Here is a 72,089-nt window from a genome sequence, read left to right as displayed (position 1 = left end):
AGACTGAGGCAGATACACTCGCATGTATTCCTATTACTTTTCTTTTTTTAAATTAAGGTTTTTTTTTAAGCTTTTTATTTTTTTATTTAAGTAATCCCTACACCCAACATGGAGCTTGAACTTGCAACCCCAAATTGAGTCACATGCTCTTCTGACTGAATCAGCCTGGTGCCCCATATTCTCATTACTCTTAATCTTTGTTTTCTTGTAACTTAACATTGAACACGTTACTAACTGATATATACAACTTTGAGCCATAACTCTTTACTCCCCATTATGCAAAATGAGGGGAAAGCCTTCATATATCAGTCCCCTACATTCTCCTTTGCCAGTTTCTTTCAGCTATATCATTATTTTGCTATCAGAGTTTATAACTTTTACATGCTATTCTATTATGATAATTAATTCTCCTAGGATTTGCCTTCAGAGTTAATCTAAAATTTGATAAATAATGAACAGCAATATAATTATGTAAATATCAGTCACAATTAGAACTTCATATTATGATTGGACTCAGAGACAAAAAGTATAATTATGAGCCACAAAACCTGTTCAGCTCAAAGAGGAATCTTGAATCAGTGTCACCTATAGTCTTATAGTTTAATTTGGTTTGTTTTATATTTGGATCGTTCCCTTCTTTTATATATTTTTTCTGAAGTATTTGTCTTTATTTTTCTCATTATCATTAAAAAATGTTTTTTTCATTACTATTTTTTTAAATGTTTATTTATTTATTTGGCGGCTTTAGGTACTCGTACTTTTTACATGATGACTCAGAGTGTCAAGTATGAGTATTCCAGGGAACAAAACAAAAACCCCATGACATGTTTTGAAACATCATTGGATATCACACAGTCGCTTCCTCTTTGCTCCATTGATCAAAGCGGTCACAAGCCTTCCTAGATTCAAGTGGAGGGAGACAGGGACAGCACTTTCAATGGGAGGAGTGGCAAAGGTATATAGAACAGGATGTGGGATGGGGGATATTGTTGGGGGTCTTTAAAATACCTTTATGGTTTGGAAAACTGATGAATGGATAAAGAAATTGTGGTTTATATATGCAATGGAATACTACTTGGCAATGAGAAAGAATGAAATATAGCCTTTCGTAGCAACGTGGATGGAACTGGAGAGTGTTATGCTAAGTGAAATAAGTCATACAGAGAAAGACAGATACCATATGTTTTCACTCTTATGTGGATCCTGAGAAACTTAACAGAAGACCATGGGGGAGGGTAAGGGGAAAAAAAAATTAGAGAGGGAGGGAGGCAAACCGTAAGAGACTCTTAAAAACAGAATAAACTGAGGGTTGTTGGGGGGTGGGAGGGAGGGGAAAGTGGGTGATGGGTATTGAGGAGGGCACCTGTTGGGAAGAACACTGGGTGTTGTATGGAAACCAATTTGACAATAGATTTCATATTAAAAAAAAAAAAGGAAGCTTTATACATTCAAAACTACTGAATTCTGTTCTTGGTCCTAGAAGAGAAGATTTCAAGCACATTTAGCTTAAAGACAACATTACAGTAAATAAAATATATACACACATATATTACTATTTTAATATATATGTATATTAATATAAAAATATATTTTATATATTATACACATAATCTATAAAGTTATATATCATTATATTAGTACATATCAAATATTATATATTTAAGTATAAATAACAGAAAAAACCAACAATACTTTGACACATCATTTTGGCAATGTTCTTAATCTCAGTGTAAATGGATATATAATTTTGTTCTTTATTAGGAGTAAAGCGGAAGTTGATTTCAGTCAAGATGGTGTAGTGAGTTCATGCTTTGATGCATCCCTCTTTACTACAAATATGTAACAATGATAGACAAAATATGAAAAAGAGATAACAGCCATACATGGACTAATTTGCAAAAGCAAATCATCTTGGCACATCAATCTGAAATTTCAAATACTTTAGACAAAGAGAAGTTTCTCAACTTCCAGGGAGGAAAAGGTAGAAAAAAATATTTAATTTTCCATTTTGTTATATTCAGTTCTTTGTTTTGGAGGGAGGATGAAAACATTCAAATTTAAACTATTTTATCATTTTAGAAGTTTGTAAGATGTTAACTAAATAGGAATTTACCCTCTTACTAGCATGTATCTAGGATCCCAGAAGCAAAATGAAAGAATAGACAATGATATTCTGAGTATTTTCAGAAATTCCCCTTAGCAAAATTGTGTGGTTGTTCTCTTTGACAAATATAGACCATGATGTAACTTTTTGTGCTTTTTCTAAATTGTTGTATTCTCTGCACTTTCATAAAGATTAAGATTTTCTTTGTCTATCCCTGAACCCAAGAGACATTTTAATTTTAATTGAAACTCTTTAAGCTCAAAATTCCATCACATAGTTTTAAACTCATCTGGTGATAAGTTTAACAAATATATAGTTTAATTTCTTCACTCAGACTTTCAAAAATTAAAAATCTGAATAAGGATGAATTTCAATAGGACATAAACAGAGTGTTTTTTTTTTGTAGTAAGAAAATATTTTGTGTAAATTGAGATTATTAGTGTTTAGTGCTTCTGTATCCCATTTGTTCAAGTATAATTTTCTTTTCCTTTTTCTTTCTTTTTCTTTCTTTTTTCCTTTCCTTCCTTTTCTTTCTTTCTTTCTTTCTTTCTTTCTTTCTTTCTTTCTTTCTTTCTTTCTTTCTTTCTTTCTTTCTGAGAGAGACAGACTGTCTTAAGCAGGCCCCATGCCCAGTGCAAACAAGAAGCGACCTGCACTGAAATCAAGAGTCAGACGCTTAACTGACTGAACCACCCAAGGTGCCCCTAATTTTCTTAGTAAGAATATATTTCAACACCTTAAATGTAAAACTGTTAATTTTATTGTTTTACTTATGTTTTTTTCCTCTGCTGCTACAATGCTGTTTTTTTTTTTAATGTTTATTTATTTTTGAGAGAGAGAGACAGATCATGAGTGGGGAGGACAGAAAGAAAGGGAGACACAGAATCTGAAGCAGGCTGTAGGCTCTGAGCTGTCAGGACAGAGCCTGATGTGGGGTTCAAATTCATGAGCCATGAGATCATGACCTGAGCTAAAAACAGACTGAGCCAGCCAGGCACCCCTTACTTATGTTTTTGATGTTCTAAAGTGGTTTATTTCAGTCAACATGGTGCTGTGAGTTCATGCTTTGATGCATCTTTCTTTGCTATAAATATATAACAATTGTAGATAAAATAAAAGAGAAGCAACTATAAATGGACTAATTTGCAAACACATATCATCTTGTAAATTACCCCAGGAGAATCAATTTGAAATTGCAAGCACTTTTGACTTAAGCACTTAAGAGAAATTTCTTAACTTCCAAGGAGGAAAGAAAATATGAATCAGAAAAGCTTTGTACTTCCCAACAGTGACACTAGAACATATTTAGACAAGATCAGGTGTGTTCAGCGTGGTATGGCCATAGACAAGAAGGTATCTAGATAATGTAGGTTTCAAAATTCTGAAGAAATTTCTCACTGAGATATTTCTCAGCCAAAATGTCAATAAAATCAATAGGTAGAATGAAGACATGAAGCCTCTAGAAGACATGATTCACCAAACAAGAGAAAGAGGAATACATATGGTTTAGGAAACAACATCTGCCACACAGGAAAGAAGCCAAGGACTCCCCAAGATGATCAGAAAGGGAGGGAACATCAGATAGCTATGTTTTTGGATTAGAGAGAACCTAACTGTAATTAAATCAAGTAAAAAAAAAAAAAAACTTCTGGAATAAACCCAGGACAATGAAACTGATATAGTACTTAATGTATTTCAATCTCTTGAAAGGAAAATTAAACAACTGAAAAATGCCATGACAAAGAAAAGGTGGGTGGGTGGGGGGGAGCAATGATCAGTACTTCTGCAGGAAGGAAAAGTCACCATAGTTTACTTAGTTTTAATGAGGACTTGCATGTCATAATCACATAAACATTCAAAATTGATGAGACTGAAACTCTGCTTGAGAGGTTGAGAAGGGAAGGAGTACCAATTCTCTGTTGCTGTAATTAAGGAACACAAATTTAGTGGCTTCAAACAATACCCATTTCTTTCCTTGCATTTTCTGTAGGTCAGGAGTACAAGCAGAGGCTAGCTGGATCCTTTGGTTGGAGTCTCACCAGGCTTATTCAAGGTGCTGGCCAGCCTGCATTGTCATCTGAGGAAAGACCCGTTTCCAAGCAACCTCAGGTAGTTAGAAGAGCTCATTTTCCTCATGCCTGTAGAACTCATGGTGGCTTCCTTCTTCAAAGTCAGTAAGAGAGCATCTCTGACTAGCGGAATTGCCTGGGTCCCTCTTTTAAGGGATTTTACTCAATCAAGACAAGCCTACCCAGGATATTCTTCCTTTTGATAACCTCAAATTCAACTGATTTGGGGCCTTAATCACATCAGTAAAAATGCTCCACATTTGCATTTTCTATAGGTTAGAAGCAAGTCACAAGTTCTGCCTGCACTTGTGATAGGGATTATATAAAATTAAGACTCATAGGAGGTCAGCACAAAAGGGTATGTGTATGTGTGTGATGAAGGCAAAGGGAGGAACAGAGGCTAAATTCTCACCCTGCATAGTGACAAGTCAGTATCGATAATGCTTAAAACTGGAGAACTCATGGGGCTTCTGGCTGGCTCAATCAGTAGATCTTCTAACTGTTGATATCACGGTCATGAGTTCAAGCCCCACTTAAGTGTGGAGCCTACTTACAAAAATGGAGAAATCTATTAGCAATATTAAGAGGTGTAGAAGTAAATCCTAAAATAATCTACTAAAAGAGGGGAAGGTTGCTTTCTTTGAGAAGAAGGGTATTAGCAGTGATAGCAACTATTACTTTTCACAGGAAACTTTGTATAATCTTATGACTCTTAAATTAAGTGACTGCATAAATTTGATAAAAATAAAATCATTAAGGGAAGAGAGTAAGAGACTTTTCAAGAAGTCAAGAAGGACCCAAGTTTTTATGGAAAAAAAGTACATTTTAAGCTACAGGTAGAATAAATAAATATAAATGTTCAACATGACGATTTTAATGGAATTGTAGAATATCTCTAAAAGTACAAAGGTTGCTTATGTGGATTAAGATAAAAAATATGAAAAATGCTTGGAATATAAAAATAGACACTTCATAATACCAAGAATGAAGAAAAATAAAACCTTAAAGTTATCACACAGAAAAGACAAATTATCTACAAAGAAATGACAATTAGAACAGACTTCTTAATAAAATAAACACCAAAAGAAAATGGAGAGCCATTTAAAAATGTCTAAAGATTGTTAATCTCTCATTTAAATTTTTTAATGTTTATTTATTATTGAGAGACAGAGAGAGACAGAGCATGAGCAGGGGAGGGGCTGAGAGAAGGGGAGACACAGAATCTGAAGCAGGCTCCAGGTTCTGAGCTGACAGCCCAATGTGTCAGAGCCCCCGATGTGACGCTTGAATTCACAAATGATGAGATCATGACCTGAGCTGAAGTTGGACACCTAACCACCTGAGCCACCCAGGCACCCCTAATCTCTCATTTTATACTTAAATAAACTTGAATTAAAGAATTAAAATAGAGACATTTCTAGCAATGTGAAGTTTGAGAGTTTGTAACTCCAAGATTTTTCACCAGCAAAAATACTGGACACAGGAAAAGTGTGAACTCAAAAATTAACTTAAAAAATATCAGTTAGGGGCGCCTGGGTGGCGCAGTCGGTTAAGCGTCCGACTTCAGCCAGGTCACGATCTCGCGGTCCGTGAGTTTGAGCCCCGCGTCGGGCTCTGGGCTGATGGCTCGGAGCCTGGAGCCTGTTTCCGATTCTGTGTCTCCCTCTCTCTCTGCCCCTACCCCGTTCATGCTCTGTCTCTCTCTGTCCCAAAAATAAATAAATAAAAATAAAATAAAATGGCTGCATCATTTAAAAAAAAAATATCAGTTAATTATAGCAGCTGTTCATTACAATAACCTTGGGAGCCTAAAAATGGTAGAAATAAAAATCCAGACGAGAGTAAATTATATTATAATGAGATGGCTCAATAAAGTTTGCTAAATATTGTGTTTTGTTTTAGAGAGGGACAGAAATTAGAAACCTCTGCTTCGTTAACTTATAGATAATTATTTATATTAAAAATTAGTGGTAATTAAACTATATACAACTGTATTTTAGATCTTCATATCTTGTTCATCTTATAACTAAAAGTTTGAACCCTTTTACCAATCTGTCTCTATTTCTTTCTATTCTCACCTCCTCCGAGTCCCATCCTCTGGCAATCATTTTTCTTTTCTCTGTTTCCATGAGTTCAACTTTTTTTTTTTTTTTTTTTTAAGATTCTACATACAAGTGATACCATGCTGTATTTATCTTTCTCTATCTGGCTTATTTTACTTAGCATAATGCCCCCCAGGTTTGTCCATTTTATTGCAAATGATAGATTTCCTCCTCTTTAAAGGTTGAATTATATGTATATATATATATATTATATATATATAATATATATATTATATATTATATATTATATATTATATATTATATATTATATATTATATATTATATATTATATATATATTATAAATATGTATATAGGCTAGATAGAAAAATATACATATATATATTTCCCCCGATCCATTCATCTTCAGTGGACACTTGGGTTGTTTCCATCCCATGGGTGTTGTAAACAGTACTGCTGTGAGCATGGAAGTACAGGTATCTTTTTGAGATGATGGTTTCATTTCCTTTGGATATATGCCCCAAAATGGAATTATTGGATCATATATTTATTTTATTTTTAATTTATGAGGAACCTCCATAATGTTTTCCATAAAGCGTATCAGTTTACAATCCCATCAATGGTGCACCAGTGTTCCTTTTTCCCTACATCCTTGTCAGCATTTATTATTATGTGTCTTTGTTGATGAGAGCCATCCTAACAGGTATGAGGTTATATCTCATTTTGGTCTTGATTCACATTTCCCTAATGATCAGTGATGTTGAGCACCTTTTCATGTACTTGTTGGCCATTTTTATATCTTTGGAAAAGAAGTCCTTTGTCCATTTTTATTTTTATTTTTTTATTTAAAAAATTAAAAAAATATATTTATTTATTTTTGAGACAGAGAGAGACAGAGTGGGGGAGAGGCAGAGAGGTAGAGGGAGACACAGAATCTGAAACACAGAGCCCAACATGGGGCTCAAACTCGTGAACCAGGAGATCGTGACCTGAGCTGAAGTTGGCTGCCCAACTGACTGAGCCACCCAGGCACCCCTCCTTTGTCCATTTTTAAATAAGGATATTTGTTTTTTGCTATGAAGTTGTATGAGTTCTTTGAAACATTTTCATTAAAACTTTCAGGTGAACCAGTAGAGTCTTTGTCTTTTTTGTTTTGTTTTAGGATGGTCTTCTTCGAACAAGGAATACTTTCAGATTTATGTTGATCAGTTGTCCATCTAGAAAACCTGCAGTAATATGATCAGACATCTTGGACAGAATATTTGTCCTGAACTCTGCTGCCAATATTAGTATGTAGCCCAAGTTTATGATTGAAAGTAAAGAATGGATTAATAATGCCTGGAAATGTCTGTCTCTGTCAGAGTACTTCCAATGATAGTTTTGTTTTCTTTGAAATTCTTTCTGTATCAAAGTACATTTTAAAAAAATATTTGCATTATCATGGCACTTTAGAGTCTATTCTCCTTGGAGAAAGAGAGATACAGGAGCTTTGATTATGTTTAGCATTCTTCAGAAATTGAAATGAAATCCATGTTTTTAAAAAATTTTTTATTTGTTTTTGAGAGAGAGAGAGAGAGTGCAAGCTGGGGAAGGACAGAGAGAGAGAGGGAGACACAGAATCCGAAGCAGGCTCCAGGCTCTGACCTGTCAGCACAGAGACCGCTGCGGGGCTCAAACTCAGGAGCCATGAAGTCATGACCTGAGCCGAAGTCAGACATTTAACTGACTGAGCCACCCAGATGCCCCTAAAATCCATGTTTTGAACCACCTTTGAAAATCTTTTGTTAATTAGGTTACATTTAAAATTGCTTTATTCAATTTATGATTTTTCATTTCTATAGATATATAGGAGACTTTCTCTAGATGTGGCATTTCGTTAAGCTCAGTAGATTCACATATTTTTGTGGGATCATTTCCCTGGCAGCTACCAAAATCCTTAGAAAATGCAATTATATAGATATAGATAAATGTAGATGTAGATGTATATAGATACATAGTATTTTCCCCTTTCCCACCTATATCTATATGTGTATCTGTATCCATGAATCAATTACCAAACTGAAAAAATAAGATTGCCTTTGGTTGTTACAAAGCTGTGAGGAATTTTTGGAACATGAAACACATGTGAAGTCATTTGAAGAGGGAAACAGGTGTTGAGATATGGCAGGAGGAAGGCTGGTTCAGAATATGGGAGCAAATTCCTATGTACTCCAAATGTGGAAATGACAGAGATCTGTCACAGGTGCCTTTGGGCAACTGACAGGGTAATTAGCTGCTGTAGGAACATCCAGGTGGATCATATTTCCTCCAATCCTCTTTCCTTTGGGTCAAGGGGCAATAAGCGGGGATATCTGCTTTTAGGCATGGGTATTGAATGTGGGGACTTAGATAGGACAAGAATCACAGAGTCTCAAGTGACTGGTGCCACCAGGAAGAACTGGGAGCGCCCATGACATGAGGCCAGGTAGTGGCACACACTGGCCAGTAGCACATGATTACGGGACTGAGCTGACTGGAGAATGCAATTCACCTGAGTCATGAGCCAAGTATAAAACCTGAGAAACTCCAAGACGAAATGGCTTTCTCTGAGCTGACTTGACTACTTCCGTATGTAGTGCTGGGCTCTTACTCTGAAACCAAACTATGTCCCAGTGTTGAAAAAGGAACTTCTGGAAAGTTGCAACTGATCACCTGAGGTCCTCCGCAGATGAATGAAAGCTGTTTTTCATATTTAATTTGAGAATACGCAGGGAAGCTTGTTGCTGGGTAAGACCTAAGATTCATGGGATTCCTCTTTCACTATTCAAATCTTTGAAAAGCTTGAGCACCAACTGTGTGTCCGACTCAGTACACGTGTCCTCTCATTGAAACAGGACAACAGCTCTCATCTGCCACATGAGGAAGCAGGGGCACGCAGCTAATAAACAGTAGAATTGGGGCACAAAACAGGCATTCTTAACCCCAAATTGCACTTTAGCAATTTAAAGTGCATTTTAGCACTTACAAGAGGGGCAAGGTGAACATTAAGTAGTAGCAAAAAAGGAACAAAGTTGGGAAGTTTTTTGAGATGATACTGATTTTTTCTGTGCTGGGAGGTAGTGAGGTGAGTTGGGAGAGGACCTAGGCAGTTCTAACTACTGAACAGCTACTCTAGAGAGTGAGGGGGACAGTGTGGGGTTAAGCTGGGTTGAGTGCCCATGAACATTTGGACTCTAAATAGATTTTCTTTATTCAGTTTTTTCTTATCAGATTCAAGTTAATGCATCTTGAATGTATTCTTGTTAAGAAAACTTTGATGCTTTGATCACCTAAACATTTTCATGCATGCATTTCATCGTAAGATTGTGATTTATTTGGTCCTCAAGAGGATCTTAAGTTTCATGTCCTCTAATATATTCTTGTGCGTCTGTGTGAGTGACCTTGAAATGACTGACATGTTTTTTAGTTTCAACATTTCTCAGTCAATTAGTGTATATATTCAAATTGGTGGCCTGCTGTAGACCAGTGTCTGGATATTTTCTTTATTTCACATGGCAGCTCCATTTAGGGTTTTGTATTTCCCTTTGGCAATTAATTCAGAAATGTACAGGGTGTTCTGTTTCTCCACTTTTGGGGCTGAAGGAGCTCTATTTAATCAAAAAGGTGGATTACACTGATTAGAAGTTATGAAATCAATAATTAATATAGATTTATTGGAAATACGAATAAATACAAACCCCGTTACTTTTGGGAACCTGTTTCATTACTTGATAAAGGAACACTAAATCATGTACCTTTTTCTGTAGTCAGAAGTCTCCTTTATAGTTTTGTTGTATTGATTAGTGAATATATTTAAAACATGGATTTCCTCTCAACATCTAATTTAAACACATTTTATTTTTAAAGGCAAATATATTTCCAAACTTAGGTACATTTACAACATGAGATATTATATGCTGAAATATTTTACTCTTCTATCCTCATACTATTTGAGGACATCTAATCTCTATATGCTTTTTAATATCGTGCAGATGGGGAAAGCAAAGCAGAAGGGATTTTACTTTAGTTTAAATACCATGTTTAGGTCATCATCACTCTTACTTATGTTTGTAAATTGAAGTAACTTTAATTTATTTAAGTGGTGTTTATAATATAGCATTTTGAAGATAAACAAATGCCATGATCATCTTCCAGAGGGGAAGCTAATCAGTTTGCTAAATAGAGACAGACTAACATGCCAGTCACTGTAACTTGTTTTTGACTTTGCTGCTGATAGAGTGTGAGTCCCCACAGCATATGATAATGTTTGAAGTGTTAGAACACATTTTTTTCCCATTAATTCTCCTTTATATCGCCACCCACATCAGATATGCTTTCCAGCAGTGTACTGTTGGCTGTGCATTCAGAATTTAAATTGCTAAGGGCCTGTTCTCCTTCCCAAGAATATTATAAATCTCACCACTACTAATTGAAATTGTATGGTGAGGGCACTCTTTCCTTCTGCTGTGTGTTTAAATACCTGACTATTATCAATAAATAGGCCGTGGTGTTACAGGTGCTGCCTTCCTAGTCATCACAGATGCAAGGTGGAGGGAAGGATGCCTGGGCTGTTTAAGTGCAGGTATAAAACCGATTAAAGATGGAACACCCTGCAGCACTCACAGGATTTCAAATCTTTTATTAGAGGAAAATACTTAGGAAAAGAAGGGTATATCCCTTTTTGGTTTTATTCATTTGATAAACCAGTATTTATTAAGCATCGACATGTGTCACCCCTGATCTAGACACTGGGAAAACATCAGGGAAACAAAGAGAAAAACAATTCCTATCCTCATGGAGTTCACATTGAACTAAATAAATTAGATATTTAAGTTACAGATAACGTAAAATATAATAGAAGGTAGAAACAGGATAGAAAATAGAATTTTTCTATGGAGAGAAGCCAAGTCAGGATTTGATGTGAAGGCTGCTGAAATATTAGACAGATGGCCAGGAGAGACCTTGCAGAGAGGGTAACGTCTGAGTAAATCCTGAAGTGAATCGCACGGAATACTGAAGGAAGGGAGCCCAAGCCGCAGGAAGTAAACTGTAATAGCCCTGAAGCAGGCATGTGACTGGACTGTTTAAGGAGAGTAGGGTCGCTCAAGAAAATTGCATAAGAGAAAAGCATAATAAGAGATGAGGCCATCAAAAGTATAAGAGCTTTGGATGTGGGGCCGCATAGATCTTGTAGCCTTTTCTTTTTTAATTTTTTGTTTAAATGTTTATTTTTGAAAGATGGAATGTGAGCAAGGGAGAGGCAGAGAGAGGGAGGGAATAGAGAATCTGAAGTGGGCTCTCTGCTGTCGGCACAGATGGGGGGCTCGAACCCACAAATAGTGAGATCATGACTTGAGCCAAAGTCGGAGCTTAACCAACTGAGCCACCCAGGTGCTCCAGACCTTGTAGACTTTTAAGGTGCTATAGAAAATCGTAGACAATCACTGGGAACTTGAGGCAGGCATCTGACAAGGTCTGTCTTATGTTTTCACAAAACCACTCTGGCTGTGTGCTTAAAAAAAAAAAAGGAGCGAGGGCAGAAGCAAGGGAGAATAGCAGTGGACATCACTCTCCAGCCTTCTTTTTCTGCTCTATGCCCTGCAGGGGTAACCTCGATGGTATATATTAACCACTGATTGGCTTCTTTGAGTCTGGCTTGCATGGGGCTCAACTAATGAGAGACACTCATGGTGGGGGGGTGGCGCAGGGACTGGGAGGAGAGTAAGATTTATCTCTTTCTTATGCTCTTCTCTTGCTGGCTCAGGTCCCCATTGGTTGTTCCTGTCCATCCACCAGGGCCACAGTTCCTTCTGGTGCCTCTCTCCATGTAGCTGCTTCTCTCATTTCCTGCAGCAGCTCCTTGGCCTTTGTAAATAGTTCCTTTACTAAATCCTTCTTAATTATTCATATTTGTCATCTGTTTTCTGCCTAGGATTGCCTGATGTGTCAGATACAAGGCCATGCCATATTCCAGGGAGATATGATGATGACTTGGTCCAGGCTGATGGCAGTGGAGGTGGTGAGAAGTGTTTGAATTATGGACATTTTCAAATGAGAGCCTACTCAGTTTACTACTGAACACAATGTGGGGTGAGGGTGTGAAGACATGTAGGGGGTGCCTACATTTGTGGCCTGAGAAACTTCAGTAATGGAGTGGCCTTTGAATATATTCTCTTGAAGTTCAGGGGAGAGAGCTGAGCTGCAGATCTAAAATTGAAAGTTATCTGTGTAGAGATGGCTTTTGAACCCTGATGTAGGATGAGATCACTAAGGGATTGAGTCTAGACAGAAAAGAGAGCAGATCCAAAGGGTGAGTCCTGGAGCAACCTGGTATTTAGAGATTCAATAAATGAGGAATCTGATAAGGAGAGTGAGAAGGAATTATGCAAGAGGTAAAAAGCATTCCAAAGGATTGTGATATTCCTGAATCCAGGTGAAGAATCTCTACAGTAAAAATGGACAGACTGTTCTGTAAGGTTCTGATAAACTAATGCTGGCTTTCAGTGTAAATTAGAGCACTTTAAATAGATACATAGGTATATATACATGTAAGATTTTGATACGCAAATTAAAGAGACATATTAAAACTATGTCCTACAAGTAATAATGGCATTTCGATGACACACATTTCAGTTATCCTCGGTCATCTGAGACTCACTGTGACACTCTCACAAGGCAGCTTATATTTAGACACATTAGCGTTTCACAGCTTAACATCCTATACAATGTTATCTACACTATTTCCCCAGAAGAATTCAAGTGTCAGGAAAAAATTTTAGAACTTATTTACCCCAAAGAAGTAGAAGTTTCTGCAGCGGCTGGGGGTGGGGGGTAGGGAAACAGCCGAAGGAACTCAACTCTGTGACTCCAACAGGAAAAACTATGAATTTAATGGTTTAAGGGGGACAGAGTGCTGCCTCTTAGCTCATCCCAAACAATTAAAAAGTAAGGAACAGGAAAGGTAACTTGGAGCCCTGCATGAGTTTGGGAAACATATTTACAGTGATTGCAATTAATTTAGAGAAGTATTTCAGGTAAGGATAGCAACCGTAGACCATTGTTCATGGCTTTAAAATTCTTAACTCTCCATGTCATTAAAAATATTTATTTAAAAATAACTAGTGATTAATTTAGCTCAGTAAAAATATTTAATACACTTATTTTCTTGAGTTTTAATTGATACATAAATTTTTCAGCTCATTGGAAATTCACTTTTTATGAAGTGATTCATTAATCATTACAAACATGCTCATGTGTGTCACATTTCTGTAATTAAATTATTTTGCAAAAGGAGCTATTGCTGTGTAAAAGATTGGCTTCAAAACCCAATTCAATGCTAGATTAGTGAAGTTTCTTCCTAAGGAGCTTGAGTTAGAAAGCTAAAAGGGATCATGCAGTGTATGAAAGGAAATTCATATTTACTGTATGATACTAATTTTAATAATCTGCACACAAGTGCCAAAGTGACTAATCAAAAAATTGGTATTCACAGTCACATATGAAGGTTTGGTTCTGTTCATTTCAAGTGTTAAGGATGCAATTTTCTAGGACAACACTTTGGTTGCATTTAATTTTACTGTGATATTTGAGGGACCTGAGATTTTTCTGATTTTCCTCCTCATAATATTACCTCTGTTTATTATGTTCTCCATGCTATCCATTTCTCCATAGAACTATAGTTTCCACAAGCACACTGAAGATTTACAAGATCCCTCTTACAGACCCATTTGCATTGGTTCTTTTCACATGAATCTTTTGCTAGCTTTTTCTTTTTTTTTTAAATATTTTTTTTTCAACGTTTATTTATTTTTGGGACAGAGAGAGACAGAGCATGAGCGGGGAGGGGCAGAGAGAGAGGGAGACACAGAATCGGAAACAGGCTCCAGGCTCTGAGCCATCAGCCCAGAGCCTGACGCGGGGCTCGAACTCACGGACCGCGAGATCGTGACCTGGCTGAAGTCGGACGCTTAACCGACTGCGCCACCCAGGCGCCCCAAGCTTTTTCTTTTTTAATCTTTTTGAAAAATATGTTCAATATGCTTCTATTTAAAAAGTAGGTGGCTAAAAACGTGGATAATAACTGCGATGGGTTGAAACACCATCAAATATGTTGAAATCCATGAGGTCCTAATAATATATTTTTTTAAAGAAGCTCATTGTTTTGAATACGGGTGGAGAAATGAGGAATCTGAAAAGGAGAGTGTGAAGGAATTACAGGAAAGAACCAAGGATTTAACCTGGCTTGTCTATGAGAACTGTACTTCTTAGTGACCAAACAGTTGAGGAAAAGATTACCTTTAAAAAGATACACGAAGCTGGACAACATTAAGCCTATTGATCAAAGATTATAGGCTTAGTGAAGTTATATATTAAGTACATATTATCCTGTAGATTTTTGTCTAGTAGCAAATTATTTCTATCCAGTGGAAAAGATAACCCTAAACATAAAACACCAACCAGTTGGTATATAATCTAACAAACTGCCTCTAACATTCCTTTATTAAATTGACGGTAAATTCTTAGCACCTCAAAATGTTCTTTTTCTGTGATGTGACTGTAACAGTCTTCTATTTGCAACTCAGGGAGGAAACAACTGTGTTCCAAAACAGCTAAAATACATAAGTCCAACAACTGAAGGTACTTTTTAAGCTGTCTCATTCACTCTGAAGCCTATTCATCTCCTTTGGGATCCCAGAGATTAAGCACCTGTTCTGCTCAGCTATGTAATAAAGTGGCAAACATGCTGTGCCACTGACATCACAGGACAGTTGCCTCTAGAACTAGATGCTGCACTTTCTCACAGATTCTCCTCCTCAGCTGAGACAGCAGTTGTCTGAGCAACCTCTAGATCTCGTTCATACTGTGCTGCCAGAGCTGGGTCCATGACAACCTCCGGTGGGGCAAGAGCAAGCATGGTGACAAACTTCAAGTCAGGGTCTCCAGTTAGTTTTCTGGCAAGCCACAGGAAGGGCTTTTCAAAGTTGTAGTTACTTTTGGCAGAAATGTCATAGTACCGAAGGTTCTTCTTTCAGCGGAAGACGATAGATTTTTGCCTTAGCTTTCCTGTCCTGAACACCCACTTTGTTGCCACACAGCACAGTGTGGATGTTTTCAGATACTCGTACCAGATTTCTGTGCCAGTTAGGCACATTCTTATAAGTAACCCGTGGTATTACACCAAATGTTATAATGGCACGCCGGGCTTGGATGTCCTATGTCTTTCAGCCCACCAAATTTCTCCGAACCAGCCGTATCCCATACATTGATCTTATCAGGTCTTCTGTTGGTATGGAACACAAGGGAGTGGACTTCAGCACCCAAGGTGGCTTCATATTTCTTTTCAGATTCACCAGTCAGAAGACGTTTTACAAATGTAGCTTTTCCAATACCACCATCGCCAAACAATTCAAGTTTGAACTGGACTTGGGGTTCTCGGGCAGCCACTGTGCTGTGGCTTCCAGAAGTGTCTCCGGCCCATCTGACTGAGGGTGAACCACTCTTTATATCTTACTGTTTTTCTCATTAATTAATGAGTTGAGTAAAATCCTAGACATATATTTATGTTAAATTTGCGTGAAAGTCATGATTTTTGAAAAATATATTCAGCAGCCATAAGCAATAAAGCTAGTAAATGAAGCAATGGAAGAGTCAGTATTCTGAGTTACTTTGCAACTCCTAATGAGTTAGTGGATCTAGGCAACAATCATCAGTTGCTAGTGACATCACGTACAAAAACGAGACTGGATGGCTCCATTGGTAAAGTGTCCAACTCTCGATTTTGGCTTAGGTCATGGTATTACTATCTGTGGGCTTGAGCCCTGCATCGGGCTCTGTGCTGACAGTGTGGAACCTGTTTGGGAATCTCTCCCTCTGCTCCCCCCCCCCCCCAAAAAAAAAACCTTAAAAACAAAAACAAAAAAGAGACAATTAGGCAATATTCATCCTGTGGTGGAAATATACAATATATTCTATGAAGCAGTCTTGACAAAAATACTAAACCTGGATCTGAAGATACAGGTCAATGAATAAATTTGGCTTCAGGACAATTCGCATTGTATTATTAGTGATAATTTTTAAAACAGCTCTTTCATTTTATCTTCTCTCTGTCTCTTTCAGTCCAAGCAGGTAGTGCTCTGCTGGCAAACATTTTCAAGAACCTTGTTCACTCATGTATGTCTTAGAATTCACTTCACTAGCAAAAGACTCTCTTTCATACATCTCCCTGGATATTTCCATGTCTGTTGTAGCTTCTGCTTAGCTGGCTGAGGGGATCTATGAGGTGCATGCTTAATATTTGGTGTGTCTGAATTCTCTACTGATTTTTCTCAGTTATCAACGAAACTATTCAGTGACACTCTGAACTGTTTCTCTAGAGTGGGATTTCCTGGGAGTGGTCTCTTAATTTCAGCATCTTTCGCAATCGAATAGGCTAAGAGTTTCCCAAAGTGTCAAGTTCTGATTCCTTTTAAACAGTTCTTTGCTGCATTTCTCCCTTTGCTCTCACATTTTCTAATGAAAAGCAAGAAAAAACCTATTCACACCTTTAACACTTGGCTTGGAATCTCCTCCACTAAATATCTAAATTTATCACTTAAAAGTTCTGCTTTTACAGAACTTCGGGACATAATTTTGCTAAGCTCTCTGCCACTGTTACAAGGATCCTCTTTCCTAGACAATTGAGGAAAGTCTGCAAAGTAAGGAAAGATCAAGATAAACAGAAAAAGTGACCCTTGAGGAAGCGGAATTAAACAATCAATCTCCTTAGCCTCCTATCCCTTTTAATGGCCTACAAAAATTCAGGAACACATTGTATTCTACTCAGAGGATGAAACTCTACTCATGAAAAGAAATAATAAAGGAGCTGAAAGTTTCAAATAACATGTAGCTCATTTTCTTCGAAGTTTTCACCAGCAGTGTCTTTAATATATCTACCAACAGTCTGTTTATGATTTAAGGATTCTCCAAAGTGATATCTGTCTTCTCTACCATGCTCCTCACTCCCTTTTGAATCATTATTACCTATATTTCTACTAATGGTCTGCTTAAGTCCCTCTAGGCTTTTTCTATCATGCTCCTCAAAATTCTTCCAGCCTCTGCCACTTCCCAACCAATTCTAGAGCCCCTTCCATTTATTTAGGTATTGTTATAGTAGCAACCTACTCTGAGTACCAAAATCTGTACTAGTTTACAATTGCTGCTGTGTCAAATTACCACAAATAGGGTGATTTAAAATGATACGAATTTATTATTTTACAGTTTTGTAGGTTAGACATCCAACATGAGTGTCAGTGGGACGTCTGCAGAACTGGGTTCCTTTCTGGAGGCTTAAGGGGAGAACACATTTCCTTACCTTTTCCAGTTTGTAGAGGCTGCCCGCTTTCCTTGCCCCACCAGCACCTTTTCCATCTTTAAAGCCAACAACGGTCAGCAGAGTCCTTTTTATACTGTCATCCTCTGGATTTCTTTTTCAATTCACTCTTCCACTTTTAAGGACCCTTGTGAATACTCTGGGTTCACTAGAATAATCCAGGATAATCTCCTTGTGTTAATGGAGGCTAATTAGCAAACTTCAGTCTACAACCCTAATTCCCCTTTGCCAAGTAACCAAACACATTCACAGGTTCTGAAGCTTAGGATATGGACATCCTTGGAAATCGTTCTTCTACTTCTCATATATGTTCACCCTAGAAGGGATTCCCCAGCAAGCTGCCCATTTATTGGCCACTCACATTAAAGTGAGTTTACTGTTAGCAAATGCCTGTGGACACAAACGCTCTAAGTAACTTTTCTTTTTCTTTAAAATTTGGAGAGACTATAAGCATTCATTAGGTATTTGAGGAATATGTTCAAAGTATTGAAAAAGATAAGATAAATACACTGATCCAGAGAAGAATTGAATAAACAACCTCACCTCCTCTCTCCCACTTTTAATTAACAGCCTGCAGAAATTCAAGAATACATTTGTATTCTACCCATATATCAATAAAATGTAATGAGAAGGAAAAAGAGAGCAAAAGAACTCTCCAAAATTAAAAATATGCATGCAAGCATAAAGTTTTTAGAAACCTTGCAATTGTTGAAGATAAGAAATCTCCTTGAAAATAGAAGAGATCAGTCCAAGAGGTTCAGTTTTCAACTGATCAAATTTCCAGGAGAGTGCTGACAAAGTGGAGTGAAAAACATTCCCCCCAAGATGAACTTTTAAACTAAATTTCCAGAACTGAAGGGAAACACATGTCTTGAAATAGGAAAGACTTTTCCATGACAAAAGACCCGAACTTAGACATCTGTGAGCAATTTCAGGAAATCAGGTATAGAGGATTCTAAAAGCTTTTCGTAAGAGAAAGTCATATATGCAATGTGATACCACTAGTTAGGGCATGCCATCAGTTCCACAAGCAGATGATAGAGTAATTCTTCAAAGTCCTAAGTTAAAGTAAATTTAAACTTAGAATACTTATACCAGCCAAATTATTGATCATGGGTGAGTATGAAATTAAAGATGTTCATGTGTTAAGGTACTCAAAGTCTGTCTCTTATACAATCTTCCTCAGTAGAGAAATCAAAAATAATTAATTATACTAAGAAAAAATGAGGGGAGTTTGAGATTATATAAATCACCTAAATCTTCATATAAGTAGCAGAAAAGAAATGGAGAAAAATCTAAATCTGATATTAGGCAAATAGCTGTAAATATACCTCATTTTGCATGAAGAAAACCATCTTTAGAACTATACATAACCAAGTTTAAAAGGCACTGCCTCTGATGTGTAGAATTAGGAGTGGAGAAAGACGGCTAAGAAGAGGGAGATGATGGTTAATTCTCATAGTGAAGGCTTTATATTACTATATGACTTTTGTACTTAGGGTTTAAAAGAGAAGAAGATGGCGACTGCCGGGAGGAGTGATGCAGAGAGTATGGAGAAGGTGCCTGCCAGTCTCTGTCTCAGAGAGCACCCAAGCAGGCCCCCAGAAGTGTGTCAAATCAGATGCCTGCCCCTCAGATCCGTGCTCCTAGACAAGCAAAGTCCAGGTGCCCCTCCTAGCAGCCACTTCCTGCTGGGCCCTGCCCAGGTGAGTGCAAGCACTGGAGTCCTTTAAGAGCAGTTGTTGGACAGCAGCGGCCTTGTGGGTTTCCTGGATTCGAGGCCCTGTTGGTTTCTAAAGCTAGATGTCTGGGGGGCTCATGTCTCAGGTGCACGTCTTAAAAGTTGGGAGTTCTTGATGGAGGTACAAACCCTTAGCTTCTTAGGGAAGAACTCTGGGTTTTCAGTTGCCTCTCAACTGTGGGTTGTTGGACTAGAAGAGGGGCTTATGGCGGGATTGTGTCCCAGGCTCTCCTACTCCCTTTGAAGTGGATCTTCTCTCAATTTTTCAGACATGGACAAGTCACACAGGTTTTAGTTTTTAGTTTTTTTTTTTTGTTTTTTTGTTTTTTGCGAAGGAAATTGTTCCATATGTGGCAGTAGATTTAATATGTTTGTGAGAGAAGGCGTGTTCAGGATCTTCTTTTGTGGCTAGCTTGAGCCAGACCAGAACATGACTTTTATGCTTGGGGATATATTGAGAAAAACAATAAAGCTGGAGGAGAAGGATCAATTTTCCTCATTTGTATTATCAGTCAACATATGGGTAATTTTCAAGGGGTACAGGAGTGCTGATGCATAGGGGCACATGTACCCCAATGTTTATAGCAGCACTTTCAACAATAGCCAAATTATGGAAAGAGCCTACATGTCCATCAACTGCTGAATGGATAAAGAAGATGTGGTTTATATATACAATGGAATACTACTTGGCAATGAGAAAGAATGAAATCTGGCCATTTGCAGCAACGTGGATGGAACTGGAGGGTATTATGCTAACTGAAATAAGTCAGGCAGAGAAAGACAGATACCGTATGTTTTCACTCTTATGTGGATCCTGAGAAACTTAACAGAAGACCATGGAGGAGGGGAAAGGGAAAAAAAAAGTTACAGAGAGGCAGGGAGCCAAACCATAAGAGACTCTTAAATACTGAGAACAAACTGAGGGTTGATGGGGGGTAGGGGAGAGGGGAAAGTGGGTGATGGGCATTGAGAAGGGCATCTGTTGGGATGAACACTGGGTGTTGTATGGAAACCAATTTGACAATAAGTTATATTAAAAAAAAAAAGAATGTGAAAAAAAAACCATATGGGTAATTTTTATATTATGGTGCCTGTATCTTTGAAATCTCTGGAATAAGAACTATCAAATTAATTAGTATACTAACTCTCTTTGTCACCTTAGTTTTTAAGCTAAAAACTAGCTTAAACATAAATGTTTCCATATTGCCTATAAAGTGAGTATCCTAGTGACTAAAATGTACCCCAATAATTAAAGCCTCCATGTCAGCAACATTTAGACAGCAAGATAAATAAGTGAATTATCAGAAGTAAGCATCTAGCCATATGTTTATGGAGATCTTATTGGAATACTCCACAGTCGGGGTGCATAGACTGTAAGAGTGGGCCTTCAGGAGCTGGCAAAAAACAATGAATTTGCTGTGCACAGTTAGGTCAACACGTTGAAATTTCCAAAGACTTTGTTTAAATTTCATGCGTCTGTGCCATGTGATTTAGGTCCAGAGTAAATATTTAAATCCATGAACCCTGCCCTGGTTGATAATTCCTTCAAATATGCCCATTGACAACAAAGTAGATTTGTTCTCACAATAATAAATGTTGGGAGACACGAGGGGAGTTACAAATGGAAAGGCCTCTTACTAATGGACCTTGAGAGCTTACAAATCTTTTCTAATTCCGAGATTATCAGTGACTCTATACATGCACCACTCACAACAAAGGAGTTAAAGATAGAAAACTGAATAACCACTCTTTTTACCATAAAAGGGGTACATATTTGAGGATTATACAAACTAAACAGAATCAGCCCAAGACTTATCTATCACAAATTGACACCATAATTTTGTTTTTTTGCTTTGGAAGTAGGATGGTGGTGCCTTTAAAAATGCTTCAGTTCTGAAGGGAATAAAGGACCCTTGTTAGCCTTTTCTGCCCATTTATACTATGAAAGATAGTGTGGTTGTTACACTGGCTCTACAAGATGGGCTTGATTGGAAGTCACTTCTGCCCCACAGTGGACTGTGTCAACATGTACTCTGAATTCAGTATATGGACTTCAGTAGCTGGTTCAGAATGACCACACAGTGATTGGTTATGTATCATCTCGATATAGAGTATCATTTCTAACCAACCAACTCTGAGAGAGTGTAGTGAAGATGTTCATGTGTACATATGATCTTCTTTGAACAATTATTTAATACAGAATAAGGGACAATGAAAGTTTTTTGCCTATGCAATTGAAATTTAAGAACTGTTTGAAAACAGGTTAAATGTGGATACAGCAAATTGTCATTAAGTGAGTGCATAGGTACTGTTTAGAATTAAGGAATGCATTGTATGGAGTCACTGTCAAAGAAACAATTATAATAGGCTACAAAGCCTGCTAAAAAATAAAACATTATAAAAGGAAAGGACAAAAATTGTAATACAGTAGGAACTGAGAGTCTAGAAATCAATATGGTAGCATGTGTAGGAGAAATATTGATAAGAAAAAGAAAAAAATAACAAAGAATTATGTTGAGGGGGCTTTAAAACAATCAGTTGATTCGATAGGGGTAGAGAAAAATCTCTAAAAATGTGGTAAGGACAAAAATATTCCTTTCAATTAGACTGATATATTTACACTATTAAAGTATCTGTTTATTTTAGAAACTGTGAGGAAGACATGAATGCCAAAAATATTACCAAAATAACTTGAAAAATGGATTTGGTTAATATCATAATCCTTTTCAGAAACATAGCTACCTTCCTGATTCTATGATTTCCCATGTTGATCTACAGTAATTAAAACATTGTTAACCCATGATTTTCTTTTCTTTAATGTAATAATCCATGCTACAAAGTTAGATTTTTACCAGTATCTGGAATGTACATGTTGCACTGTGAGAAGTGATATTCAATGTCAGAGTAAAGTCTAATGTATGTTTCTTTCTGTGTTAATATTTTATGGATTTTTTTTCCCTGCAGTTAAAACATGGCATGTGAAGTTTTGGAAAAAAGAATTATTTAATTTTTTTGAAACATAGTTTTCTTTTACAATGGGTGACTATTACTAGGTATTGCACATAATTAGGCCAGATAATTCATTTTGTAAATATAATTCTCTAGGTAAGAAAACTGCTGACTTTTTTTTTACATTTTATATTAGAAAAAATGAAGCATATACAGAGCAAACAGAATAGTGTACTCATCACCAGTTTCAAGAGTTATCTCACTTTTTTGTCATTTTTGTTTTGTCTTTCCCCTCATCATTACTGTAATTTTTAAATAGCTTTTTGAAGTAAAATTGACAGACACTGAAATGCACAAATGTAACCCAAAACCTATCAAGATATAAAATATGTCTATCATCTAGAAAGCTTCCTTATGTCCCTTCCCAGTCAGTCAACTGGCCCCATCCCCACCAAGGATTAATTTTGCTTGATCTAGAACTTCAGATGAATGTAATGATACATTTTGCACTTATTTGCATTGGCTTCTTTCACACAGCATAATGTTTATGAGATTCATCTATGTTGTTGGTGTATATTAGTGATTTGTTCCTTTTTCTAACTGAGTAGCACCCCATGGTAAGAACATAACACTATTTGTTTGTTTACTCTTCTGCTGATGGACATTTGAGTTACTTCCAGTCTAGGGTATTAGGAATAAATCTGCTATACACATTCTTGCGTAAATCTTTTCACGAGCATATGTTTTTATTTCTCATTTTGTATGCCTAGGAGTAGAAACGCTGAGTCAAAAGTAGGAGTATGTTTAATGTGACAAGAAACTGACTGGTCTTTTCCCAAGGAGACTGTACCATTTCACATTCCCACCAGAAATGTATTAGCATTCCACTAGCTACACATTCTGGCCAGTGCTTAGTGCGGTCAGGGTCTTTAATTTAGCCATTCTAGTGGGTGTCTAGTAGCAGCTTGTTAAGGTTTTAATTTGTGTTTTCTGCAGGACCAATGATGTTGAGCACTTTTTCATTTGCTGATTGTCTATTCAAATATGTTCACATGTGAACTCTTGGTTTAGTGTTTTGTCCATGTTTAAAATGGGGTCGTTGGCCTTATTTATTGGTAGTAGTTATGTATACTCTCTGGATAGAAGTCCTTTGTCAGATTTATGTTTCACAAGAGTTTTCTCTGAATCTGTGCCTGGTTTTGAACTGTTTGTCCTGCTCCATTTATTTATTTGTCTACCCATATGCCAGTACCACATGATTTTGGTTACTGTAACTTAGTCACAAGTTGAAGTCTGGTAATACAGATCTTCCAAATTTGATTCTTGTTTTCAAGATTGTAGAATATGGTTAAACATAGTTTTGCATGTAGCTAGCTTCCTCCTCTTATTTGCATATTTATATATGTTTTAAACATAATTTAAATTGATAAGTATTCATATTAGAAACTTTGGATTCCAGATAAAGAAACAGAAGGAATTTGTGAAAATTACTGCTAATCCTCACTTAACTGGAACATATCTAGAGAATATGCAAAAACGTTATGAATAAGGGCAAGTTTATACCTAGAGTTGGCAGGTGAATGATATTGTCAATTAATCTGGTGTTTTAATAGCAGGGTTTTAAACAATGATGTGCTGGGAGATATATATATATATATATATATGTATATATATATATACATGTATGTATATATATATATATATACACGTATATATATGTATATATGTACATATATATGTATATATGTATATATATATACACACACATATATAGTTTTATAATATTCTTTTTATGATTAATACAGCCTTATATATTAATATATTAATTATAAATAAATTGTATAATTACAAGTAGTTATATATATTTGTCCATGCAACAATTCAATCAATAAGAGCTCACACTGTCTTGCTAGTCAAAAAAGCTTTGATGTGTCACACTGGGTTGTAAATATGTCCTCTTTGTGAAAATTCAGAAAAGAAGAAAACATTAGTGGGATTCTAATTGTATCTCCCTTAGCTTAAATTCTTAAATTCTACTTGGTTGAGAAAATCAGGATCTGTTGGGTTTTAAATGTAATGACTTAATATTCATAAAATAAATATTGCCAGTGTACATGTGAGTTTGCAGAAAAATGGGGGATACACTCTAGGTTTTCAGCATGAAAATGTAGTGGCCTGAGTGAGGTATAGAAGGAGCAGTCATGCCACATGGAAAAGCATTACTCTACCTGAGAAGTTTCTATTTCTGTATTTTTAGGACAGTCCAGAGTTAGGGGCAGTCCCCTCTGCCTTCTCCATCTGGCACTTTACTGTTGTGAGTCTGTTGTCACTACCCTCTTCCCTTTCTGTTCAGCATATTGGCTCAAGAGTCAGCTGGAAGTAATGAGCTGCCATGGTGCCAGCAGCCTCATTACTACCGAAAGGCTTGGGATCTGCTCTTTGCTCCTGTATCTTTGAATTTCTAAGTTTGGGGGTTGTTTTTCTTGATTCTTTGTGGGCATATTTTCTTGTCGCAAAGGCTAGACCGTGGACTTTTAGCACCATCCCGGTTTTTAGCAATGAAAGATTTGTTTTTAACCTGTCTTTGAATATTTCTTTGGTCATCAATGTAGAAAATTGGGCTTTGGGTAGGTGAAAGGTATCAATTCGTACCATCGGTTCGAAGTGAATTATCCACGTTTTATAATGTGTAAGGAAGACTTTCTATATTGGATTAAAGAAATACCCATGGTAATTCCCAAACTATTACTCATATTCATTCTTAGATCAAAGAGGAGAAATATTGTGCTTTTAAAACTTTTTTCTGTAGTTAAGCCTATTCTTATCTTTAATATGGGCAACAATTTTTTTTAAAGAATTGTACTGTTGAATATATGTTTTTTATTTAACATCCTAATAAACCTTGCTAGGTAGATGAAACTCAGTGTCTTTCATGATGACTGACAGAAATTAAATAGTTAACAATTATTTGGCTTCTCTGAAGTCCTGGGAATTTATAGATAAGAATTAGAACCCCCATATCTTAGTTTCTCCTTTATGCAGAAACCAAGTCAAATTCTAAGAAACATTATTCGTTTGCTCATAAACAAAGGCGAACATTTGAGCTTATCACTGGGATTCAGGAAAACTGTCACAATTGTTATAAAGTAGAAATAATGAAGTTAAATTGAGTTATTTTTTTTTTTAGGAAAGTTCACTTTCCTCCTTGAGCATATACTGGTTTTCTATTTGCTTAATTAATTTCTATCGTAATTATTGGCGATTTTAATAATTGGTATTTAATCAAAAACTACCTCATATTTTAATTTAGCTTCAAGCTTATGTGAGTAGCATAGTGGAAGAGATGTCTTCCCAGCAAAGTCCTTGGTTGATCCATCTTTTGTGTTGTATACATTGCTTACCATAGTGTAGCCATGTAGTGATTGTTTGGGGTGTGTTTTCTGCAATAGCAAATAAGGAAAATGGAGTTACAGAGGATCCTGGATATTGTGTCAGAGTGTTTGAATTTCATTGCATAAGCCATGGGAAGTGAGGGCAGTTTTTTTTTTTTAATGTTTATTTATCTGTGAGAGACAGAGAGAGAGCATGAGCAGGGGAGGGGCAGAGAGAGAGAGAGGGAGACAAGAATCTGAAGCAGGTTCCAGGCTCCGAGCTGTCAGCACAGAGCCTAACGCGGGGCTTGAACTCACAGGCTGTGAGATGGTGACCTGAGCTGAAGTCGGATGCTTAACCAACTGAGCCACCCAGGCACCCTGTGAGGATGGGTGTTTGAGAGGACACTTAGTAAAGGCAACATTTGGGATACCTTTTCCTGCAGTGGTGCATAGGCTGTATTAGAGATGGTAGAACATGGAAGTGACAGTACCAGTTTAGGAGGCTGCTACATAAAAATAATTCCTTCCATGCACACTGTGACCCAGGTTAACCAAAGTTCTCATTGCTTCTCTATCATCCTGTTTCTCTGGGTTTTGTCTTTATTTTTTCTTTGTACCTCCAAAATTTTGTTCTGGCAGCTCTTCTTCTCTACACTTGAGAACCTTCCAAGGCATGAATGAATGTGATGCCCTGATGAAGTACTACCTCTTTCACTAAGACTTTGCTGACACCTTTAATTGGTGGCTTTTATTCTTATCTTTGAAACCCCAACACTGTATCTCTATTTTTTAAAATTTTTATTTATTTTGAGAGGGCGGGGGAGGGGCAGAGAGAAAGAGAATCCTAAGCAGACTCCACACTCTCAGTGCAGAGCCCAATGCGGGGCTTGATCCCACAAACCATGAGATCGTGACTTGAGCTGAGATCAAGAGACAGGCGCTCAACCAACTGAGCCACCCAGGCACCCCCATATTGTATCTCTGAAGAGAACATGACATAATTTCCTGTCTCTGAGCATCTGAGTTGCAAGGAGTTAAGTCATTCACATGTGTGTTATTGTATGCTCTCATCCTGATGGTGTGCAAGACCCTTCATATTGTGTTTATTTTATTTTATTTTATTTTATTTTATTTTATTTTATTTTATTTTATTTTATTTTATTTTATTTTATTTTATATATTTTATTTTATTTTTCCCTTTCACCCTAAGTTCCTCTCTGGATCTTGCATGTGCACTTTAGGGCAAAACTGGTTATCTAGGAGCTAATAAATCGTTTGATCACGGGCTCTCGCTCTTCAGAAGGATGACTGGGAGTATCAGGGAAATCTGTTCCATTTGCTTATAAATTTCACAAACACCCCGGGGATCTAGCAGTGGAGTCTGCCGGGAGTGCTGGATCTATGTAACATCTGCCTGTGCTGCATCTCACTATAGTTAGGACTGGTTTGCAGCATCTCTGCATCAGAGTTCCTCAAAGAGCACTGAGGAGTCCTGTAAGTCCCATGAGGACATGCATCAGGGAGGAGAGGGAGACTACTCTTTTAAGTGCTTCAGATAAGATGACTGAGACTTGGTCATGAGATTAACAGCAGAGATCTTAGTAATGACCCTGAAGAGTGGTTTGGGGGTAGTACGGGGATATTGAACTGCTTGGACAGTGCTCAAGAAAGTACAGAAGAAGAGGAAATGGATGCAGCAAATATATACTCCTCTTTGGAGGAGATTTGTGGTAAAGAGGAACAGAGAGTCTTCCCCCAAATGCCTTTCTAAACCAGAAAAAAGCATGACGGAGAGAAAACCCAGATCAGTTTTCAGTCTTACATTTTGAATGACAAGGAGATGAAAAAACAAGGAAGAAGTCGCCAAAAATAGAAACAATAGAGTTGATTATAATATAATGCTTTAAATGCTGTAGGTATTTTTATTATTTGCTCCCTCATTTATACTCCTATTTCTAAGGAGAACGGCTACAATGGGGAGCTTACATTACATACAGGCTTTGGGCTAGGTGGACATTGTAGTTAGATCATTCAGAAAGATAATAATACCTGTGATTTGATATTTAAATAAGTTAGTGTAACTGACTTGCTTTTCAAGGTAGTAAAAAGTTTCCCCTGTCCTTGTGTTATGTGTACCTGCTGATGTTTAGGGGTCATGAAAGTAATGGCAGGTATTATTTTTTCTTCATCACTCTGCAGTGAAATGAAGTGAATGGCCAGAATGAGAATAGTAGACTAATAATGTTTTATTGGAATGATGGCTTTAATAAAGCATTCCATTATTATAAAACATCATCCAGGGTTGCATTATTTTAGTCACTCAATAGTAAAGGGAAAAGCAATTCATAATTAAATTAGTGAAACCTAGCACCCGACTGACCTTTCAGTAATTCATTTTATGGCTGAACTGTAAGATAGATATAAAATGCTGTATGATCTTTGACATATATTATGGATTTAAATAAATTAAATGGAATTAATGTAATACACATGCAGTTGAAAGAGTGTGGAGATAGGAGTATTTTTATGTGTCACCTTCCTAATTAGGCACTGAAGTAGGCTATTAACAGAGGATCACATAGTTGCCGTTACTTGGCATGAGACAGGACTAGAGCTTAGGGGAAAGGCTTCAGTTGAAGGTTCTGTTAAAATCTATCAGGCTTTATTCCTGACCTGTGGTTCAAATTCAAAGTATAAACAGAAAGGGGAGTGTCTAGTTTTTACTATCAGCTTAGGTCTTCGAAGAGGTTTCTAAAACTTATATCCTGTTTAGATTAGTTCATTAAGAACCCATTATATTGTATCACAAGAGCAATTGTCATTGATGACCCACTTTTCTTTCTGTCTGCACATTTACTTGATCCATTGATATTGATATCCATTGATATTGATATCCATTGATCTGTTATAGGTATCCATTGATCATGGATAGGTATCCATTGATATCCATTGATCAATATCCATTGATACTAGTACTGAATATGAATATGAATTAGATTTGTATATGATAATAAAAATATATGGAATAATTCCTTTTTTAGGACCCAGACCATGTTATTGTGATTTTAGCTTGGTATTGCTCTGGCTGAGGTTTTCTAAACCTTAGCTTAAATAAAAACTGATTTTGTTTCCCCCTATTTTAAAAATGTCTCAGGACGCCTGGGTGGCTCAGTCAGTTAAACATCTGACTTCAACTCAGGTCATGATCTCATGGTTCTTGAATTTGAGCCCCACGTAGGGCTGTTAGTGCAGAGCCTGCTTTGGATCCTCTGTCCCCTTCTCTCTCTTCCCTTCCCCTGTATATGTTTGCTCTCTCGCGCTTTCTCTCTCAAAAAATAAATAAACATTAAAAAATTTAATAAAAATGTCTTTAACGGGATATAGGCAGAAATGTCAAATGGGCAGAAATGTCCGTCAGTGGTAATGGGTGTTTCGCTGGCCCATTTGAAAGATAATGGGTGTTTCGCTGGCCCATTTGAAAGTGTCCTGATTCTCCTTGGGTTGGTGAAAGATTTGGACAAAATTTCTTGCATCTACTTCATTTCTTTCCAAGAATTTTCAGCTTGTGCTAGATACTAAGGCCACTCACTTGAAAATGTTACACCAATGGCTGCACATTAGACTCACTTGGGAAAGTTTATATTTAAAAAAAGTGATGGCCTCAGGGCATTGGTACTTTCTGTGCTGGATACCTGGCATGTTCTTCCCTGAGTTATCTCCATGTGGATTAGCCCCTCACCTCCTAATCTTTCCTCAAAAGTCATTTTCTCAGTGAACATTCCCATAACCCTCCTACTCACCCACTCATTTCTCTTAGTTTATTCCCTTCCAGTATGTTTCTGTGAAGGGATTCATCTGTATTGTGTTTGCTACTTTTCTAGTATGTAAAATAGTGCCTGGAACATAATAAGCATTCAATACGATTGACTAAATAAAATGAATGAATGATGCAGAGTATGTGGGGAGTCACGGCCAAGTGTAACAGTATCTAAATGAGGTAAAATGTGTGGTTGTGCACCATGACTTCCAGTCACCCCCAATCACCAGTTTCTAAAAATCACTTGAAGCTCTTATTAAAAATAAAGATTTTCTTTCTCTTTTCAACTGTGCAATAGAAAGTGAATTTCTTTAAAATGTGATACACCATTGTTATTTTAATTAGATTTAAAAATTATTACAAGTTGAACATATCTTCACCATCAGTATTTCCAGTGTTTATAGTTCATTTTGTCAACTACTTTGCCAACGTATCTATTGGGGTTTTAGCCATATTCTTAATAAGCATTTTCTACATTAGGTTAATGACACTTTTCACTCTGCAAGTATTTTCTTACTTTCTCCTTCATCTTCTTGGAGTGTTTTTGATACGCTGAAAAGTGTAATATTCATATTAACCATTTTTCATAATTCTGCCATTCTTCCTAAATTTAGAACTTAGTTTCCTTCCAGCTATAAATTCTTCCAGTATTCTAATGGTTTATTGTCCCACAAATAATTCTTTGTTGAAGATCTAAATATGCTATACTTACTGAATAATACTATTTTCTAAATATCTGGCATGATATTCCCTCCTCCATTCTCTATGAAATTAATAATAAGGGACTATATAAATGTAAGTTACAGATATAGATAGATTCTAGTATGATAGGCTGGAATTCTTTTACTCTCTCAGTTGACCTGTTGCTTTGTTCTTGTTTGCAGACTAAACTATTACAATTATAGCCTGGTAGTATATTTATTACCTGACAGAGAAATTAAACTTTTTTCTTTTTTTTTCAAAATTTTAGCTAACCCAAAATGTTTATTTTCTCCAAAGTATTTAAAAATAATTTTTGTTAACTTAGAAAATATGTTTTCAAGTTTAGTGGTTTTTTTTTTTCAAGTTTAGTGTTTCACATTAAACTTTTAAATTATTCTGAGAAAAATGGGCATCTTTATAATATTTAATTTTTTCATTAAGAACATGCATGTCCATCTGATTCACACCTAAGAGTACTTTTTGTAGTATTCTTCATCTAAGACCTGTGGGATTTCACATTACTATCAGTCACCCACATATAAATACGTTTGACTTGTACTCAACGCAATACGTTCCCCTCCGTTGTATTTTTTTTTTAAGTCCTTCAAACTTCTCTTCACTGTCCTTACTATTTACTGTTATTTTTTTCTCCTTTTTCTCCTCCCTAATACAGACATTCAAAATCGTTAGGGGAAGCTTATTATGTCCTAACATCACTTAGCTCTGTCATGTCAAAAGTGATAAATAGATATCATTCTTGAATCAATGAAGGATAATCATGGTTCCTTTACTATGATAGAGAAGTCATTGAAAGTGATTTGTCCACCATTATTATTCAAATATGGTAAGATTTATTTCACAGATTCTCAATACAATATAAAAATCTGATAATAAATCATTTAATATTTTGCTTCACTTACCAAGCAAATTACTAGCTATTTTTCCTCAGCTCACCAAGATAGATACTACATTTTACAATTTGCATTGCTTTTTATTGTAGGTATAAAAATGAAATCCTTTAAGAAGATTTATAATGACAAGATAACTACAGTGTAAAAACAGAAAGGGTTCAAGCTTTATGACACACAACTTAATTCAAGGTTATGAAAATAGAAATATTGAGGCTAAATAAACATCTTTCATAATCATATATTATGCTAACACAAATAATCTTTGTTGAAAAGAATTTGTTTTTACAAACGTAAGTCTGAAATTGTTTCCATTTAAATAATATGCTTGAACTAGTACAAAATTTGGCTAAAAAGAACATTTTTTACGGGGTACATAAATATAATTTTATGATAGAACATTAAGGGTTTTCCATAACAGGAATTGTAAGACATATTCTTAAGTCTACTTTATAAAAAACATAACTTTACCCAGGTTTTTATATATTTAAATTTTTTAATGGAAAAATTCAAACATATATAAATGCACTAAGATTTAGGGATAGATAACGCACGAGTGGGGGAAACAGAAAAACCAGGTTACTGTGGATTACAGAGAATTCCCTTGAAGGAAAAGTGACATTATAGTTGAGAAGAGATATTAGCCATTATCCCAGAATGAGTTGGTTGCAATTTGAAATTATGCTAAGTGGAAAAGTTCATGTCTAAACATCTCCTTGTTTGAAGAAGCTCATATGTCAAGTTTATAACAAAGTCATGGCCTATTTTTAGTTTTAAGGATTCCCAGCACAGTCACGTGCTAGATGGGAAACTTCTCTTTGGCCATCAGTAATTCAGATAGAGGTGAGAAACATGTCCTAGACTGGGTAAATAAAAATGTTTCATTTTAGTAATGATAATAAAAATTCTATTATTTTAGCCATAGAAGGGGTAAGACCATCTCTCAGTTCTAATAACTGTAGAAGTCCTTGGAGAATCAACACATCTAGTCTGATTTGTAGGTTGGAGAATAAACTCATTATTGGTAGTAGTAGGTAGCATCGCCTGCACCCAAAGGAGTGGATACTTTCTATCAGCAGTGGTTTAATAGTTGCAATGCATTTATACAGTAATTTCCCCCTAAAAAGTTCAAATCACTTCGGCACAGTTTAGTCATTTATAATTAGAACTTTTAGGTAAAGTCAGAAAGCAACTGAGCCCTAAATGTATATTTATAATTCTCTAAAATTAACACCAAGACCTTGAGCAAACACAAGTGGGAGGCAGTATGATATGTAGAACAGTTTCCCTAGGAGAGTTTTATATTCTCACTTTTCATTTTGATGTAGTCTAAAGCAGGTGTATTGATAGAATGGGTTTCGTTTGTTTTGTTAGAGGAGAAACTGGTGGGCTCTCCAAACTTGTTCATTTATCCCACCAAATATATGCTGATTCACCAGGCAGCCCCCATTCCGTACTCTTATGGGAACCTTGCCTCTGCTTCAGGAAATGCCTAAGATCATAGGTAATATGTGATAGTGGTGATGGAGTTAATCAGGTAGGTACTATTGTGGAATTATAGATTCAAAGAGTTTAATACCCATGTGGTTTTCTAGATAAGCTGAATCTTCAGATGTCACTGGATTTCATATAATAAATTCTGTCTCTTGCAAGTCAAATAAGACAAATTTAATGCCATCCAAGATCATTCACTTTCCTTGCTGTTTCTAGGTTTTACCTGGCAAGAGGCTGTAGTGTTTTTAAGAGTTCCAAGCCTACATTCCCTATCGGAAGTGACTGTAAGGTCTGTAGAGTTCTAGGGATTTTCCGCAGGGCAGGAAGCAGTTGGCACTTTATTGGGTTTATGCCTTTAACATAATCCTAGTATCCTGGACCTAGGGAGCAGTTCCTTTAATTCAGTCCCAAGTTAGGAATTTTTCAGGCTGAGGACATCTGGCAGGGGATTGCCCATTCCTCAAAGTCCCTAAAGTTTATTTGTAAGATTGTAAAGAAGAAAATGTCCACTTAGTGTTTCAGCAATTTTACTGTTTTAATTCATGCCATGAGAGTCAATAGTAGCAATGGGAAATATAAATAAATAACACCTCCTTTTGTGTTTAATCATTCACCAAGTCTTTACTGAAACTTGGTATAATCAAAACGTTGTCCTCTGTACTCTGGGAAAGTAGATTGCTAACACTTACTTTCACATCAAGGAACTACAGTCTCCTCTAGACAGAGAGAGAGAGAGAGAGAGAGAGAGAGAGAGAGAGAGAGAGAGAAGCAAACTGGTAAATATAAAGGGGAATGTGATAAATCTCGTAACTGAGAAAGAAACAGCAAAAAATATAAAGAGGAAATTAATTCCAGTTTGGGAAATCAGAGAAACATATGAAAGAGATAATTTTGAGTTCAGCCTTGAGAGGTCATTAGAAGAGAAAAGGCAGAAAGGATATATAAAGCTGAAAGGGAAAACTCATGAGCAAAAGTATGGAGGTGTGGAAGGCCACAGAATGGTTAGGATCTGGAAAATTACCTAATAACCTGGAAAGGGGAGGACATGCAGTAGACATTGATATTGGAGAAGGCAGATGGAACTTGTGATGATTTCCCTACGCCATCATGAGGATCTGGCACTTGCCCTTAGGCCCTAAAGAGATATGGAAACATTTTGGAGAAAGGAGTGACATGTTCTGAATTGTCTAATGAGAATGACTGTCTCAAATATTGGTGTAGCCAAAGCAGAGAGATTAGTCATGAGGCTGTCACATAATGTAAATAAGAGAGGCTGAGATTCAAAGCGAATGTAAATAAATCACCTTCTCCTAAGGTATAAAGAATTGAGCAGAAGATCAGTCTAGATGAGGAGAAATATGGAGGGTGAAGGAAGGACTCACTTTATAGGTTCCTTCAACCTTCTTAATGAAGTAGCCAGCAAGGAAATTGGATAAGAGGTAAGTTTGAAGGTTTCCAGGAGTGGTTTGGAAAGAAACACAAAACAACTAATCAAAATGTGATTTGATTAATATCGTGCTAAAAAATACAGTGCTATCTCAATTTGATGTAAAATGGGTCAAACAATCTTCTGAAATTCAGAATGGGGGGTGGTGGGTGGGAAGAAGCCAGGGGACACTGTAGGTATGCTGAATCATCCAGTACACTGTGAGGGAGTGGCCCCATAGAAAATGAAAAGCATAGCCATATATTTCAGGATTAGCTTTTTGAAGAAGAGACTCTATTTGTCCATGAGTGGAAATGGCAGGATTTACTCACCGGTGAATAGCAAGACTTCTGTTGAGGAGTAACTCTGGTCTTGAAATCTCTGAATTTTCAGTCTGTCTGGTGCAACCCTCTCTGTGCTTTTCTTTCCTACTTCTTCCCCTGTCCTCTTGTGCTGCCCAGTCCAGTGTGTTCTAGCCCTTAAGTATTGTTTTTAATTGAGAGCTAGACAAGATATAGATAAAATGAATGGCCATCTGATGGTAGGATACACTCATCTTCATATTCATATTAAGGTCTTGTAATGATGAACAGCAACTAGACAATGGGGAGGGAGGAGTCAGAGAGAAGATGCTACTGTAGAATTGTGTTTGTCCTTGTTCAAGTGAGAGGGAGCTAACATAATATGGACCTACTCTGACTAGTCACTGTGTGTGGCACTTTATCTCTTCTAATGTTTCAGAATGTTTCCCCAAGCTTATCTTGCCAGTTAGTAATACTGATTTGGACTAAGGTTTGGACAAAGTCCATTTAATTCGAAAGACCATGTTCTTTCCATTATACCACACTGACATCCATGTGAAGTGTTAGTGTATTTTTAAAAACCTAGTACTCAAGCTTTTCTTAAAATTTGGAATCATTTTTAGTAAAATGATTTATTTGTATGTTCTGATACACTCTTATTTTTTAGGGTCCTATTACTGTAAAACTTTGAAAGTATTTCCAAGAAGATACAAAATGATGATTATTGTTATTGCCAGGACTCATGCAATGGGAGTTCACTGGGATTTCATTTTACCCTGTCTATTAACCCTATCTTCCCTAAGGAGAAAAAAAAATCCAGTAAAACAGCACTCACATTGACTCATAAACTGTGTGGGACCACATTAAGTCAAATGTGATTTTAAAAACGTCTGCTAAGAAACTAAACCAGCTAAACTGGCTGCATAGGTATAAGACTTTTCTCCCCTCTGAAGTGCCAATATTGTAGATTTCTTCTTGAAGAAACTTAACAAATTATCAGGCTGTGGCAAGACTATTCAACTTCCCATAAAAATTTCTTTGTAGCCTATGCTACTGTGAATCATTCTCCTTTATTTCTAATAAGACATTTGCAGACAGAAATCATGTTTAAATTTAATCATGTACCACAGTGCCACTTCTATATAGGGTCCTGGATCATGTGATATGTGTTAACTGATTACCCTTCAGTGGTTTGGTCTAGTCATCCCTCCAAATGCCTTCCTTATGCCTTAATATAATCATGACAAGAAAACCATCCTTCAAAATGAGGTGTGAAACTTCCTAGCCAAAAGCACTAGATGTCTAGAAAGGCTTAGGCATTTATACATGTAGGAGAACACTACTCGGTCTTCACTGAGGGTGCTGTGTACCCCTGGCAACCTTGATATTCTAGGAAGGAACAAGATGTGCCTAAAGCAAAGAGGCTGGATTCACCCTGGGCCAACACCCATCCACCTTGACTAGTGTGAAAGACATATTCTCTGATATTTTGTGATTGACCTTATGATCTTTAGCATCCTTGTATGAAGCTACCTTACAACTGTCTCAGGGATGCTGCTGAGAATATATGCCTGAAATTACTCAGCACGTCTCACAGTTCTGATTTCAAACTGTTCATTCTCTGGTTTCTATGTTCTTCTAGATAGCCTGCTTTTTAGTTAAGAGGGATGGCATCAGAGCACTTTGATTCTTGGTTTTCCAGGAATTTGTGGTATCTTCCATGTTTACAGTTCTTGTGGTCATTCATGTAGTCACCTCCTTGTAGGGCCTAGGAACTGGGGTAGGTACTGCCCAGATAGAGGTAATTAAAGCAAATTGATTGTAGCCTCATAAGACCCATTTTAGATTTTTGAACTCCAAAAAAGTATGAGGATAATTTTGTGTTGTTTTAAGCCACTAAATTTGTGGGAATGAGTTATAGCAGCAACAGGAGACAAATACACCTTTCTTTTCCTGTAAAACTTGCTTTTCTGGCTATTTCAGCACATTCCGTGCATTAAGCCAATCAGTCATTTTTGCTAGAAATTGACACTTTTAATCAGTTTTGTCCTGAATTTGATTTGAACAGGTGGCAGTTTAATTACCCTTTTGAATATATGAATCATATCATTGTCACATGTACTAAGATCCGAAGAAAAAGCCATCTAGCAATATTAATTATGTGAGAGGATGACTTTTTTCACATTTGAATTATGTCCCATTATTTGGATTATGTTGCTTATAAGATTATTAAGGATAGAAAAGCATTGTGTACTGTGAGTTATATTAATAAAGATGTGATATGGGGTACCTTGTATTTTATTGAATAACATTTATTATAAGTTAAAGAGGAATATTACTGTCTATAGTCTGACCTTAAAAACCTGTTTATTTTTCTATTTATAGGATGACAGTATTTCAGTTTTCATGAGGGACCAAAATAATTGGATCTGTAACCAAGGATGATAATTTTTCTGACTGACTTTGAGATGAAATGAAATTTAGGGTGTATTAAGAGAATATATATCAGGACCATACACACATATTTATATCTATACATATCTATTAAGATCCATATGTTTCTCATTTCATTTGAACATTAATAGGCCTAATACTAGATGACAAGCATTAGAGCAGTTTAACATACGGGTATTTATTCATCCATTATAAAAAGATCCCTATCTTATTTTCAATGCTGAGAACTAAGTTCATCTGTTGGTATTCTTTTTAAAGGTATTTGACAAATTTTGGAAATGTTGAGGTTCAGTAGTTGAAAATAAGATTGTTATTACACAACCTAATAACATCTAATATGGAAGAATACAAATTTTCTGAGTTTCTAAGTTTTTAAAGTTTGGTAATTACAAATATACAATTTATTAATATTGATGAGTATCATCAATTGGGTTGTGAGTACCTTTTCATACAAGAAATTGTAATCTTCATTATGTGAGGATTCATACTTTCATCAATGATTTTGCTCTTTTTGGAGAATTAGAGGAGAAAGTGTGTCTATAAGGATACTCCATCTAAAATGCATTAATTTAAAACATATATCACTATGCAACCACATTAATTTATCTCTGTGTTATTATTTTTTCTTGCTACAGAGTTTTTCAACATCTTAAAGTTATATAATTTTAAAATTCTAAAAATAATTAAGTTAGAAATCAGTCTTTTATAGAGAAATGTATTATTTGGGAGGGAAATGTGAAGAATGTACTTTGCTCAAGGCAACCTTTATGTTGATTAAAGAGAACTCTAATAGTCATATGTGGCAATTATAATAAAATAAAACACATATAGAGTCACAACTCTAAGAGATTAAACCCCAAGAGGGAAAAATTCCACAAAGAAACATAAAACAACATGTCCTTCTCAACTTTATTTCTGAAAGAAGGGGAAAAAGATTCTCTTTATTCTTTATAATCTCAGGCCAGCTGTCACCTCGGAGGGAACAAAATTCATATGATTATGTTAGCCCAAAGAAACCCTGAACACAGTCTGAAAATTTGGTTTAAATTCAAATCTAATTGGTAGTGCTGAAAACTTTTGATAAAAACCGATGTTTATCTCCTTTGGAGAGGAAAGCCTTAAATATGAGCCTCAAAGAATTTCCATGGATACAAGTTTTCCAGAGGAAAATGAACTCACAATCAAACTTCTCAAAGTAAACGAGTGAAGAAGTCATCATGAATAAGAGTCATTAGGAATAGCCAATAACCAATTTATCCACAGAGGCTGTAGTTATGAGGTCTGTCACATACAGGATCTAAAATTAGTATATCTAATACATTTAAAGAAATCAAAATAAAGCAAAGAAGAAAGCATATAAGGAAAGAAGAATATATGCTAGGAACAAGAGATCATCAAAAGTAACCAAGAAGATTGGTGAACATGAACCAAAAAGTTTGTTGAAATAAAACAAATAATATCTGAGTTTAGAAACTCAGAGCAAGGGCTAAGCATCATAGCAAAGTAGAAGAGGGAATTAGTGAGATAAAATTTAAATATGAAAAAATGAACTCAAAATGCAGCACAAAGAAACTTAGAGAAAACATCACTATTAATGATGAAACAATTAAGATTTCCCTTTAGAAAGTGAAAGTAGTCAAGAGTGCCCACCAATGCTACTTCTCTTCATTGAACTGGACCTTCCAACCAGTGCTGTGCAGCCAAAGGAAGGAAGAATGAATGAATGAACAAATGAATAAATAAATTCTTTAGAGATTTAAAGATTGGAAAGAAGAATTTACATTATCATTGTCTATACAGAAAATACAAAATAAGATCAAATGCATTATTTGACTTAATAAGGGACTTTGACAAAATTAATAGATACAAACTAAGTATAAATAATCAATTGTATTTCTATATACCAGCAATAAGCAGGTATCTTTTAAAAAAACATAATTACCTACAAAATAAGTAGCATATAAAACACACACACACACACACACACTGAGAAAAAGTCTGCTAGAAAGAGATTCACAAAATCCAGCTGGGTGACAAATATATGACAAAGTCAATGTCGTTAACAATTACAAAAATGCAAATCAAAGTTATAATGAGAAACACAATACCCACCAAATAAGTAAAATTTAAAAGTCTAAAAATATAATGTTTGGGTGAGGATGTGAAACTTTTTGGAAAACAAAAACAGTTTGGTTTTCTCTAGTAAAGTTGAAGATACTCATTGTCTCCTATCCGGTTCATACAGACTATATAAGAAACAGTTGAACAACTTAGAATTGTGTCAAATCATACAAATGAAATTAATAAAAATGAAATATCAATGGCCAAGAAACAAATGTATAAACAAATGCTCAACCTCACTAGTAATTAAATATATATTGAGATATTACTTTCACCTCTAAAATTATTAAAGATTAAAAATAAAAAATATCAAGTTTTATCTTGTTATCTCTTTTATCTCTGTAAAATGAATATTGCCACAGACTGCATATGAGAGTGTTAATGGGTACAACCTTTCTAGAATGTAATTTGGAAGTTAATACAAAAGCATCCCTATCTTTTGGTTTAGTAATTTGACCTTTTAATCTAGGAAGTAATAATAAGCAAGTACAGAGATTGACCTACAGGGATGATTACTGAAGTTAACTTTTGAATAGCAAAAATAAATAAATAAAACTTTAAAAATGTATAATAACAGGGAGATATTTAAAATTTTTTTTTTTTTTTTTTTTTGCATATCCACACTCTGAGCCATGTTTCACCATTCAGTGTTATGGAGAAATTCTCACTATGGATTGTTACATGACACAAACTGGTTAGAGTAAAAAGCATGTATAACAGGATTCCAATGCTATTTAAATATCATATACCTGCACAGAAATGGTAAAATTGTATAAAGCATGTATAGCTATGTGGTTAGATAGCAGGCAATTAGACAATATATTCCTGGTATTTTCCAGATATTCCACAATACTATGTGGTGATTTTATTCACACAGAAAAAAATATTTAAAATATATAGGAAAATCAATATTATATTGTATCTCTAATACCTCAGTATCTATAATACCTCACCTCTGTTTTCTCAAAGTTTAGTGCTTGCAAATGTTGTCTTTGAGCCTTGGTTATAGATTGTGTATGTATTCCTGATTGCTTTGCATTGGGAGAACACTTTTCAGTTCTCTCCCAAACATATTTTTATGTAAATTCCACCTCATTTATAAGTTCCTATGTATTGAGAGGATCAAAATTTTGGTGAAATATTTTGTGATTAAAGGTGTCACAACTTCCTAAAATATAAGGAACTCCTTGTGCTACAGAAGTAGCTTTATAAATAGTCCTGTATAAGATGGACCTCTTCTGCATTTGTTCAATTTGTTCAGCAGTTTGGAAAGTAGGCAGAGCAACAGGTGATGTGGAAATTAAAATAAAAGCAAATCTCTTAGTCAATATTTGATGTGAAGGAAATAGCAGCATAATATAAAACCTAAATTTGAGTTGTTACAGCAAATAACTCCTTTATTTCTGCTAACAAAATAACTAAAGCTCAATTCTTTAATGTATGCATTAAGAAATGAAATTCTGAAGAAACAGCCACTCATAGATCCTTGTCACTGGGGCAAAGTTGGATTTTTATTATATATTTGTAATATATCCTAGCAAATGTATCATCCTAAATCAATTCACTTAATTACTGTTTGTAATGGGCTGAATGGTGGTCCCAAAGATATCAAGTTCTAATTCTGGAACCTGTAAACTTTATTTGGAAAAAGTCTTTTTTGAAGATGTGACTAAATTAAGGATCTTGAAATGGGGATGCCATCCTGTATTATCCAGGTGGGATCTCCATGCTAGAGCATGTATTCTTACAAGAGGGAGGCAGTTGACAGGGGTGGGGATGGGGTGGAGGGTGGGGGAGGGGATTTGGAGCATACCCATAAGAGGAGGCAATGTGACCACAGAGACAGATTGAAGGAATGGAAACCCAAACCAAGGAATGAACACTGCAGCCACCAGAAGCTGGAAGAGGCAAGCAGGAACAGATTTTCACTTAGGGCTTCTGGAGAGAGCATGGCCCAGATGACACCGTGATTTCAGATCTCAGGCCTACAAAACTCAGACAATATATTTTTGTTTTAAGCTACGTAGTTTGTAGTAATTTGTTACTGCTCCCCAGGAAACTGATACATGGCTCATACCGTAAACATAGGGATATCAATGACCATAGGTGGTCCTTCTGTGTTTCCTCCATCCTTCCCCCACCCTGGCCCAATTTCTGTCCTGTTGATAACATTTATTGTTTATGTTTTAATTTCATATATTTCTCTACTAAGAGGTGTGGACTCTGCTCAAGGATTAAAATGTTGAATATTGGATGCTGGGCTGTGTGCAGGTGATGGGCTGTTGAGTGCAGAAAACTCATATGTGAGGACAGAATGGTCCAGAATCCCTTCCCTTGCTGCTCATCTGCCCCCTCTGTCACCCCTTCCTCTTCCATTCATCACTTTATAACTTCTCTTCTCCCAGCCCCTCCTCACCTTTGCTCAGCCAAAACATCTCTGGAAAAGTTTAAAGTCTCCTTACACAGAGAGCCTGTTTTCTCGTCAACTGTTTTTCTCCTCTCATGGGGAGACAAAAACTATATCTCTTATCTGAAACAGTGAGTCTTTTGCATTTATACTTCAGTTCCTCACTCTTTTCCACTCATTGTTCTTTATTTTATGTTCTTTTGGTTTCCCTGGAGCTCCTTCCAGTGCATTGAATGTGGGGAGAAGCTTGGAGTCCAAAAGATTTGGCACCATCCATTGGAAAATGTAAGAAGCAGAGAAAAAAAATTAATGAGTTGCCAAATCCTTAATTGCATCCTCCCTCTTTGACATCTTAATCCATTTAGAGATTTTAACAAGAGATATGCTGGCCATATGGTTCATTTGATTCTTGCCTCAAGGCTGAATAGTAATCTGCCTTTGTTACCCATATGCATACTCAGTTTTATCTTTTTTAGCCATTAGGGATGAGAAAGTTTCTGAACTTCCCCATCTCTTTTCATTTTTGCTTGTAACATGGCAAATTCCTTTCTAAGGCTTGTCTCTCTTTTAAATGTCCTTGTAAAATTGCAGCCAATATTAACCAACATATATGAATATTCTGTTTCCTAGTCTTATTTTTTTCTGGAGCTGCAAATTCACTGCATTATCTTCATTCTAAGTGATGGCAGGTGAAACTTTTACCATATAGAGTATGTTTTCTGACCAAAATGGAATAAATCTATCAGTCAGTAACAGAAAGACAACAGGAATATCTACAAACACAAATGGAAATTACACAGTGCTCTTTAAACAATCCTTGAGTCAAAGGAATTAAGAAATACATAGAAATAAATGAAAATAATATATAACCTATCAAAATTTGTGGGATGCAGCTGAAGCTGTGCTGAGAGGGAAATTTATAGCACTAAACATTTGCATGAGAAAAGAGGAAAAGCCTCACAATAATCTCAATTTCTACTGAAAGAACTAGGAAAAGAAAAGAAAAGAAAAAAACCCTAAAGCAAGTAGTAGGGAAAAAAGAATAAAAACAAGAATAGAAATCAAGAACTAAAACTAAACACTGACTCTTTAAAAAAATATATGATAAATTTTATACATCTCTAGTAAAAGTGACAGAGATAGAAGACACAAATCACCAATATCAGAAGTGAATCAAAGGATATTAGTACAGATCTTATAGCCATTAAGGGGATAATGAGAGCAAACTACAAATTTATATTCATAAATTCAATAACTTAAATGATCAATTCCTTAAAATCTACAAACTACTCAAAGTCAATCAAGATGAAATCAATGATTAGAATAATCCTATAACCATTAATGAAGCTGAATTTGTAATTTAAAAACTCCTTAAGAAAAATTCTTCATGCCCACAGGATTTCCCTGGAGAATCTTAACAAATGTTTAAGGAAGAGTTAACAATAGAACTGCATTTCCACCATCTTGGAGCCTGTGGAGGCCTGCTGGGAACAGGACTCCTAAAATGACAAATATGTCTGGAAGGCTATGGTCCAAGGCCATTTTTGCTGGCTGTCCTTGGGGTCTCCAGATCCAGAGGGAGCACATGGCTCTTAAAATTGAAGGTGTTTATACTCGAGATTAAACTGAATTCTATCCAGGCAAGAGATGCGCTTCTGTGTACAAAGCAAAGAGCAACACAGTGACTCCTGGTGGCAAATCAAACAAAAGCAGGGTAATCTGGGGAAAAGTAGCTTATGCTCATGGAAACAGTGGTTTGGTTCAAGCTATTTCTGAAGCAACCTCCCTGCCATTGGTCACAGAATCAGTGTGATGCTGTACCCCTCACGGATTTAAATTTACTGAAAAGTAAATAAATAAAAGTGTAGATTTGTTCTTTTGTTAAAAAAAAAAAGAGAGGTAACAATAGAAAATCGAAGAGAAAGGAACATCCCCCATTTGTGAGGCCAGTAATCCCCTCATTTGATTCAATGCAAATATCTGCGTTGATATTTAATCAGTGTGAGTGAATCCAGTACCTTACAGAGATTTAGGGCCCTGGCTCTGGAGACAGATTGCCTGGGTCCAAATTTCAGTTCTGCTGTCTTAGCTGTTTCCTTGGGGAGTTATGTAACTGGTCTGATTTCGTTGACCTTATCTCTTCAGTAGTGATTGACAGTAGTAGCTCCGTATACAAACTTTGTAAAGATTCAGTGGGTTAAACATGTAAACTCTTACAGGCTCTTCATTATCAAATGATCAAGTGGTATTATCTTTTTTTTTTTCCTTCGAATTATTCTCTTCAGTGTTCTCAGTTGATATTCATTATGGTAGAGTTTCATTCCAGTATTATAGTCTCTTGCCAATTGCTGCAAACTCCTACATTTTAACATTTTTTTTTATGGTGTCCCAGAGTTCTCACATCTGGTTTGGCAACTTAGACTTTTTAAAATCTTTGTGGTCTCATTGTGCAAACACTCTAAAATATATACGATTCATGTAAATACAGCCTGTCTCTTACAGTCAGCATCTGTAAGTGAACATCAGGAATGAAATTTATAAGATTAACGGATGCTAGAGATTTTGCTGCCTGGAATGATAACATGAAAGGTATGCCTAGCAGCACGTTGGGGAAATATATCAAAGGGTTTTATATTTCTAGATTATAAATGGTAACTTTTATTTGAAAATTTCTAAGAGCCTCCTCTCTCATGTTTGAATTTTTCATGTAATTCTACTTCATCTGATGTTAATAGGCTCTTCCTTGCTTCCTCGTTCTTTGCATTCATGTTGCATATCTTTGCTCAACTTACTTTTCACCTGTATAAACTATTTTATTTTGATTGAGTCTTTTAGTCTTTTATTTAACCTCGGTTAGATCCTTCTTTCTGGTTTTCTGTAATTAGAACCTCTTTGATTCTGATCATGTCAACACTCTAAATATATATATATATATATATATATATATATATATATATATGATTCATGTACATGTGCTTACGTGAATTCCAAACCTCTGGTCCCTCTCCTTCCCATTTTCCTTCAGAGTATATCTCACCTCCATCACCCAAAGATAACTAACCAAGAAACTCCTCATGATCTGGTACCAAAACTTCAAAAAGAACTGCCTCCACGGGGATTTTTCCTACTTTTTTCTCCTCCAATGAAGGAAGTGCCTTTCCTCCCACATAAGCTTATTTCCTTTCGCTCTACCTTTGACTCCTCTCTGTGAGCCTATGCGTTTAATCAACTACCAAGTCCTCTGGATTCTACTTCCCAGTTTTGTCCAATTATATTGACTGCCACACTTTTCCCAGCTGGTATCACATGGCAATAGATATGTGGTCACCTGTCTGGTCTGCCATTCTATTCTTGCTCCTTTCCAATTCCCCATGAAGCAGCTGAGGTGATTTTTCACAAGTGTAATTCTGATTATATCACTCAATGTTTTCAATGGCTTCCCAGCACCCTCAGGAAAGTCTAACCAGCTTAGAATATGTTACAAATCTTACCTTGCCAATCGTCCATTGCAACTGTGCTCAAAATATAATGATCTGATGATGGGTAAAAATTATTTATCTGGGCATCTAAATACTCAAAGTTGTATAAGGGGTAAGTAAATGGACAGATGGATGGATTGTGGCAGTGGGGCTGTGGAATTGTGTTTATGCATACATAGTTTATAAAGTGATTTACCTATAGAGATGGTCTTGTTTACACTTCATAATTAAGTCAAGTTAACTCAAAAAGATGAACTGAATCAGAGAAAAAAAAATACATACTTCCAGCAACATGTTAAATTGTTTTTGCTTACCCCATTTAGCAAGCCAAACGCCATCAACTTTGGGACTTTCACTGATAAGCCAAATATTACAATGATTTATTTCATAAGTACTTTTGAAGTTATTTGCAAATATTCCACAAACAGCTTTCCTTTTTCTTCTTTTAGCTGGTTAAAAGCCATAAACAACTGCTTTGTATTTGTCATAATTAATATATCTTAGAAATATGTGTGTATCTCATTTCCAATGCAGTGTACATAAATCTCTGAGTCAGACATGCCACTTTTAATGAAACACCATTCATTTTTCTGTCTGTGAAGAAATTTTCATCTGGGGAGATGTTATGTCAAAAGGGCATTTTCATCCAAAAGCTTGCAATATTAGACTGATAAAATTTATTTCCTTCTTTCTTAAATTCTTTGTCTCATGCTATTCTCAGACACTGATTCTCTGGGCACATATTGTCATGGTTCCACACTAGAAAATTATTAAGTAAAATTCTTGAGAGGCATTAACCCTTTAATCTTCTCTCTTTAATTAGTTAAGAGCATGATAACATTACATTGTTCTTGACCCAAAACTCCTGAAAGAAAAATCAAAATAATTTATTTTGAAATGGCTATATGTAGATATTATGATTATTATTATAAAATAATCCCTAGAGAATAGATGATATAAGTTGAAATCACCACTGGCTATTTATGGTATAACAAATTATTCCTGTAAACCTACAGATTGTCTTAAGAATGCTTCCATATAATCATGAGTCAATGCAACATACAGAGATCCTCTTTATTTTCTTAAAAATATGTATTGATTTTTAAAAATGATTATTTATTTTGAGCACAAAGGAGAGGGAGAGAGAGAATCCCACTCACGCAAGCTCTGTGGCACAGAGCCTGACTCAGGGCTCGATCTCACAACCATGAGATCATGACCTGAACTGGAATGGAGTCAGATGCTCAATTATCCCATAATTGTTCTCCACCCCCTCATAGCTGCTTCTTCATGACCTACACAAGTGAGGATTCCACCAGATGGGGGAGGCTTGCTTTTGCCATTCTCAGAGGTTACCAGTATTTACTACTAAGCATTCTAGAGATACTTAATAGATGCCTGTCTGTACATTGGGTGCATTTAGCTAGTGCCAAACACCCCGGTGTATTCCTGAGCATTAACTTATCATGAATGTGCAGGAAGCAAAGATCAATTAAAAAATCATTAAACGCATGGAGGGAAAAGCACAAATATATTAAGAATAAAAAAAAATATAGTAACATGAAAAGTCAGTTAAAAAAGCGGTATGTCTTTCCCAATTTCAAGTTTAGTGTCATAAAATTGGAAGCCTAACTAACACAAATAATGTAAACTATCGAATTGACTCAAGAAGTAGAAAATCTCAGAGGATTTACCATTTGGGAGAAAAATAAAAATATTCTATAAAATCTAATCCCCTGGCTCCAAAATACCTAAAATGTAGTTTTACGGGTAATTTCTTTTAAGTTTTGCAAAAAACCCAAATAATCTCCTGTTCTGTAAGCTTTTCCAAAAATGGGATTCTGAGAATGCCTGGAGAATCCAACACAAAGAAATCTGATACTCTGGGTATCTGAATAGATTAAGGAATTTTATAATCTCTTAGCAAATATTTGTTGACTGATAGATTAGATGCAGAATTTTGCCAAACAGGAGAGTATAAAAAAAAAATGTAATGAACACCCAGACCTCCCTGATGGAAAGATGGACAAAAAATAATGATGTTATGGTTCAAAATCATAAATGAGTAAACACCAACATGATTCCTATAGAGCATACATAAAATAGGAACTCAGAAACAGAGGAGATTGATACAGATCTAAAGGTGATTTGGGGCTGCACCATTTGACATTTCTCTGTAAGAGTAAAAAAGATCCATATTTCCTACCCTAATAATCCACAGTTGGGGAAAGGTACACAACTTTATGCCCATACGGCGTAGCTGTGAATACATATGTGAAGCTTTGTAGCATAATAGAGATAATGCAAAAGAAAAAAAGAAAAAGTAGTAGAGCACATTTTAAGAGCATGGTCTGGTAACCACTGACAATATTGTAAATTAAGCAATAAGGATGTCTTTGCTGACTTTAGCCCTGTTATTTGTTACTTTGTCAATACCTGCCATTTAGTGACCAGAGGAAGCCTCCCGGACATCCAATTCTCCACTGGTTGTTGACATGTTAGTTTAAATTTAGTCACTGTGTAATGTCCTATGGGGTTTAGTTCTACCTAGGAAATGAAAGATTTTGTCCCTTACCAAAGTAGCATTAATGTCAGAAATTAGGTAAGAGACATTTTTGGAAACATTTAGAGGAGCTCTAAGGATAGACATTTCTATCCTAATGCACATGGCACATGGACCTCTTCTGCCCGGGGGCGAGGAGGCGGGGATTAGTAGTCGTAACAGCTTAGACTCTGGGCCAAATGGCCTTGCGTTCCAATTCTGACTCCATTGTTCATTAGCCGTGTGAACTTGGGCATTCTTAACATCTTTGTGTCTTAGTTTCCTCATCTGGAAAATGTGGTAAATAATAATAACTGCAATATAGTTTGTATTTCGGTCTTGTGAGGATTCAGTGAGGTAATCTAAGCATATAAAATGCTTAGAACGAATCCTGGCCTACTCTAAACCCTTACGAAGGATTAAACAGTGGTACTCCTAGGGGTAGCACCAGTAACGCTAATAAAACATTGCTGTTCGCATATAGCACAAATAGTAGTAATCGCCATCCTTGCACGTTCTCTGTATCCCTGACAGACATCCCAGAAGTGGTTCTGATAGGACGAGGTCAAACTTTGATGAAGCTTTAGTGCTTTGTACCCACACAACCTCCTCATTGCCCTACCATCATTGATGCTCCTGAAAATGCTCGTTGAGAAGCATGTGCCTCTGGAGTTGCTTCAGTGGGCACCTGAGGATTTCATTAACACACGCTGATGGCATGGCCCCTAAGGAATAACAACTTCAGTGCATCACCAGTTGCAGGAAGTGCCTGGATGGCCTCATCCGGCCTCATCAGACCAGCTGCCCTGGACACCAGAGAAACCCCACTCTTCCTTTAAAGAGGCATGTTTCTTTGCACATTGCAGTCTGGCCTGAGACAAGAGAGCCGCCAAGCCTGCCTCTTCTGATTTGATGTCACCACGTGGCAGGGAAGATGGAGCGCAAAGGTGGCATAAAATGCCTGAGTTGAGGGCAGCCAGCTGTTTATTGCTACATTATCTGCTTCCGAAAAAGACACTGCAGAGCTGCTGCTCCCCCATTTCCCCGCAGATAAAACTTGATGAGATATTAACATTTAGATTACAGCACTCTTTATTTTTATTCTGTTCTAGAGGCTTTGAAATGCATTGGACTGTTTCAAACTGCCTTCTGGGGAAGCTTAATAACACCTCCAGCTTTTCTGTGGGTCTTTTTCAACCAGGGAACCTGCTGTCACTCCATAAGCCCACCAAAGGGCATTTCAGTGATCGCTGAAGCCCCAGGCTCTTGTTTGTCTAAATATCCCCAGCAGACTAACATTCCAGGTACATCAGCCTGACAACTTAAACCAAATAGAAGGCAAAATCTTAACTCCTCTGAACTGATGAATTCCCTGGGTGTTTAAGCCTTTGCCTGACTATTGTTTCCTTCCTGTCTATGTATCTGCACAAGATGGTCTTTTAATTAGCAGGTTGGAGGGAATGGAGCTGCCTTGTCATTGGGCCAGTTGAGGCCTGTTTTCTGTTAACAGTAAGTGGAGAATAGTGTTTTTCTTCCAAAAAACCTAACGCCCTTGCCTACCACCACTATGACCACACCCTGCCCTGCATGCCCAGCCCCCTTTAAGTCTTAAGACCTAGTTCAAATACTGTTTCTTTTTTGTAGCTTTTCCTAACACTTCTTCCCCTCCATCGTTCTCTGAACTCTCACAGAATGAACTGCCCCTCTCTTCCTTCTCATAGAATCGCATGTGTAACTCTGATAGAGTTTGTATCTGTTAGTTTAGTTTGTATTAGTTTCTGTCCTACCTGCTAGTCAGTTATTTTATGCATATTTGTACCATTTGGTACTGCAGGGCTGGTAAGAGACCACCATTTGAATTGCTTGCTGAATTAACTTGAACCACAATAATAGATTTCATATGGAAAAATAGGTAGAGTTTTAAAATACGTAAATATCCTTCTGGTCTATACTGCATGAGTAAAAAACTCTCCTGAATAAATCACCAACCATTGATTTAGTTACGTTAATATAATAACAGCTATCATTTATTGTTACTTGAGTCAGGCACTGTCATAGCTATTTATCACAACCCTATGTAAACTATGTATAATTACGTCTATCTTAAAAATAAGGAAACTGAGGCTCAGAAAAGCAAAATAATATCTGTGAGCTCATGAAGTTTAGTCAGTGTATTAGAGTTCTCTAGGGAAACAGAACCAATAGGATCTCCCTCCCTAATTATCTATTGAGACAGAGAAAGAAAAAGGTTGATATAAGAAATTCCATCATCTATTTATTTATCAAGATACACAGAGAAGAAGACAGACTGATCTAAGGAATTGGTTCATGTGATTTTGGGGGCTGGCAAGTCTGAAATCTGTAGACAAGCTGACAGGCTGGAAATTCAGGATAAGAAGTGATGTTGAAGTCTTGAATCTGAATTCCACAAGGTAGGAGGCTAGAAATTCAAGGTAGTGTTTCTATGTTGCAGTCTTTAAAAAAAAATTTTTTTTAATGTTTGGGGTTTTTTTTGAGAAAGAATGACAGAGAGAGAGAGCAGAGGAAGGGCAGAGAGAGAGGGAGACACAGAATCCGAGGTCTGAGCTGTCAGTACTGAGCCTGACACAGGGCTCGAACTCAGACAATGAGATCATGACCTGAGCTGAAGTCGGATGCTTAACCAGGTGAACCGCCCAGGGGCCCTATCTATGTTGCAGTCTTGAGGAGAATTTCTCCTTCTGTAAATCTCCATCTTTGCTCTTGTGGTCTTCAACTGATCAAACGAGGCCCACCAACACTATGGAGGGTAATTTGCTTTACTCAAAATCTGCTGATTTAAATTTTATTCACAGTTTTATTTACAGCAATATCTGACTGGTATTTGACCAAAAACATAGATGTCTGAAGAATTAATTCTCTATCCACAGTGTCATCACCTTCCAGATGTTTGTCTAGCTGTCCATGGGCTCTGTTTAGCTCTTTTTCTCGCTGCTAAGCCATGTGCCATGAGAGCTTGGCTTTTACATTATGAACTCTCCAACTTTTTAACCTACTGGGCCTACTTTCTCCCTACTTTGGTTTTCCTCTTAGTTATCCTATTTACTTAACTCCTCTAAAGTCTACCATATCTCACTCTCGACACGTTTGCTAGTTGTCCCCAATTCTGGACGGTGGGCCATAACGCAAAGTAGATGACAGTGTGTAGATGGCGTGTTCAGAGTTCTGAGAACTGAAATGCAAGCTATTGTATATTCTCTTGTGTCATTTTCAGTAGTGTTGTGCTCATCTTCCTGGGGAGAGTGATGTTAAGATGCAGATGCTGGTCATATTATTTAGCACTGCACAAGGAAACTATTTCGTGGCAGCAAATAAATCTTAAGTCCTTTAGGAACTTGTAGAACGGATGTTTAAAAATCAAGTAAGGTTATGAATTTGAAAGCCCTTTGAAGTGGGTAAAATGATTTTAAAAATATTGGTTATTTACCCTCGAGAAAGTCGAGATAGAAGGAACATACTTACACATCATAAAAGCCATTTATGAAAAGCCCACAGCTAATATCCTCAATGGGGAAAAACTGAGAGCTTTCCCCCTGAGATCAGCAACACGACAGGGATGTCCACTGTCACCGCTGTTGTTTAACATAGTGTTGGAAGTTCTAGCATCTGCAATCAGACAACAAAAGGAAATCAAAGGCATCCAAATGGCAAAGATGAAGTCAAGCTTTCACTTTTTGCAGATGACGTGATAATATACATGGACTCCACCAAAAGTCTGCTAGAACTGATACAGGAATTCAGCAAAGTCGCAGGATACAAAATCAATGTACAGAAATCAGTTGCATTCTTATACACTAATAATGAAGCAACAGAAAGACAAATAAAGAAACTGATCCCATTCACAGTTGCACCAAGAAGCATAAAATACCTAGGAATAAATCTAACCAAAGATGTATAAGATCTGTATGCTGAAAACTATAGAAAGCTTATGAAGGAAATTGAAGAAGATATAAAGAAATGGAAAAACATTCCGTGCTCATGGGTTGGAAGAATAAATATTGTTAAAATGTCAATACTACCTAAAGCAATCTACACATTCAATGCAATCCCAATCAAAATTGCACCAGCATTCTTCTTGAAGCTAGAACAAGCGATCCTAAAATTCATATGGAACCACAAAAGGCCCCGAATAGCCAAAGTAGTTTTGAAGAAGAAGACCAAAGCAGGAGGCATCACAATCCCAGACTTTAGCCTCTACTACAAAGCTGTAATCATCAAGACAGCATGGTATTGGCACAAAAACAGACACATAGACCAATGGAATAGAATAGAAACCCCAGAACTAGACCCATAAAAGTATGGCCAACTAATCTTTGACAAAGCAGGAAAGAACATCCAATGGAAAAAAGACAGCCTCTTGAACAAATGGTGCTGGGAGAACTGGACAGCAACATGCAGAAGGTTGAAACTAGACCACTTCCTCACACCATTCACAAAAATAAACTCAAAATGGATAAAGGACCTGAATGTAGACAGGAAACCATCAAAACCCTAGAGGAGAAAGCAGGAAAAGACCTCTCTGACCTCAGCTGCAGCAATTTCTTACTTGACACATCCCCAAAGGCAAGGGAATTAAAAGCAAAAATGAAATATTGGGACCTCATGAAGATAAAAAGCTTCTGCACAGCAAAGGAAACAATCAACAAAACTAAAAGGCAACCAACGGAATGGGAAAAGATATTCGCAAATGACATATCGGACAAAGGGCTAGTATCCAAAATCTGTAAAGAGCTCACCAAACTCCACACCCAAAAAACAAATAATTCAGCGAAGAAATGGGCAGAAAACATGAATAGACACTTCTCTAAAGAAGACATCCAGATGGCCAACAGGCACATGAAAAGATGCTCAACATCACTCCTCTTCAGGGAAATACAAATCAAAACCACACTGAGATATCACCTCATGCTAGTCAGAGTGGCCAAAATGAACAAATCAGGAGACTATAGATGCTGGAGAGGATGTGGAGAAACGGGAACCCTCTTGCACTGTTGGTGGGAATGCAAACTGGTGCAGCCACTCTGGAAAACAGTGTGGAGGTTCCTCAAAAAATTAAAAATAGACCTACCCTATGACCCAGCAGTAGCACTGCTAGGAATTTACCCAAGGGATACAGGAGTATTGATGCACAGGGGCACTTGTACCCCAATGTTTATAGCAGCACTCTCAACAATAGCCAAATTATGGAAAGAGCCTAAGTGTCCATCAACTGATGAATGGATAAAGAAATTGTGGTTTATATACACAATGGAATACTACGTGGCAATGAGAAAGAATAAAATATGGCCCTTTGTAGCAACGTGGATGGAACTGGAGAGTGTGATGCTAAGTGAAATAAGCCATACAGAGAAAGACAGATCCCATATGTTTTCACTCTTATGTGGATCATGAGAAACTTAACAGAAACCCATGGGGGAGGGGAAGGGAAAAAAAAAGAGGTTAGAGTGGGAGAGAGCCAAAGCATAAGAGACTCTTAAAAACTGAGAACAAACTGAGGGTTGATGGGGGGTGGGAGGGAGGCAAGGGTAGGTGATGGGCATTGAAGAGGGCACCTTTTGGGATGAGCACTGGGTGTTGTATGGAAACCAATTTGACAATAATTTTCATATATTAAAAATATATATTGGTTATTTAAACTCTTGGCTCTTCTGTGAGTTCTCCTTCTCTCTCCTACTTGGTAGATTATATAAACTAAAGGAGAATTAATTGTGGACAGAAATTGCTTCTTATGTAAGAGACATGTAATTTAATGATTATGTGTTCAGATTTTGAGGGCCAATCTTCCTGAACTTGAAGCCCAGACTACATCTGTTATTTGCCAGATGTATGGCCATGGATGGGCCATTTATCTTCTTTGCTTGGGTGTCCTCATTTTTAAAACAGTCATAAAATGGTATCTATCTCTTAGGGCTGTTGCAAAGAATAAATGCATTACTCTAAGGACCACACTTAGGAGAGTACCTGGCATGCTCCAAGCACCATTATTATTCTAGTTGTCCCATTCACAAGGACTTGCTCTATCAATATGAGTCCCTCACTCTATGTTTTATATTGATTCTATTGACATGATTTAAACTCTTTTGACCTTTGTACCAAGCATCCAAGCTTTGACCCTATCACAATCAGCCCTTAGTAGCAAGAAGACTTGGGAAATATGAGTCTTTAAAGGCTACTCAGCAATCAGAGATGGAAATGAAGTAATTAATTCTCAAAGTTATTGAGAAGGTTGCATTAAGGAAATATGGATTCAATAGTGCAGTAATGGTTCCCTTCCATATTTCCTGATGACAGAGCAAACTCAGCCTTGTTTTTTAGGCTTGTTTTTGCATCTGAGGTTATGGGCACTGAAATTCTGATGCAGGTGTGACAGGTAAAGCTGTTTATGTACATTGCTGAAAGCATTATCCTTCAAGTTACTGAAATGACAGGTACTCTTTTTAGGTTTTTTTGAGGGGTTGGTTTGTATGCATTTAAAAAAATATCTTTATTGAGAAACAATTCACATGTCAAAAAATTTACCCATTTGGAGTATGTGTTTTAGTGGATTTTAGTATTTTAAAGGACTTGTGCAACCATCACAACTAATTCCAGAACACTTCCGTCACCCCCCAAAGTAACTCCGTAGCAGACCCTTCCTACTCTCCTCCATCCCTCCCTCTATAAACCTAGTCTTTCTGTTTCTATGTAATTGTCTATTCTAGACATTTCATGTAATTGGAATCATACAATATGTGGTCTTTTAACTTCTTTAGCCTAATATTTTTCAGGTTCATCCATGTTATACCATGCATCAGTATTTCATTCCTTGTTATTGCTGAGTAACAATCCATTTTATGGGCATACCACATTTTATTGATCTGCTCATCAGTTGGTGGAAATTAGAGTTGTTTCCCCTATTTGACTCGTATGAATGCTGCTCCTATGGTCACTTGCATGCATTTTTGTGTATGTGGACATATGTTTTCATTTCTTTTGGAGAAATTCCTAGCAGTGGAATTTATGTGGATTTTTAAACCAGCATTAAGATGACTGCTGAATTATTTTTGTGAAGGAATACATCTAAAGAGCTTTATACTGAATAGAAATATCAGCATGGGAAGAAAAGTCTTACTCTTAGGTTGCAAGATATATTCAAATAGTTATCTCAGTTGCTCCTACCACTGTCTTCTGAAGAAACAACCAAAAATTCCCATTTTACAGAGGAGATAAAAGCACTGTGTTAAGAAATGTGGCTAAAATCACATATTAGTCAAATGTGAGAGAAAGAAGAACCCTTATGTCTGTGTTCTTTCCAAAAATTCTAACTGCTGCTTTATAGGATATTATTGAGTTTCTACAATTGTAGAAAATTTTAAAAGATGGTGATTAAGATATTTTTATAAGATCAGACTAGTTATATAGCAAATTCACTTTTTAATGGATGAATGCAGAACTTACTCTCTGTACTCTGACATTTGGGCTACTGAGTGATTCTAGATAAAATGATAACATAATATACCATGGGCCACATTTAGTTTTTCAACCTGAGTTGGGCCCTCAGAACCACTCTTCATTTTTTGTGTGCTTGATCAGTCTCTACTCTGAGGATGTCCCTGGCTGTCAGGGACAGTGGTCATATCACATCTGATGTCTCCAGCTGGATTCCTGCAGACACTGCTTCATACATTTTTCACTCTCCGGTGGCCACTAGAATGACTTGTACACCAAGGGTGCTCAGTATGTAGTTTCTGTTGAGGATTGTTGACTTCGTACTTTCCTACTTACAGTGTAAAGGGACCTGATCAAATTCTTAGCAAGAAGACTTCTGTTTGCTCTTTACTAGGCATTTAATACAGATGGTATTTTGATTACGTATGTCAGCATGTTGAATTACCAAAATACTTATATGCTTTATTAATATATATACCATAGTCAAAGATGAATATATTTTTTAAAATGTTTATTCATTTATTTTGAGAGAGAGCATGAGCTGAGTATGAGTTGGGGGAGGAGCAGAGAGAGAGGGAGACAGAGTATCCCAGGCTTGAAGTCACAATGGTGAGATCAAGACCTGAACTGACTGAGCCACCCAGGCACCCCCAAAGCTGAACATTTCATACTCATTATTATTGGTAATAATTGATAAAGAGAACCATTAGTGCACTGATTCTCTTTTTCTCCCCCCCCCCCCTTTTGGGGAGTTAGCTGTACTCACAGCCAACCTAGCACTGGACTCTGATCCTGGTATTTTCCTCACTTTTTCCAAAAAGGATCTGATGGTCCATGACCCAATTTTAGTTTTCTTACTGATTTTGGTAGGCTATGAGAATTACTACCTAACTTTGACTTTGACCTGAAAATAGTGAGCATTTGAGTGTTTGGAAATGTGTCCAACACAAGCTAAACGTGCCAGGGATTCCTGTGGAGCTGAAAGTGAGAAGAGCAGTTGTACCCATTGCCCTGAGTTTTCTGTCTCTCGGAGTTACATTTATTCACACCCTTTATCCGCAGGATTTTATCTGTTCTGGAAGATGAGTTGAATATGACTGAGACAAGCATGAGGGTGGTGAGGAAGGGAGTAGAATGCAAGTAAAGCACCCAGCCTAGCCGACCTCCTGTTTTATTTCATAGTACCTTGTTTGACTCATGACCAAACACTTTGATCCTTAAGATAGTGACCAAATCATAACAGATAGGATTAGACAGTCACCAGTCCCAAAACACCTATATGTAGCTTGAGTCACATATTTACACATAGCAGCTTATAAGAGGTTAATTTTTATATGCTGAGTTCTATGTACTTGGAAGCATTGATGTCAAAGGCATCTGGGCTGGCTTCAACAGAAATGATAAGTATGTGCAGTATAGTAAATATGTTGCTTTTGAACCAACTCCTATATTTTGATGAGTTATCATTTGCAATTATCTTGGCAACTCAAGTTACTTACAAAATTTACACTGTAGAATGTATACTGTAGAATACACAAGCTTCTTGCAAGGTCATTCAGTCTAGATATGTGCATATATAGTTAATCGGTCCATTCTTAGCTTTGCATTAAGCCTTCACATTTGACTCTTAAACATAGGGTACTGATTCCATACTCCTGCAAATCAAAATGGAGCCATGTTCTAAGGATATCACATAATTTAATGGTTGGATATTGTACTTCTTAGGCATCTTCATCCTCTGTGGCAATAAGAACTGGAAAATCTAAAGCATTCATGCATCCAATAAACAAACAAAAGAAAGGTATTTTAATGGCTGACTTAGGAAAATGAATTATATTTTTGTCCGAGAAAAAAGATGGGCAATAATGTCTGATTATATTACAAGAGTACTTTAATAGTAATCAGTTTAATACACTTCACAAGGAGGACACAATCAGATTTACTTTCTAGTAAACTTATTTGAAATTTGTTATCTCCCCCAGAGAGCACTCTTTACTATTGTCAATATGTTTTAGATAGCAAAGGTCCTCAACTACTTGAGCTTGTGACTCTATCTTATGAAAGCCCTGATATGCTCACATAAACTGTTTTGGTTCATACAGAAGAGTTCAATCTGAAAGGATACAGCCAGAGTTTACTCTTCATGGAACCAGATTTCTGCCAGTGTGATACTGCACATTTCATCAGGAACTTTGAGCAACATGGTCTTTGGGGTGTCTTTTCTCCCAAACACTGGCAGGAAAAGAATCTAAGATATAGTTGAGTACCCCTGATTTGGCAGACTGTTTATGTGGCTGGAGAAGCTTCTGTTTCTGGTATAGGTCACAGGGGTATGCTAGCCAATTACTGGATAAGGAGATGGAGGTTTCTTTTCACAGAGGGAAGGAGCTATAACATGAAGGCTGTAGCCTCTGTTTTATTAGCTCTATACATGTAAAAGAAACATGAATTAATTAACCCAGATGGTCGGAGATTTCTGATAATGGCTAGGTATGAATAAGGAAGAAAATAAGAGGAAACCGATGGAACAAAGACATGGAGTGGGAAGAAGAGAAAGCCTGTGTTTCTGACATGGAAAAAAGAAAGGTGGGGCGTGTGATGGTATTATCACGGTTACTGGGAGTTGGCCTATAAGGCCCAAATGCTATTCCTTGGGAAGTGAATATATAGGATATGAGACTTGGAGGAGGGTTTTAGGAGTCATAATGGAGCATAGATGAGTGTCAGAGCTGCCTGTGAACCACAGAGCCTGGAGCCAAAAGAGACATAAAAGGCAGCAGCCAAGGATCAAAGCTAAAACCAAGAGCCAACCCCCAAATGCAAAAAAGACATTAATCCAAAGAGGCCATGCTCAGAGGAAAAAAAAAAACCCACCCAAAACACTGAAGTCACTAAGGCTAATAAGCATGTAGGTGCAGAAGAGAATTTTCAGAGATAGAACCTGGAGGCAGTTCCTAAATGGATGGAGTATAGCTTCATGTGTTTACTATTGGGGATGGAAGGGAGGGGCTAGAAAGAGCTCCAAATACTTGGTGATTGGGTTTAAGAAGAAGAGTGCCAGGGCAGGGTGGGGCAGGAGTAGACTTCCATGATTCACAAGCTGAATGAGGGTTGAATTGGAGACACTGTGTGCACACAGATCTTAAAAGAAGCTTGATTGGGAAGGAAATGAGGAATGTGAGTAGCTAAGTGCCCAGAGAGGGATCTGTTTTGTTTTATACTCGAGGGGACCTTGTACGCTACATGGAAATGAAGAACAGTAATGAGAGAGAGGTTGATGCTATAGCAAGTTAGCAAGGGCTGATGCAGTAAGGTGGTTGACATGAAGGCCACAAGTACGAGAGAATTATCATTAGGGATGAAGCCTTCTTCCACAGAGAAGGGAGGAAAGGCTAAGTTGTTAATTCATGTCCTATGGCCTCAACTTCAGTGTAAACACCTTAAGTCCTATTAAGAGCTTATTATTATTAAGCCGGTAGGTTTTTTTTTTTTAATGTTTATTTATTTATTTTGAGAGAGAGAGAAAGCACAAGCATGAGAAGGGGAGGCTGGGGCAGGGGGAGAGAGAGAGAGAGAGAAAGAAAACCCCAAGCAGGCTCTGTGCTGTCAGTGCAGAGCCCATTGTAGGGCTTGATCCCACGAACTGTGAGATGACGACCTAAGCTGAAATCAAGAGTCAGACATGCAACTGACTGAGCCACCCAGGTGCCCCACTAAGCAAGTATTGTTTTATTCATGCATGTGTAGTCCAGGGCTTTTATGGATAGCTGGATATCTTGCACACCCTTGGATACCATTTACATGCTGGCCCTTCACCTTCTGGAGACAGCCAAACTAAATGGTATTTGGAGGGCTCTAAAACCAACACTTGACTCAAAGGTCAGCAGTGAATGTTTTTAATTGAAATCAGAGCAAACTGTACCCCTTGAGTCCCATTGTGCTCAAAGTCCCTGTGGCCAACTCTAAGCCACAATAAAGAATTATTGACCAACTCCTAGGACCAGGCCTGGGGAAAACTCCTCTAGATAATGCTATGAGGAGTCTGGTTTGCATACGCAGTAAGGGAGAACGTGGGCACATTCTATTTTCTGGGGTCCATTTAGCTCTGGATGCTCCAGAGCTAATCAGCTGAAGACCCAGGGCAGAACTACATCTATTGGAATGAAAGCTTCATAAGGGCAGGTGCTTTGCATGTCCCCTGTAGTGTCTGGCACATATTGAAAACTGAATTTAATAAATGGAAGCAAGCACATCTACAATACCAGTACAGAAGTAGTGATGATGCTGTTGTGATCTTATTTATTTATAATTTTAACTCCAGTGTAGTTCACATACAGTGTTATATTAATTTCAGGTGTACAATATAATGATTCAACACTTCTATCTGCTCCTCAGTGCTCATTATGGTAAGTGTGCTCCTAATCCCCGTCACCTATCTCATCTATTCCCTCACCCTGCTCCCTTCTGGTAAACATCAGTTTGTTCCCTATAGTTAAGAATCTGTTTCTTGGTTTTTCTTTCTCTCTCTCTCTCCCTTTTTTCCTCCTTTGCTTGTTTCTTTTGTTTGTTTGTTTTTCTTAAATTCCACATATAAGTGAAATCATTATGGTTTGTCTTTCTTTGACTGACTTATTTCACTTAGCATTATACTCTCTAGACCCATCCATGTCATTGCAAATGGCAAGATTTTGTTCTTTATATAGCTAAGTAATATTTTATTGTGTATATATACCACCTCTTCTTTATCCATTCATCTACTGATAGACACTTAGGCTTCTTCCATAATTTCGATATTGTAAATAATGCTGCTTTAAATATAGGGGTGCATATATCCCTTTGAATTAGTGTTTTGTATTTTTGGGTAAACATCCAATAGTGAAAATACTGGATTTTAGAGTTTTTAACTTTTTGAGGAACCTCCATACTGTTTTCTACGGTGGTTGCACCAGTTTGCATTCCCACCAACAGTGCAAGAGGCTTCCTTTTTCTCCACATCCTTGCCAACACTTGTTGGTTCTGTGTTTTTTTAAGTATTTGTTTTCCAGTTTATTTATTTATTTAGAGATACAGAAAGCACAAACAAGGGAGGGGCAGACAGAGAGGGAGAGAGAGAGTCCCAAGTCAGGATTGATCCCACGGACCATGATATCACGACCTGAGCTGAAATCAAGAGTGTGATGCTTAACCAACTGAGCCACCCAGGTGCTCTCTGGTTCTTGTGTTTTGATTTTAGCCATACAGGCAGGTGTGAGATGATCCTATTTTAGCTTTGATTTTCATTTCTTTGATGATGAGTAATGTTGAGCATCTTTTCATGTGTCTGGTGACTATCTGAATGACATTTTGAAGACATGTCTGTTAATGTCCTTTGACCATTTTTAATTAGCTTGTTTATTTTTTGGGTGTTGAGATATGTCAATTCTTTTTATATTTTAGATTCTAACCCTTTATCAGATATGTCATTTGCAAATATATTTTCCCATTCCATAGGTTACCTTTTAGTTTTGTTGATTGTTTCCTTTGTTGTGCAGAAGCTTTTTATTTTGATGTAGTCCCAGTAGTTTATTTTTGCTTCTAGTTTCCTTGCCTCGGGAGACATATCTAGAAAAATATTGCCACTGTTGGTATCAGAGACATTACTGCCTGTGCTGTGTTCTAATATTTTTATGGTTTCAGGTCTCACATTTAGGTCTTTAATCCATTTGAGCTTATTTTTGTGTATGGTATAATAAAATGGCCCAGTTTCATTCTTTGCATGTAGCTGTCCATTTTCCCCAATGCCATTTGTTAAAGAGACTGTTTCTTTCCTATTATCTATCCTCTCCTCCTTTGTTGAAGATTAAGTGACCATGTAATTGTGGGCTTTCTATTCTATTCTCTTAATCTTTGTGTCTATTTTTGTGCCAATACCATACTATTTTGATTACTACAGCTTTATAATATTACTTGAAGTCTGGAATTGTGATACTTCTGGTTTTGTTTTTCTTTTTCTTTTTTCTTATTATTTTTTAATGTTTATTTTTGAGAGAGAGAGAGACAGACAGAGCATGAGCAGGTGAGGGGCAGAGAGAGAGAGAGAGAGAGAGAGAGAGAGAGAGAGAAGGAGACACAGAATCCAAAGCAGGCTCCAGGTTCTGAGTTGTCAACACAGAGCCCAATGTAGGACTTGAACCCACAAACCATGAGATGACCTGAGGTGAAGTCAGAGGCTCAACTTACTGAGCCACGCAGGCGACCCTGTTTTTCTTTTTAAAGGTTGCTTTGACTATTTGGGAGCTTTCATGATTCCATACAAATTTTAGGATATTTTTGTTCTAGTTTTGTGAAAAATGTTGTTGGTATTTTGATAGACATTACATTGAGTGTGTAGATTGCTTTGGGTTTTATAGGCATTTTAACAATATTTGTTCTTTTAGTCCATGAGTGTGGAATGTCTTTCCATTGCTTTGTGTCAGCTTCCATTTATTTCATCAGTGCTTTAAAGTTTTCAGAGTACAGGTCTTTCGCTTCTTTGGTTAAGTTTACTCCTACGTATTTTATTACTTGTGGTGCCGTATAAATGGGATTGTTTTCTTAATTTCTCTTTCTGCTGCTTCATTATTAGTGTGTAGAAATGCAGTGGGTTTCTGCACATTGATTTTGTATCCTGCAACTTTACTGAATTCATTGATCAGTTCTAGTAGTTTTTTGGTGGAATCTTTAGGGTTTTCTACATATAGTATTGTGTCATTACCAATAGTGGAAGTTTTACTCTTCCTCACATTGCTGTGGCTAAGACTTCCAGTACTATGTTTAATAAAAATGGTGAGGGTGAAAATCCTTGTCTTATTCCTGACTGTAGGGAAAAAGATCTTAGTTTTTCCCTATTGACTATGATGTTTTCTATAGGTTTTTCATATAAGGCCTTTATTATGTTGAGGTATGTTCCCTCTAGACCTATTTTGTTGAGGGTTTTTATCATGAATGGATGTTGTACTTTTTCAAATGCTTTTTCTGCATCTACTGAAATGATCCTATGTTTTCTATTGTGGTGAGCTCTTGATGGACAGCTCACAGATGAGAGCAGAGAAACAGGCAAATCCTGGTATCTTGCATCTCTGTTACCACAGCAGTAGCAGTAGTGAGTACTGCAAAGAGATTAGCAGGTGGAGATGATCAGGAGCAGCATCCAACTGCAGGGTCAGGTGAGGGCTGAGAACCAGGCATGTACTTAAGGATATTTGTGTCCCCAGCAGAAGCAGTGATGTTCAGCATCAACCATGTAGAGCTCAATTTCTTCTCTATAAAATAAGGATAATAATAGCTCCTTCACATTATTTTTGTCAAAGTTAAATGACATACTGTTTAAGGGTAAAGTACTTAGCACAGTGTGTGGAAAACTAGGACTCTAGACAAGAGCCTCATTTCTTTCCACACTCAGCACCTTGGACAGAGAAAGTGTGCACTCACCATGAGCAAATTGTACAGCATTTACACAGAATCTAGTGTACTTCCATAGGTGAATGCATTAAGGTGGTTATGACAGTTATTTGACCTAAAGAATATGAGTGACAGTGAATGTAAACTCCCTATGCTGTCAGCCCGAATCAATACATATCAGGAGTAATGATCCATTGACTTCTGGGTAATGAGAGAAAGTTATGATGTTGTGACTATATTATGGCTTCTTAGAATTTTTATTGCTTTCCCCATGCATTAATATAATAACAAAAAGTATGAATCATTTGCTTCTGGACTGTAAGAAGCTGCAGGCTGAGGTGTTGATCATTTTATGTCAGAAAGTCATTTCTGAAAGAAAAACAACCGGGACAGTGCTATGGCATTTACTGACAAGTACTTTAAATTTGTAGCTGTCTACATTAGGTGATTTCTCTCTGGAATCATTTAGTTCCTGTTTGGGAAAAACACTTGTCATATTAGAAGGGCAGTGTACAAATTCAGTCAAATGTGAGTGCTGAAAACAAATTTTAAGAAAGGAAAAATATGCATTATTTTCACAGACGCTTTTTTTGTGCCTAGTATGTGCCAAACTCTGTTCTAGGCATTAAGTATAAACATTCATATCACACATTCCCTGTTATCAACACATTCATGTTTTAGTGGCAGAGAAAACCAAATAAGTGAGTAATAGGAAGGCAATATGGTAAATAGTAAGTTTAATGGCAGATGACTGTTTAGATATGATGAAAGCTCAAAGAAATGAACCTTAATTGAGACTTGAATAACCATGGCAGATGGTGTCCTTTAATGTTAAAGTTGATCAAGAATTATCTCTACATAAAGGAGAGATGGTTTGAACAAATTCATAGGTGAGAAATAGCATGGTTATTGGGATGGGGAGAAGAGGCAGCCAGAAGGAGTTTACTATTGCATATGTTGCAAGGCCTGGAGTATCAGGGGACATATACGGAGGAGGAAGAATTTAGGTATCAGTTGGACTTGCATGTTACGTTGGGAAATGTGTCCTTTATCTTTTAAGTGAACTCTACTGAAGTCATGGGTCGCCCTTTGAGAATTTTCAGCAGAATTAACACATGATCATATTTATTTATGTTTCATAATATAATTGGCTTAAAGGAGATGATACTGAAATATCACTAGGGTAAAGTTGACTGGGCACTCAACTCAGATTCTCCTGTGATCATCTCTAGCCATTTATGGCCAACATTCTTCTTCCCTTTTGGTTCCTCTTGGGGAGTACCACTGAGAGACACTCTGAATTCTTTCATTTTAGAGATTGTTAATATTATCTTTTGACTGGGGGATAAGGGACATTTATACAATTTACATATCCATAGTCACTTATTGAAGTTTTGTGTAGACTTAAGAACATACAAAATTATCTGAAAAGGCTGTTAAAATATTTCTCCCTTTTTGAACCACATATATTTCTGAGGCTAGATTTTTTACCATCTACTTGAACATAAACAATACATCATGATAGAATTAATGTAGAGCATGTTTGACAATTCAGCTGTCTTCTCTCAAGGCAGACTAAAGAGATTTGCAAAAGATGTAAGATAACATCATTTTTCTACTTGAAATTTTGTTTCAGAAGATATGTTTTTAATAAAAATTTATTATTTCTGTTAGCATGTAATAGGTCTATTTTTCTAACAAATGAGTAAATAAATATATTCTAAAAATTCTGTTTTAATTTCTAATACAGAAAATACCAATAGATACAGCATATATAAAAACTGCTCTTTGAAGTGCTCAATATTTATTTTAAGAGTATAAAGGGTTTCTGAGAACAACAACAACAAATCAACTGAGAACCATTGTGTTAGAACAACCACATGATTGAAATCTTATATTTGGTTCAGATTTCACTTCTGACAGAACTTTTTTTATTTATATTGTTTGCCAGTTTTCCTAAGGCAGAAGCAACTACTTCTCACTCTTAAGTCTCATCACACTTTATTTGTACAATATCACTTACCCCAATTTATTATGGTATTTATCAACATTTTTAAACTTTCCTATTACAATGTAAGCTTCATGACGATGGAATCTATGTCTGATTTATCTTTATGTCTTCCAATATATCTGTCACAGTTGTAGACTTAAATAAATCCTAGGTCAGTGAACATAACACGTGAAAATGAGCACATGAAAATTTGCATTGCCAGGACCACTCATATTTGGTATTTGAGTCATGCTTCTTCACTATATTTCATCACCAGATTTGGATTCAGGATGGCAGATGTATTACCCTTTTTTCTGTCCCATGTTTCTTTTCTGGAAAAACAACAACAACAACCACAACAACAACAACAAACAAACAAAACCCAAAACCAAAACAGATTCTGAGTAGTACTAGTATCGATATTATTTCTCAAATTAATCAGAAGAAAAAGTATCAGTGCTCAAGAGTCTGTGGGAAACCAGCCAAGGATACCTAAGGAATCTATACTTTTAGTCACTGCAGACCATGTATGAAAGAGAAATGAGAGAGAAAAGGGGAAACAGTAATTTCATTTATTACAATTACATATATTTTTTCCCTCTCATATGCACATTCTTAATGATAACTTAAGTTTTCATTAACCAGGAGTCATTAATGACTTCTTAATAAGGGTCATGGACATGATTAAATAAAAAATTAGGGGCACCAATGAACACCAAGAGACAATTTAAAGATGTTAATTTAAGTGCCATCCTACAAAATAAATTTAATTTCCTCCCTCCCTTTATTTAAAGGAGTTGTTGACATTCTTTATATGGACCTGAATCTGGTTTTTAGGTAGAAAACAAAAAACTGAAAGAAATTTCAGTTGAGAATCCTCAGGTAATGAAGTTCGTGTTTTTAGTTCAGTGAAAACATGAGCGTTTTCATTAATTTCCTCAATCATATGCAAGCAATTGGGTAGATCTTAGGACCATGGGGACCAGGAGTAGTAGGAAGGTAGATGGAAGGTAGTCCGTCACTACAGGAAATCACGTCTTGGATTTCAACTCTTTACTGCATTTTTTTCAATGGAATAAAAAAGTTATTTTTTTGGTATAAGTTGAATCTACGACTATGTGATTTGTGTGTGTGCTGCAGTGTTTTATCATGAGAAGGAACAAGGAGGACCACATAGCACATTGTCAATAGGTCCTTGTTCCCTCAGAGAAACAAACAAAAAGCCTTCTTCTGGGAGACACCTCTTCACAAAGTGGTGCTTGTGGAATTGCCAAGACCTAGATGTACTTGGCTACAGTTGATTCTTCCAGATCATTTCTTGCTATAAAGAATCATGTACCACACCTAGAGAAAAACCAAATGTTAAAATATGAGGAAAAGTGAAACATTGGCACCAAAAAAGTCTCTAAGGAACAGGCTGTGATCACCTGAGGCTGAGGTACCTGTTGAATTGAAAACTTAGATTTGCCTTTTTTCTATTTTTTTCCCCATTCTGCAGCAGCCAGTGTGACTTTTTAAGCCAGTTAACTTGATCATGTCATTTTGTCCCTTAAAATCGTTGATCATTTTACACTGCCCTGAGGATAAAATACAAAATGTTAACATGGCTCCCAAGCCTCCTTGATCCAACCCAGCCCATGGCTGCAATTCCATTTCTTATCTCATTCACTGGATTTAAAAAAAAATATCCTCCAAACTGCCTTAAACCCTTCACACAACTCTTTTCCCCTTAAAACAGCTCTTATTTATCTTCCACATCTGGGATAATTCCTGTTTCTTCTTCAAGTCTCAACTTAAATGTAATTTCTTGAGTGGGAGATTCCCTGATCCTCAATCTAAATTAGGCCCCCCAAGTTGCATCATATCCTTGCATGTTCCTTTATAATTATTTATCAGAATTTCTACTTTTATGATCACTACTGCATTTCAATGTGTTTCCTCCACTGGACTGAAAATTCCCTGAAGAGAAGCAAGTTTGCTTGGTTTCCCATTGAACTAGAGGGGCATATAGCCCAGGGGTGGAAAGAAAAGGAGGACAGGATATGAGTCACATCTTGGTCTGAAAATCTAAGGAGTCCAAGAGTCCTCACTTTAAAACTGGCCTTGTGAAGACAGATATCTCAGGATATAAGAATAGAATAGAATATAGTTTATGAGTTTGTTAGCTTGATTTAGGACTTTTAAACACTTAGATTTATGGCATGTGGACCTCCATTTATATATGTGCCCTAAGACTCACAAATGGTAAAACCAGGCCTGATGATGAAACCTATATGCAAATAGGCACATATTCTCACAAGGCCAGGTTTACATTGTAGCTGAAATACTATTTATTTATTTATTTATTTATTTATTTATTTATTTATTTATTGGGAGGGTCGGGGCAGAGAGAGAATCCCAAGTAGCCTGGGTTTGTGCAGAGCCCAACATGGGGCTCCAACTCACAAACCGTGAGATCATGACCTGAGCCCAAACCAAGAGTCAGGTACTTAACCGACTGAACCACACAGGCACCCCATCTACTACTCTTAATGCCACATAAAGTGAAATCAAGAAACTTCATGAGAAATGAAATATATTAGATATCAGCGTGGTCTTCGCCTGACCTGGATCCTGCTGTTTACATAGATGAGAACAAGAAATTCTCCATATTAAATCTGGTTATTGAAATAACCCATTAAAATCAGAAAACTTTCCACATTAATAAATGCCATCATTTTATGCTATAAACTTAGAATTGTCTGTAGAAGGCCCCTGACAGTAAATTAATTAAATCTCTGTTCTATTATGGTGTCAGCTAATTTGGAAACTCATTATTTATTTGGCACTAATTTAGCCTAGCAAATTAATTAGAAAAAGCATGGGAAAATAGATGATTCAACATGAAAGTCCAAATCAAGACAAAGAGGCAAGATCAAAGAATTTATTTAGTGAAGAGGGACAGTTACATCATTTTCAGAAGGGCCTTCCCTCTTCCTATAAACACACATCAGTGCAGAGAAGCCACTCAAAAGTGGGATTAGGAAACCAGAATCAGGAATTGTCTTTAAGAAAAATAGTTCCTCCTGTGGAAGGATTGTCTACAAAAGGTGCACTGCACAGTATGTTCACAGAGCTCTTCCTGACTTCTGCCCTCTTCACAAGGCAGTATAGAACTCCTGGTACAGTTGGGCACTGGTCAGCAATCTCTAACTCCGACCATGTTGGAGTGTTAGTTGTGTGGTTTCCACAAGGATTTGGAAAGAAAGAACCTGTTTCTAGCTGGAGAGACATTATTTTTTTTGAGTACAAAAAAAGTGGTCTGGTGGCACATGGTGGCTACCCATATTTCCAGATAGTGTCACCGGAATGAAATAATGCTCGAGGCAAAGAATCTTCCTGTTTTTCTCAAGGGATCAGGGTCATCCAGGAAAATTAACAAGAAAAAGGTTTTTAGTTCATCCCTTAGGTGAATGTGGTTGGTAACATTTCACCGGAATTTGGAATGTTTTCTTCTCTCTCATCTAAAAGTTTGCCAGATTTTAACTTTTTATGGATCTGCATGAGAAAGGTGAGTTAAACACTGCTAATATGCAGTGTGATCATTTGGAAGCCTATTAACTAAAATTTTATTCAGTCACAAAAGACAGATTAAATACTTACTAGGTAAGAGCCACAGGGCTCTGTCTCACACCTTGCAGAGTCTTATGCATAACTATGTAGGCACTCTGGCCCCCATAGTCACACTCCTTCCACCCCACCCCGCTAACAACTGCCTGTGGATTCCTTTTGGCCTGGAGCTACATACCTCTATTTAACAATCCACCTCAAAAAAGAGTCCCACACAGACTCTGGAAGTGAGCTGTGAACAGTCTGGGTGGGAATTCTGGTTTTCCAGGTATCCAAAGTCTGGTCTGGGAGAAGTGGGCTTGTGGATGTGCGCTCTGTACAGACATCTATTTGGTCCTGTGGATTTCTTATTCTCTGAGGAAAGGGCACAGTCAGAGGAGGGCCAAGGAGGGGCAGAGACCCTCCTTGTTTGGGTATCAGGGTGATACTGCTTACATGTGTACTTTCTAGTGGCATGGAGAAGAATGGCTTCCATACTTTTGAAATAACCAGTCATTACCCGATCTTAGGTCAATACCCTCTTCATTCAGGTCAGAAAGCAGTAGTTAAGGGTCTTTCTGACCCTCTCTCTCGTCCTTTGCCTACTACTCCACTATACCCTGTAGTCTGTATTTGAGGTAAAGAGAAACAGCAGGTCCAAAAAAGTACCCGTTTAAGCCACTAGCCATGTTCTCCAATTAAAAAAAAAAATCTGGGCTATGTTAGCTACGTGGCAGGTCTGAAATCCTCTTAGCAGATGCTTCAAAATGAGCCAGGAAAGAACAAAACCATTCTATTGTAAGCCAGCCTGCCAATGTACTCTGTGGAATCTGAGCCAATAATTCATGCAGAGTGATGCTACTTACCAAATTGTTTCATGCTCTTCCCCTCACATTCATCATGACAAATAGCTCAGGCTCCAAGAAGCTTCGAAATTAAAGAATTAAGACTCTACGACTTCACTGGCTGAACACTCATCATCTTATGCCTTGTATCTATGTAACTTACAAAAATGTTTTATTCTTTAAATCAGCGTAGATTGTATGAGAGAAAAAATTTCTTCCTGATATTTTTTATGTGGAAACATACCTAACATTGCCTCTGCCAGGAAGAATGTGGAGAGCAGTGAGATTCCTATAGTCAGTACTCACAGTCTGAAGAGACTCTGAGTGGAATATGCAAATATGAAAAACTGGTCAGAAACTTATCTCTAGTTTCCATGGAAATTAGCATGTCTACCTAAAGAGTGATACAGGATAAAATTTCAGGGTAAACTTCATCTAATGCAATCACCTTGCTTTTAGGAACATAATATAGATGTTGGAGCTAAAGACTAAAGAGAAACTAATGTCTAAAGTTTCAAAAAAGATGCCATAAAATCATCATAGTAATAATTATTTCAATGAATGAGTCTGCCTTAAGTTTAAGGAAACTCCTATGCATAAATGGCAGAGACTGGTTGGTGAAAATATTAATGTAAGATCCCTTCTTCTTTTTCCTAAACACAGTGGAAGATTAAATCAATTATTTTGAGCAGGCATTCTCTAAGGACTGTAATGAAAGCAGAACTAAACCATTTAAACAAACACACATTTAGGACTTAAAAGCAAATGAAAGCAAGATCTTCCTTAATGAATGTGTCTAATTCCCTAATATGGGCATTAGTGGTTGTTGGTGTTTAGTTTTCCCATAAAATTATAATGTTGGTAGCTGAATGAGGACTTAGAGAAACTCTACATTGATGGTTCCCATACCTGGCTGATCATGGAATCATCTATAGCAGTGTCTTCTAAACTTTAATGTGCACTCAGATTACATAGGGGACCTTGTTTAAAGTACATATTCTGATTCAGTAGGTCTGGGGTGAGGCCTAATATTCTGCATCTCTAACACACTCCCAAGGGATACTAATGTTGCTGGTCTGTGCACCATTCTTTGGATAGCAAATACCTAAAGACCTATGTAAAATACAGATTCTGAGGTCTCATACCAAGAGATTCCAACTTAGTGCAGTAGAGCTTGCAAAGTTTCTTATGAGAAACTAGATGAGGAAACTGAGGTATAGTGAAATCACAGGGAACAGAATAGTGATCAAGTCAGCAGTATGCCAAAGGCTTCCTAGTCCCGTCCATTGCCATTTCTTACACAACAATGCCTCCCATGGTTATGGGAACCTTCCATGTTTTACAATCAAGATGTGCCACCTGCACAGTTGCATAGAGGTCTAGGCTAAGAAGGGCCCCATGCTTAGAGTTTAATGCTCTATGGTTGAATCTCTAAATTCATAATAATTTTCTCTTTGAATTTATGTTTTATAATTGAAATTCAGTGGGATAGTGGAGCATGTGTAGAAGGAGGCTTCGAGTCTCGGCTCATGTGTGGTTTTGCCTCCTGTAGCTTCCACACTTCCCTAACAGAGATTATTGGCCCCCTGCTACCCACCCCCTGGTGCCCCAGGCTCTACTTGTCCTCCCTCTCCTCGCTTCTGGCCTGACTGCTGCTGGTCTCCATCGGGAGCAGTGGTCAGGTTGGATTGGTGAAGGGAGAGGTCATGTCCCACCAGCATCCTCCGCCTGTGTGGAGACCTGGGTGTGCATGTGGAGAGTTAGGGTTGAGTGTCTCCTGTGGTGCCCCAGGGAAGGGCATAATGGCAGTGCTTCTGCACCAGGCTAACAGTGCTATGATATATTTGTCAGGTAGCTTGACAGAGGCCTGTCATCTACCGCCATTCAAGTACCACACATGTCTCTGAGCAGAGGCTTTGATTCCTTGGGATTGCCTACTTGTTGTGAATTGGGGAAGTGGCTGATGGGAAGGGGAGATTGATTTCCCCATCTTTGGTGGGGGCCCTGGATTTTCTTTGTGAATTGGGCCTCACCAATGATATAGCTGGCCCTGTTTACAAGATTGTTTGGTGCACCAATTCTCTAAAAGGACTTCAGCCAGAGGATAGCTTGGGAATATCCTCAAGGGTCTGATTTGAATTCAGCTTTTATAGACTACTTTCAGAGGGTCACCAGATTTTTGACTTACACTATAGAAGCCTTTCAACTTACTACTGTAGTCTCTTTACAGTGATGTAACTGTTGGTTCACATTTTGAATTTTTGCTTAATTGTTTGGAACGAAGTAGGGAGTGAGCCAGTTGGGTATATCTGGTGGTTAGTTGCATGAGGAAAAGAAGCATTGCTCTTCCTATTAGGAATATCTTGTCAGGATGCTGTCCTGTGGCAGGAATTGCAACCTCTTCCCTTGTAGAAAATGAGATGTACTTCAGAGGACCCACCAGCTGCCATGACACGTTTCTCCTATCTTTTGCCCTTGTCAGGTAGGAAGGAATTTTTCCTTCGTGCAAGCTTCTTCTAGCTGGACTGAGAATTAAATTTACATGAAACAGATTAACAGGAGAAAATCAAATTTAACTTTGTACTTACAGGGAATCCACACAGACCTCAAATTCCCAAGTCAGGCAAAATGTGGCTTCTATAATATCCTGAGCTAAGGAGAGGGATGGGGTAAGGACACAAAGGGAAGGAAGGTCATTTCATTAGCAGGAAGGCAAGAGATGTTGGGAAAAACAAAGTTTGCCTTGTTATAGGGGTAAGTTTCTTAGGTAAAAAGGAGTCTGTTAAATGATCTTCTCGTGGTACAGGCTCCCCTCTGCAATGTTAATTTAGGCAGTGGAGGGAGTGGTAAAGAGCTTTCCTGCTGGGTTTCGGTTACTTTTAACTCAAAGTAATCCACATGCTATTGTGGCCTGTCTTGGGCTGCCTGACCTTGGCCCTTGCACCCTCATCTGTGTGCCTCCAAATCCACCATGTAGGCAAGGTTATAGGACATAGCTTCTGATAGAGATGTCCCTTCAACTCTGCCTTTCTGGTCAAGTAATACTGAAGAGGAGATCTTAAGCTTGCGTGCTTCTCTTTAAAGCCAGAGTGTGTAGTGCTCCCTGCCACTTGGCTCTGCCAGAGCTAAGAACACCAGAAACAGCTTTGGAATCTGAGCAACAATCAGAAGGAAAACAAGGGCCTACCTACCAGGTCGTTCAACAGGATATATCCTCAGAAATGAGGCGCTTTGTCCCCCCTCACCAAAATGTGTAATGGTATCCATGTTTCTGCCTAAGGAAAAATTGTCAGTTGATTTCTGAACGCAATCAAATAATGCCCCATCACTTCAGTACACATAGAACAGAGAGAAGAATGAAGAAAACAGAAAACAGGAGCTGGCCAGCAGCGAAGAGAAACTACTGGAGTAAATAACGATTAGAAGATGACATTTACAGAGCGT

The 72,089-nt window shown here is 37.1% G+C and overlaps 1 pseudogene; it reads right to left on the bottom strand.

The window, feature by feature from the left end:
- Positions 1 to 15,049: 15,049 nt before the first annotated feature.
- Positions 15,050 to 50,497, bottom strand: LOC101100424 (annotated as a pseudogene).
- Between the last annotated feature and the right edge of the window lie 21,592 nt (positions 50,498 to 72,089).

The sequence above is a fragment of the Felis catus genome, chromosome D4 (assembly GCF_018350175.1).
Source record: "Felis catus isolate Fca126 chromosome D4, F.catus_Fca126_mat1.0, whole genome shotgun sequence".
Classification (NCBI taxonomy): Eukaryota; Metazoa; Chordata; class Mammalia; order Carnivora; family Felidae; genus Felis; species Felis catus.
Note: the sequence above shows the minus strand (reverse complement) of the source record. Positions and strands in the feature narration are given on the sequence as shown.